This window comes from Nothoprocta perdicaria, unplaced genomic scaffold (assembly GCF_003342845.1).
Source record: "Nothoprocta perdicaria isolate Ctin4 unplaced genomic scaffold, notPer1 scaffold_228, whole genome shotgun sequence".
NCBI classification, from domain to species: Eukaryota; Metazoa; Chordata; class Aves; order Tinamiformes; family Tinamidae; genus Nothoprocta; species Nothoprocta perdicaria.
The window spans coordinates 112,528-181,933 of record NW_020455450.1 but is presented as its reverse complement, the minus strand read 5'-3'; the positions used below and the strand labels follow the sequence as shown (position 1 = coordinate 181,933).

The 69,406-nt window shown below is 55.2% G+C and overlaps 2 protein-coding genes across 5 annotated transcripts in view; one reads left to right on the top strand and one right to left on the bottom strand.

Moving 5' to 3' along the window:
• Window positions 1–1,291, bottom strand: part of FLI1 (Fli-1 proto-oncogene, ETS transcription factor) — a 39,910-nt gene extending 38,619 nt beyond the window's left edge. The window contains exon 1 of the mRNA XM_026039317.1: window positions 1,216–1,291. Within this exon, the coding sequence (XP_025895102.1) occupies window positions 1,216–1,254 (39 nt within the window). The 5' untranslated portion in view covers window positions 1,255–1,291. The remainder of the gene's footprint in view (window positions 1–1,215) is intronic.
• A 24,421-nt stretch (window positions 1,292–25,712) lies between these two features.
• On the top strand, window positions 25,713–52,648 carry ETS1 (ETS proto-oncogene 1, transcription factor). Of its 4 annotated transcripts, XM_026039335.1 has the most exons (9): window positions 25,713–25,784; window positions 27,214–27,358; window positions 42,537–42,656; window positions 42,760–42,960; window positions 45,193–45,270; window positions 45,604–45,852; window positions 48,434–48,694; window positions 51,847–51,965; window positions 52,393–52,648. In XM_026039335.1, exons 1-9 carry the CDS (start codon window positions 25,713–25,715, stop codon window positions 52,606–52,608), a joined length of 1,461 nt encoding a protein of 486 aa, XP_025895120.1. In that variant the 3' UTR covers window positions 52,609–52,648. The 4 variants fall into 4 exon arrangements, with proteins under 4 accessions (XP_025895120.1, XP_025895124.1, XP_025895123.1 ...); XM_026039339.1 differs by lacking the exons at window positions 25,713–25,784; window positions 27,214–27,358 and adding an exon at window positions 28,799–28,817; XM_026039338.1 differs by lacking the exons at window positions 25,713–25,784; window positions 27,214–27,358 and adding an exon at window positions 29,919–29,986.
• The last annotated feature ends 16,758 nt before the right edge of the window (window positions 52,649–69,406 follow it).

Sequence of the window (69,406 nt, the reverse complement as noted above, 5' to 3'; positions counted from 1 at the left end):
CCCAATAATGTGCATGTAACATGGATAGCACAGTCGGCTCGTGGATCATCGAGTGAGGGGAAAAAAGAGGCAAGATTCCTGTAATAAATTATTCCTTACAAATTATCCCCCCAGTCTAGTTAACACCCTTCTGTGTTTCTTCAGCCTGGGAGAGGAGAGACTTGTGTTTTAGATTTTCCCTAAGTGCTGTTGCATGCAGAGTTTGCCTTAAACGTGTAACCCAGATGTCTCAGGCTTGGTTTATTTACATTCTTGGGAACTGTTGTGGAAAAGAAAAAAACTACATGATGTCAAATATAATATAGTACTCCAGTGCGCTATAAAGGGACAGGACTGGGCCAGCCCTTCTCAGAATTTGTTTTAATCTTCTGGAAAAAAAGGATGCGGAAGTAGCCCATTGAAATATATTCCAAGAGATACTTTTTCTGTGTAATCAAAGGATGCACCACCAACTATGAGAGTACAAGATCTAGTAGTAGCCGGTGTTACCCATTACCAGAAAAGCTTATAAAAATCAGTTTAGCTGCTTGAATTGCGTGGAAGAATTGTTCAAGTCCTAAATAACACAAATCCCACTATTATATACCATTACCTCACGTGACAATTCATTTATTTGACAACAGAAAGAGATGGTTTGGTTTAATTCACTATATATTTTTTTTCTGCCTTGAAATCTGCTATGAAATGTACCTGTCGAAAGCAGAACTATATCCAACATCTTGGATATTGAATTCAGTGGCTGCTTCAGCAGAGAGCTAGGGGGATATTAAATGAAATTTTGCCTTGGTTTAAGGCTAAACGGTATCTAGGAAATCAGAAAATTGGAAACCAATTTAGGAAACCACTATGATATAATGCTGGTAGCACACCACCACTATCATATTGGTTTCAGCCTAACAAACCACTTCTATAATGTAAGTCAGGACACTCTCACTATAATATTACTTATAGTATAATCTAGCAAACCAAGCACCAATGTTCTACAAAAACCAAGGGCACTTTAACACACTGCTTGTCCCTGGGGATTCAACTTTTGATTCAGCCCAGAACTATCAGGGAGATATTTCAGGCTTTAGCCCAGCTTCCCATGAAACTACATGACATTTTTCTGCTTGTTTTCAGTGAGAATGGGACCAAGATTTTCAGTGAAGACTGTGAATTTGGGAGGATTGTAATTGTGGACATTACCTGTTTAAAGATGCTGTCATGTCTTACCTTGACGTAAGACGAAGTGTCTGGAACAGTCTGGAACATCCTTGCTTGTTTAATTTGTATCTTTAAAAGGTCCTAAGATTGACCTGAAATTAAAGGAAATCATAAGTGTATATACCCAAGAATGAAAAAATTACAAAAAATACATATGACTGTTTAAAAATGTTACTGACAAAGTTTAATGAGAAGTGATCAAACATTTGAGTGTACACTTTAAAGAAATTATATAGAAAACCATCCACCACAACAACTAAATGTGAAGTGTCAGGACTTCATAATTAGGATTTTTTTCCCTATATTTTACAACTTTTGTTGTTGTTGTTTTGGGGGTTCCCCTCCCAGGAAAGAGCCTCCTTCCCTTTTGAGCGGAGCCGAAGGAAATGTTTGACCTATGATTAACTGAATTTCTTAGCCAACAATTAAAAGGCAGCAGAAACACTCCTGTTTTCATGTCGAGACTAGTTAACCCCATTGACTTGTATCTGAGGGGTTCACCTGGCTAAACGAAGGGCAGTTGCCTTTGGTGACTCCTTGGAACCATCCCGAGCCATTCTGGCCCTTCTTGATACAAAAAACCTCCTTTTTTTCCCCCCCATCAAGAATAATTAAACAATAATAACGCAAATAGCCAACAGAAATATAATTCCAAATAGCAAGAAACTCCCCCAGCGTTGCCAATCTCAGCCTTTCTATTTGGGATAGTGCCCTAACTTTGCCAAATAGAGTGGTGCTTTATTTTGCATTCGCGAAAGAAACGGGCAGTCGCTAAAATATCTAAAATATCCCACATCTCTCTCTATATTTTTCCCCGATCTGCTTTTTCCAGGATCTTTAGCCTCTCGGAAAGCGATGTAATTAGTAATTAGTCCCTCGTTAAGAGGCGCGAGCCCCGTTTTGGGAAGCGCAACCATGCCGGCGCTCCCGTTTTCCCGAGGCAAGAGCCAGCGTTTCAGCCAGAGCCTGGAGCGGGAAGAAATTCCCGCTTGGAATTCGTATTCCCAAGCGGGAGGCATAAAGAGCAGGGTGCGATGCTTAAGCGCGGGCGATATCCTTGGCTATAAATAAATAAATAAATAAAATACAGAGGGGAAAAAAAAGGAGGGAAAAAAAAAAAGACAACTCTGGAATATAAAATCCCATTCTCTAGCTGCACGTGAACACCCATTTTTATGGATTTTTTCGAGCATTTATTCGGCGGCCAGCTGGCACGGGCGGGCAGCCGCTTATAAAGCGGGCAATGTGTTTCTGATAAGCGCGCTTTTCCCTTTCCCTGGATTCCTCGCTCCTAACGCATTCCAGTTTCCCTCGCTCCTGAACTTGCGACGGGGGGTGGGGGCGGCCGCTCTAGAGGGCCAGGGCAATTTTCCTTAGCCTGTAAATTTTCTATAGGGTCAAGGATTCACGGAGCACTTCCCTCTGCTCCCCGCTTTGCCCCCGATTGCCCCCGCTCCGCTCCCCTCTCCCTATAATTACACATGTTCTTATAAATAAAGACATCTGCATACGTGGAGTCAGCCTTAAAACGCCTGCTGTGGGTTATTTATCCGTCATATCGCCCTGTCGAGACATTAAAGGGCCTCTTAATCCGCTTTTCGCTGCACCTCTTATCCTTACGGCCGTTGCCATCGTTTTAAATGACTCACCTTTTATACCCTTTCCCCTCAACCCGCGGCGGGCCGGTTTGTAGCGATCCAGATTGAGCGCCAAATGAAAAATCCAAATCCAAATCAAGCTCCCCGCCCGCTCTGGGTCGCTGCCCTGCGGTTTTGCGAGGGAGAGACTCGACTTGTTGGGTCCAAAGCGGAGCTTAAGCTGCAATTCCCAGCCCGGGCGGGCGCCTCCTTCCTCCGGGACGGGCTCTGCCTTCCCCCGCTCCCGCGTCCTCCGCTTTTCATGGGATTCCCGCTCCCTCCTTATCAATAGTTCGCCCCGCGGGGGGCTCAGGGCTGCCCGCGACTTTCCAGAGCAGCCACAACAACAAAAGTCGTAACTTTCTTACCAAAAAAAAAAAAAAAAAAAAAAAAGTCCCGTGGAGGAGTGAAGCCGAAAAGAGACGCTGAGTGGAGCTCAAGTGCTACTTTAAACCCCCCTTTTTAACTAAGGAAGTTTCAAATATCCGTTTTAAAATCATCATTCCTTACTTCTTTGGGCTTTTTTTTTTTTTTTTTTTTTTCTGATTTTTTTTTTTTTTTTACCTTGAAAACAGTTAACCCGTTGCCCCCCCGACTGCAAATATTCCCCGGCGCTCTCGAGGAGCGAGATGAAACCATCTCCAAACTATTCCCCCTCGGACCCAAAACCTCCCGATCCCTTCGCCTATTTAATAACACCCTACCCGACAGCAACACTCGTAGGGAGGGGGAGAAAAAAACATCTTAAATCCAGGGATTTTTTTTTCCAAATTCACATTTCTGGATCGCATTTCCAGCGCACATTGCTATTTCAGAAGGGTTAGTAGGCATTTGCTTTCGCGCTAACCTGGGGAAAGCAACGTTTTTTGGTAAAACCCGCTTTGTAAACGTAGCCCTCCGAGGGTTACCAGAACTATTCGGAAAATGTCCTTCCACTCGCCATTCCGCGTCTCCCTTCCCCGGCTTTGCCCCGAATTCCAACATATTGAAACATTTTTCTCCTTAATAAGAGGAACATATAAAGTGAAGGGGTGAAAGGGCAACCTGGGAGCCGTGCCTAGAGCTCCGAGCACAATTCACTCGCGGGCAGCCGAGGCGTTTAGCATTCCTCCCAATTTCCAAGGAAAACACACTCAGCCCTGGACCGAGTGACCAGGGACCTCGCCAGACCGGCCCCCCCTCTTTTTTTCTTTTTTTAATATAGAAATTCTTGGGATTCCTCGTTATTATTGTTGGTTTGGGTGGGAAGGGAGAGGTTGCTGGAGCAGGTAAGCGGCAGGGATAGTCGGGGGAAGATCTTGGGCAGAAAGGAAAAGAAATCGAGGGGAAAAAGAGAGCTCAAATGACAACAGGGGCTTGCGAGGGGCTCGGGGGAGCGGCCCTCGAAAATACCGCTCGGGGAAGTAAAAATTAGTAAAAATCCGTCATTTTCCTCTTTAAAGGGCTGTAAAAATCGCACGCAGCCCCGTTAGAGCCGCTGTTTCCAAGCCCTAATCGCATTATTCGGTGGGGATGGCGACGCCTCCTGCCCGCACGCCCGGAGCCCGGCGACGGCAGCAGATCGCGTTTCAAAGTCATTTTTCATCCTTTTCTCACGTTTCCCCGTGTGAATTACGCAGAACACGTAGTCGAAGGGGAACTGTTTTTGTTAGGAAGAGCTTTTTCCTATTTTGCTGGGTTCTGCCAGCAGAATGCGCGTCCCTTGCTGTGCATTTCCCCATCACTTACCCCTATTAAAAATATAATATATATATGGATAGGAAGGTGCCCCAAATTTCAGCCTACTTCCAACAGGGATATAACAGGGGACCCCAGCGCGCCCACACCTAATAAGTTGCACTGGAATAAACTTTAAAGGCTGGTGTTAACAAAAAAAGCCGGGGTTTAAGTGCTTGGAAGCGTGGGGCAAACGCCTCCCCTTGGATGCGGGTTTCTTATAACGAAACCCCACCGTGGAGTGGCGAAGCCCATGTGGCCACTTGCAGTCATCTCGGGAGCTTTACTAGCCCAGAAGAAAATTGCTGGCAAATTGGAAGCAGCTGTTGAAGACGAGGCAAAAAAGCCGCCCCCCTGGCCCTGAGCAGGGAAAGTTACAGGAGTTTTGTTTTGTTTATGCGAGTGGCTCCATGGAGGACCTGACATTTCATGTTCTGCTCAACACCCCGTAGGTGACTGCGGTGTAGGCGACGTTTCAGCACCCATCGCAGGCGGTGGTTTTTTAAAGGTGCCTCTGAAACCCTCCTTCTCACACACACACACATTTCCAGCGCGCTGCTGGGCCCGTACCCCTTTAACGGGGTGCTAGCAACACAAACAGGGACTTAAAAGCCATAAGGAATTTTATCCAGGCCAAGGTGGGGGGACCTGACAAGTGCTCGCTTCTCATAAGCCCCTTGGACCATTGCTAGAGCAAATGAAACGGGGGGGAAAAGCTCAGAGTCCTGCAAAATGTGCTCTTTTCATGTTTTCTATTTATTAGATATGTTAAGAGAAAACAGACTCATATGAGTCCCAAATGTAGGCAGGGTATTAAAAGAGGCATGTGTATGCTGGAGCAATTACAGCTGAATTTGATTAAAAACGTCACGAGCACTGCAAAAGCAGGAGTTACCTGATACACTAACCCCGAGGTTGCTTTAGGATGAATTATAACACAATTCATTTTATTTTAATAGGTCTCTATAAGATTAACTGTTTAAGGATGGAGCTGTGCTATAAATGTTTACATCAAACCGAAAATAAGCAAGCTTTCCCTTCTGGTTGTTTAGAAATAATGTTTATTACATTTTAAAGTTTCTCAACATGTTAATTAGAACGAAGGGGAAAGAATGTGAAGTCAAAAAGGAGTCGCAGTGCTTGACATGTAACCACACACACGTCTGTCCTTCAGCTTCTCTTTCCTGGGAGGGAAATGTAGTGTCTTCTAACGGGCCATCATCCTTTCCATACACTGTGGGGAAAACAATGACAACAACTTGTTTTTATTCCCTCTTCTTCTCAACCTCTTGGCCCCAAATCTGAACTTTGTAGCCCGATATCAAGAAGATCAGCCAGATCTGGGGCCGTGATTCTGTCCGGTCACGTTCTGGCATCACTTACCAAAACTGGTTTTGTGTGTTCAGGACCTACCTGTGAGAGCAGGACGAAACCACACGGGCCCAAAGGACTTGGACACATCTCCCCCTTTCCATTCTCAAAGGCTGTGCCTTTGAATTTGCTCTCGCCGGTACCAGCACATCACCCAGTTAGCTCCAAGAGGCTGAGTAAAGACAGAAAAACCTCATAAACTTCCCCCTCCTAAAAGAAAGGGTGAAACCCAGAAGTGATTTTTCATCTGGTGTACTGCTGGGGAGTTTCTGGATGAGATAAGAACCCCCCTGTGGCTGCAAATATATATATATATATATATATATATTTTATGCTATCTTCAAGCATCCTCTAATGCAATATGTATTTGTGCCAAAAATATAAGAGGCAATTGACTTTAATTATCATTAACCACAACAGTGCCATATTGTTGAAATTGAAATATTACTTCCCCGGGAAATTCCTACCTGTTGGAATGTATTTTCATTTAGGATCCAAGAGAAGAACACTTCAGAATTCTACCAAAAGAGAGTTTAATAATTACTTTGAGGAAAGCTGAAGTGACCATCTCAAAATCATTTTGAGAAATCAGAAAGATCTGTTTCAATGAAGACAGGATGTTTCACTTTAAGTAGTCAACAGAAACAAAAGCTCTTTGATAAATTCTCCTGAAAATTAGCAACCTCAATATAGGTATTTTGGGGAAAAATAACATTTCAGCTTTGTTAAATCACCCTCTGCCAAAGAAAACCACCTTTAAATGGAATATTTTTCACATAGTTCTAATATAAATCATGAATGTGATTATTATATTAAAATATTGTCGATAAAGAATTATCACAATGATTTTTTTTTTTTTTTAATAAAGATGAAATGAGGACATAGGCTGGTGGTCATGTTGCCTCCACTAATATTATCTAAGAATTAAAAAAGGGTGACTTTTGTTGTTTGCTGTTTTACAAACTCATGAGCAATAATAAAACAATCCTATTTTTTCCCGTTGTTTGTAAATATTTGGAGGAAAATACTTTCAGTTACGTAAAGGTCTCAGTAAACCAGGCTCGGTCTGTGACTAGACTTGGTAAGTTATGTAGGTCATGCGGATTGTTTTCGTTTGTTTGTTTTTCATTATTTTTTACGGCCAGACCTCAGAGATGGGTGATGCTGATATCCAACTCTGGTGGGACCCACCTGCGCGGCCACCGCCAGGGCTCTCTTGTTAAAATGACACCCTCTGGGGTGGCCATGCTCCCTGGACATGGGTCCCATGCCAAGGGGAAGGGGTCCCAGTGGTTTTTGAGGGAGCAAAGGGAGAGGGAGGGCGCCGTGAGGACGTCCATGTCACACTTCAAAGGCCAAACAAAATGGCGGAGCTGTCATGAGGGTGACTCTGCCGCCCTGTCAGCCTCGGGAGAGGGAATCGGCTCCTGTGATTGGCTGCGCTCCCCTAGGAGGCGGGAAAAGGGCAGAGGCAGCCAATGGGGAGTGAGAAGAAAGGGCGTTAAGGTGTCTTACCTCAGGGACCACAAAATGGCCGCCCCGTGGCTCCCCTCTAGAAGAGACCTTTAAATAAATATTCCCAATTTTTATTATCCCACATAAACCCCTTCTGCTGTGCTTTGCTTCCAAGCTCCAGCACAAATGCCTATCTAACTGCCTCTAGGAAAAAACAAAATTAAAAAGAGTCTAAAAAATTAAAAACAAGCCTCTTCCTCCGGTAGAGTTTTGTCCCTTAATTAAAAGAGAAGCAGCGGTGGCTCCAAGCTCGTGGCAAGCTGTGCTGTTACTTTGCTTTTTTCATTATCGATTTTACACGAGCCGCTGGATTGCAGCGGTGCTGGAGGATGACTAAAAACCTGAGAGCATCTGGGCTCCGGTATTAGCCATTAGGCATTTTCAAACATAGCCCACCTGTTATTCTCGAAGAGCAATTAAAATGGACAGAAGCTGCTTTTCTTTCTGAAATTTATAGATTCTGGGTGATGCTCAGTCTCTTGCAGAGCTCCCCATCCCCACGCGGCCAATGTGGCTGGTCAAGGAGAGGAGCAGGAGAGAAGGACGAGAAAGAAATCAGCCCAAAAACACCAAACAAACAATCAGAAACAATCAAAAAAAACCAAACCAACAGAAAAAGCATAAACAGCTGAATGCGCAAAAAGCAAAATGAGGTGATTTTTTAAAAAAATGTCTAAAACAGGAGCTTGACGCAGGTCCAAGTGTTTTGACGGGGAAGCATGTTTCCCATTCCACTTCTCTGCAGAGCGGGTTTCGCTTCGAATTAGATGAACCATAAAATAAAAAGGAAATTCGGAACAACGCTGTAAAACGGTGTTTTACAGCCCTTTCCACAAAAGGCTTTTCCTTGAAGACTTCTTATACCTTGGGCCTTGTCTACGCACTATCATCAGACAGCTTGGAATATACTAGTCAAATTAAAGCATTTCAGTGCCCGCTTCTCCTGAGCAAGGCTGCAGCCCTTTCGGTATAAAGGTGCTTTATGCTGGAATAACTATTCCCATATGGAAAGGAGTGATGATTTGGGAAACCTCTCTGGTTAATATTATGAAGTGCTTGCTGTGAGCACACGCTACGTCGTGAAATGGCCCCATGTCAGTGCCTAGCCTTGCTTGCTGATGGGGCCTGGGGTGCATCCCTTTTGGAAGGAAAAAAACATGCTATAAAGTGCTGGGTTGAGAAAAACTGTATTTTGACAAGTATTTTATTGGGCAAAGAGACTGCCATGTGAAGAAGGTGATTTTTCTTTCCCTCTGTAGGGAATGAGATAGAAGGAATGGTTGTCAGGAATCAGTGCCACTTTGGTCTCCAAAAGGCAAAGGGGACACTTTTCTGCAAAGGAACTTGCACTGGGTTGCACTGGGTTTACACCAGTGTTCGTGAGATCAGAATCAGGCCAAAACCATAGGAAATGTAGAGTAAATAATTAGAGACACGGACTTCTGGACTGCCCTGACAAGGGTTTTTTCTTAGTGTCACATCCTGTACCCATGCTGGTGACCTGGCGCAAACTTCTTGTTTATGCAGCTCATCAAAGAGCAAAAGCTCTGACAGGCAAACGCGGCCACAGCCGTTTCAGAGGGCAGTCGTGTTTAGATTTGTTTCCTGTGTCGGGTGCTCAGTGCGAGGTAGATGCTGCAGCGTGACAGCGGAGAGAAATATTTCCTGAGTGCTCCCCTCCTCTTTACAGAAACACACAGCCCTTGTTTCCCAGCTCAGTAAGATATGAAAGGCCTCTCATAAATTACACGTTGTAAAGGTAAAGAAAGACCGTATTTCCTGAAGGACGTGGTTTGTGAAATTCTTCTGGTTTAGAAATGCAGGAGGACACCTTCCAATGGGCTTTATGGGGAAGAGTGTACAACTTCACTTTTTCATTCCCTGGCCATGCTTAGAGACAACTTTTGGGGCTGCCTAGAACAGTATGAATTACTGTTCCCTGATGTAACTCGTGCAGATATTTTTGTCCTTGAAATACGTTACAGATGAACGTACACACTTTTCCAGTTACTATCACAAGCCTTGTCCACATGAGGATAAAAGGTGATTATAAAAAGATCCTAGTTACCATGTGGACAGCTACTACCTCGTCCTGTTGGTACTAAGCCACATTGCTCTAGGTGGCATATGAACAAAGAACAGATGATGATCCAGGCCCCACAGAGCTTCTAGATTTACACGACACATTATAAAACCCCATGGTGTGATAGACTGACCCACAAGCGGCTGCTGAAACCCCCATGTGCTCTGCAATCCTGGAAAATCAAGCCGTTTATTTTCGGAGCCTCCCTATGGATAGAGGAGCTTAAATTGGGGCTCCTAATTGGAAAATATTCCAAGTCTGTAAAGAGATCAAGATGTTTCCCTCCTCCATCCCAGGCACAAAAGCCCCCTGGACGATTAGAAGTGAATCCCCTCTGAGCTCTCCCGTTTGCAGCGGGAACTGGTGTCGTGACACTGAGTCACACATCCTTGGGTCTTTGGAGGTGTCCGGTTGCTCGCGCAACTTGTTGACTCTGCTCCAGTCACTAGCCCTATTTCCTGGACTTATCTCATGGACCAGATTTCCCCTCCTCTCTCTGCCTCCTGTGGCTCATAAACACTTGAAATCTACTGTAAACCCAATCTAGGCTCACAGCTTGTTGTGAGTACAAGCAGCAGCAGATAACAGGAGATAAGGAGTGAGGCCACATTGTCTTTTTTTCCAGCCTGCGCTGAGAATTCACTTTCAAATCTGAAAATTGTTTGCTTTAGGAAAAGGAAACGTGCATGTGCGTGCTGGGGGGCAGTGAGAGAGGGCAGGGAAGAAGAGGAAGAGAGCTGTTTTAGCAACCAAATTGGCTTGTACGAAACGGAGGATTGATGGAGATTGATGAAGGAAGTTCCGTGACGGTGCCAGGGCAGCAGGCACTTGTAAATCGTGTGCTCCTGTTATCCTGCCCCGTTCCTAAATGCTTGGCCATTCCCAAAGGGGAGGCAGCGTTTCCGCAGCTGAGGTCCGATGGACGACATCTCTCCGAGCATCTTGAGGCCAACTTTGGCCGGAGTGACAACTGGTGGGAAGTCACTCAAGCCACGGGGCAAGATTTCAGGCCTTGTCCACGGGAGACAAGTTCTGCAGAGCAGCTCAGTTAAATGTCATGAATCAGTCGTGAAACTGGCTACAAACCCGGCGTGAAAAGTGCTCAAAACGGTGCAGCAGAAGTCAGGAGATCTCCATCTGCCATCGCTTGCCCACCCAAAACGTGCCATGCGACTAGTGACCTAGCAGTGCTGCATGACACGGTTATAGCGCCAAAAATGTGCTTTTATGGGTGCGGGTTGCTTTGCTCCGGGGTGGTTTTATTGCAGCAACGCTGCCGAACTGGAGCAGCTCTGTGTGTTGGGGCCACGCAGGTAGTTGTGGGCTGGTAAAGCGCTCAGAGCGAAGGCAAACTCCGGAGCTGCACAGCCATAAACACTTCTATATAACTGTTCCTCCGCCAGGTGCCTTCAGCTCTATCGGCCAAGGCAGCAACGCTTCCTGACGCTGATTCCGATGGCCAAGCAAAGCTCCCGCTGACTTCCATGGGGGAAACGATTCTAGGCACATCCACCACGGCCAGAGCGCTTCTCCCGTGCAAATTTCCTTTTGATCTCGGAGGTGCCGAGATATCCCGACATTTGTGGGTCAGATAACGCCGTGGGGCGTTATCTGGTGCCTGGACTTGCAAGCCAAGCGCACAGAGATATTCCTATGGCTCCAGGTGGAGATGGGACTTGCCAACAGCACGTGGTGGTGGGAATCAAGTGTTGATTTGGCTTGTTGGGAAGCGGCGACCTCCAGACGCACGCGGAAGATGCCCCAGCGGCATCTCCACGTGTGGCTGGAATTATGGAAGCTTTTCAGGGGGCTTCCCTGTCCAGCACCCGTTGGGGTGAGAGGTTTCAGCTCCTGTTCTCCATCCCGGGCCATTTCCTGGCTCCCGCCGCGACACTTTGATTCATAGGGCCCAGCCACCCGTAACCACCCGGGGAAATAGAAGCGAGGCCAGGCAGCCGCGCTCATCCATTTTCCCCTCGGGGGGAGGACAACAGGCCAGAGATAAGATCGCTTCATTTAAGCCAGAGGCCGTTTTTCACCCGGCCCGGTCTCGCCGGGGCGATCCCGCTGGGATAAACAGCACGGCAGCCACTGTCCTCAGCAGAGCTAAGATCTTTGGTGCCAAAATGCCAGGAAAAATGGGTTCTTTGAGGGGAATAGCATATCCATGTGCTGTATTGGTTTTTTTCCCCCTGGGAATCAGAACATCCGACTCTGCCGTAGACTTGCCAAATACCCCCGTGCCTCAGTTTCCCCATCCCTGTTCCTCAAGAAATGCGAGCTATGGAACTGCTGGGCATCTCCAGCCCTTTGAAGATATAGGGGGGCCGAGTTCAGCAGCAGCTTGGGAGGAGACAGGGCCTCAGACACATTTCCCTCTCCCCTTTATATCCTCTTCATAAAAACGAACTTTCCTCGGGTCTATTTTAACAATGTTTGGGTTGCGCTTGCTCCTGTAATCATTAGCCAGCCGCCAGATGGCAAGGCAACACAGGGACACGAGTTTCTGCCGATGACAATGACACAAAACATGGACAAATAAACAGAAAGAGAGGAGCAGAGCGGGGCGGCCGTGGGGAGAGCATCCATCGGAACCAATCTGAGTCTGTTGCCTGAGCCCAGCTGCTGGTTTGCTCAAAATCTGGGATAAAAAACCCTTCTCTTTGGGATATCTGCTCTTTTAGATGCTGCTTGGTCAGGGTTGGGCCACAGCGTAATGACACGAGGGGAGTTACGTGCGGTGGGTGCGTGGTGACATTGCCCAGCGACACCAAAACCGTTCGTGAACATGCCCCAAATTTCAGGCTTTTTCCTTTAAACAAGCATTTGCAAATTCAAAGTGTCCTATTTTGACTCTTGTCGGACACTTATATCCCATCCTAAAAGACATTTTCATAGGGACTCCTCTAATTTCTTTTCAAATCGTAGAAAAGCTCAAAATCTAGACGTTTCTGGCCTTGTCAAAATAAATATTCCCGTTTTTGTGGTGCCTCCTCCCCTCACCTCTCTTTTTTTGAGCGTTTTGAGCTGAAACAGCCAAAGCTTCAGTATCACCGAGGAGCCAGAAAGAGCATTTTTGCTCCGCTTTGCAGAATCGCCCGTCCTGGGGGAATCAACCCTCGGTGTCTGGCTAATATCTGCCCATTCCCATCCAGCTATAGCTGGGGTTTTGCTCTTGACTCCAGCACGACCTGGATCCCACCATCCCACAGCACGCAGGCGTTAAGAGACATAGCCTCTTTTTCCATCCAAAAAGCTGCGAGGCCTCCTAAATAGACTGATAATAAGCTGGTCTCATAAATAAACTGATTTGCCTTTTTATTTTTTGCTTATCCCTATTGCATCTCAAGCTATTTATTATATTTATTAAAGGTTCCAGTTAAAGCAGAGCGGCTCGCGAGCCAGCGCCCGTCACCAGACTATCCCACCTCTTCCCAAAGGATGCATTCCTCCTGGCTTTGGCATTTTATATATATATATCTATACTTATATGCACACACGTATAACCTACCATCAGGGAGGTGCAAGTGCCCTCTTGTGGCATCTTGTCCCTTGGCCCTGTCCCCAGGGGGATGGGACATGGGGCATAAGCTGCAAACAGGGCCACTGGGGTAGGGTTGAGGTTGAGCTGAGCAGATAATGAGCAGCAGGACTTGCTGACACGAGGGTGTCCACGTGCGGGATTGCACCAGCCCCGCAACGCTGCTGCAATCGCAGGAGCTTCCCTTTTCTGTGGGGACAAGGTCCCCCCTTGCAAAACGCCCGTGTGGCCGATTTGTCCTTTTTAGGTGTGTTCTACCCAGCAGCAAGAGCAGAGGCTCCTGGCCCTTCTCTGGAGGCCACAACGTTTGTGGGCAGCCACCGGGGAGCTGCCCGTGGCCTGGCCTGTCTGCGGACACAGGAGACCCCATGACATTTGCTAGACCACCTAGAGAAGATGGTCTAAGGAAGGACTCAGATCTTGGTTTAAGAGACCTGGGTTTCTCTTCGGGCTTTTCCATCCAATTCATGGGTGATCCTGGGCAAGGGGCTGTGCTGGGAGCCACGAACAGGCTGAGGTGCCTCCCTTGCCTTCCAATATTTCTTGTCTGCGGATTTTTGGAGACTTGGCCACAGCCTGTGCATGCTGGGGACATGAGTTAGCAGAAGGGTGATGAGAACACTTCCTTACCACCCAGGGACGCTATAAATACAACACAGATTATGTCATGTGCAGATGAAACAGGCCATAAATGTCCAACATAGACACCCCTATGGCAGGAGGGCTGCAGATCTGCACGGGGTCGCCTTTGGGATGTAGGGATCCCGATGCTACAGCGGGTCATGGGCTGGGGCCTGCTGCCAGGAGGACCTTGCCCTGGGAGCAGGGATGCTGCTCCCACCTGCATCAAGCTCTGGCTTTTGTGGAAAGCTCCATCAAAATAACGAGAAGAAGCCATAACCTGCAATCTTCATACGTACTTTCGCTTCTTTTCACAGTTATTTTTTGTTGTTGTTTTTGCCTTATTGCTCCGGCCAGATGTTCCAAACATCTGGTGACGGCATGTTTGTTTTTGGAGGCTCTTCTGTGTTATGTTAGTGACATCGCAGCGCAGAAGGCAGCAGGAATGCGTCTGTCACATAGTTCGCCACCCACGCCAGATGTTCCAGCGGCTCCGCTGCCGCCCAGCTGCCGCCCAGGGCCACCCTGACCAAAACTGGGCAACCTCCAGGAATGGGAAGGTTGGAAGTGTTTGCAGGAGCGGGATCATCAGCAGGGGCAGGTCTGAAGTTTGGCTTTGAGAGCAGTTGGCTTCGTGGCCCAGGGAAAGCAGCTCTCGCGCCACGTAATAAGTCACACGGAGCCTTCTGGCTCCAAGACCTTTCTTCCCCTAAGAAGGGGAAAAATTCCACGTTCTTCTCCCAAGTGCAAAGATTTCACAGATTTGCCTTGACCGTAAGACAAGAAAGACAGCTCGGGACTCCCAGCTCAGCACGTTTTCATAGAAACAAAAGAACCCATCGGTTTTTCACCAAAAAAAAAAAAGAAAAATGAAATGAAACATTTGTTTTTCCACTTTTTAGGGTTTTTTTTTTAAAAAAAAAATGTGTGTGGGAGAAGGCAAAAAAAGCGCCCTGGCCGGGCTCCATCTGTGAGCATCACCGTGTGTCGCAAGCGAGCGCGCGCTGTCAGCTCCCCAGCTGTGGTTTTGAACCGCCGGCCTGTGGTGAGCAGGAAAGCAATTACTCTCGAGTGTCGTTTTCACAGCTCTCTTTTATGGAGCCGGGGCCGTCTGGAAGCAGCGTCTGCCTCGCTGAGTATTCCCTGATAAAACCTCCCTGCTCCCGAGGAGAGGCGGGACGTTTATCCAGCACCCCGGCGGAGCTGCACAAAGCCAAAGGCTGGAGAGGGTAGAAATTATTTCAGGATATACCCAAGTCATGAGCCGGATCTTTTGGGAAAAGGGAGCTTGAGCTGCTGGCATCCATACAGGTTTGCTGCAGCCGGGCTAGGAATTTTGCTGCCTGTAAAGGCACATTCCCAGCAAAATTATTCTCCCTTGTGGCCTCAATAATAAAGTTCCCCATCAGCTGGTGGCCCTGTTGTACCCAAAACCAAAGGTGCTTTTGCCCATCAACATCAATTATGTGTTTTTTCTCCTCTCCAGGATCAGTGTGAAGAGCCATGAAGGCCAGAAATGTCCTTCAACAGAAGCAGTGAGGTGTCCTTGCCCATGGAGGGGCTGCTAGTCCCTGTTTTCTCCCAATTCTGTGCTGGGCTTAATGGAGCAAGGGCAGTAATTGAGGCCTATTGAGTCTCGTTTTAAGGCTGAGAAGGACACGGTGGACCTGGAGCCTCCTCGGTCCCCCCTGGGACAATGATGATGATGAGGAGCCCACTTGGAAGCAAGGAGGTAACCTCTACCCCTGCGGCTCATTTGCTCCATGGAGACTTGGGCCACAGGGGGACTTCAGGCCATGCTGCAGGTCCAAACCCCGTCCTCACAGCCCTGTAATACTCTGAAATGCTGGCACCTTGTGGCAGCTTGGAAACATAGCATGAAAACTGGGGACAAAGCTGGTCTTTGAATCTTGCTCTTCTGCTGTTTTCATCCTGGTTCTTCCTACAGTGCCATATTTCGCCTTCCTTGTGGTATTTAGGCTGGGAGGTTGTGTCTGTGGGCTAAGGAGCCGAGACCACATCAGATGTTTTCCCTCATCCTGGAGATCTCTCTCATCTGATTTTGAGACCTGGGACTTGATGGCCTGTCTGGCTTGCTTGGTCAGCAGCACTGAGTGTCTTACAGGGGCAAAAAGATACTCGTAAGCCTGACTTAGATTCAGCTCTAGCTGAAAAGGCGTCCACTGAACTCAGGTGCAACGCTGGGAATCCTCACCCAGCACAGTAAGAGTTATTTAAACTGCAGGAACAAATAAGTTCCCACAGATGCACGAGAAGATTGATTTCTCTAGGTGCTCAGCTGGAGCCAAATACCTTCCCAAGGACAACCCTTCTACAGAGCCACAGGTTTTTATCTTAGCGCATTAATTTGTCAGGAGACTGCAGAACAACTCCCACCCCGTCCTGCAGCTCCCACGATGCTTTCCCGGAGCATTCCCGGAGTGGAGATGCTGCCCGGGATGCTCCAGGAGCTCATCTGGCCCCGCTTCAGGGCTTTGAAAACATCTTGGCGACCTGAAGCCCTTTAATAGAACAGGAAGCGTCAAATATTATATGGATATAAATAACTCGGTAGAAGCGGCTTGCGAGAACATCTGGCTTTGCACATGCGTGGAGGGAGAAGAGCAGAGATAATTCACCATTTTGGGGATGCCAGGCAGAAAACCAGTGTTTGATAGACCAGTGGGATAAAATGGGGGCATTCTGGGGTGCAAGATCCTTCTCCAGTGACTGCTTTGTGCTTTTATTTCCATGCTGAGCCTGCCTCAGTGAGTGTTTCTTTACCCAAAGAGGATTCCGACATGTAAGCCTGGCTCTAAATAGCTTCCTCCTTTATTAGGAATAGCCATTGGCACAAGCTGCCACGGGAAGTGATGGATTCTCCATCTCTTGAAGTCTTTAAATCAAGACCGGATGCCTTCTTGGAAGAGATGTAGAGCCAAACACGAGTTATTGGGCTCGCTGTAGGAATAATGGGATAGAATCATATGGCCTGCGTTAGACAGGAAGTCAGGCTGGATAATCTATGGTCCTCGCTGGCTTTAAGATCTAGGAAAGTTCAGATCTGCAGCCAAAGTATGGGACTCTTCACGTGCCTTGGAAATCAAAGCACCCCAGGGTATGGGAAAGCGTCTGAACCGCCTGGAATGCGACCAGTGCCTACGGATTTATTTTGCCTGGTACCTGGAACAAGGTCATTTTGCACTAAATTATCTCCCCTGTAGAGTTTCGACGGGAAGAAGACCCCGAGGGAGACCCCTGAAACCCCCCCGGCAGAGGAGCCGGGAGAGACGTGGGCGTCGCGCGGTAAAATAACACGGAAACGGAGGCTCCAGCAGGCAGAAAAGTAGGGTAGGCAGAGAGGCCCGCAGTTCAGCGATGAGTCAGTGCGTGCGAGCTCTCAGCCCGGGCGCCCGGCCGGGCCCGGCGGCGCCGCGAGCAGCCGGAGGCTCCGGCTCGCGCCTTTGGGTGCCCCACACCTGCGCGCGYGCCCAGCTGCCGGTTGCGGTGGTTTGAGCTGCAGGGCACGCGGAGAGGCCGCCAGCAAAGAGCTTCAGGGGCTTTTCCAGCCCTGACTGCAAATGCATCTTCTCCCACGCCGTTCCCCTCTCCGTTCCCCCTTGGAAACACTCATTTTAGCCCTCCTGTCCTCTCCTGCCGCGTGTATTTTTCTAGCAACAAGTGCAGCAGTTTGCAACCCTGCAAACGCCCTGGTTGCAACGAGGGGAGCTCAGAGAAGAGCGTTTCGGCCCCACCTCTTTCATCAGCGGGACACGAATGTAGAAAGCAGGCCAGAAAATCCGGTAGCGACGGCTGCGAAACGGAGACGAGGGGAACAGGGCAGATACGTTAACAGCTCCGTTGCGCTTGAGAGCCGCCGAAGGTGAACCGAAAAGTCTGGACCCCAAAGAGCAGTCAACGAGTGTCAAGATAAAGCGGTTTCCAGCTGCATCGGCTGCTCCAAGAGGGAAAGAACGTGTTGCCCTATGCCCTGCGGGAGAGGAAGGGCGCAGGGGAGGCCTCCGGCTCCAGCTACGAGCTCCTCGGCACCTGCCCGATGCCGCGGCCTCCGCCGGGGAGGCTGAACGTGGAGGCTGCGCCGGCCTTGCAGTGCCGCGCGCGCGGCACCAGGCGGCTCCCGCCGCCGCTCTTGCGGCCGCCGCTCGCTCGCTGCACATTTCCAACAACTCCAAAGGGCCACAGCGTYGCTCCGGAGGGAGGGAGAAGCCACCTGCGTGCAGGGATTGGGAGGGATGGCTAGGAGAAAGGCTAACAGCTTTAGCAAAAGGGGCTCTTGCGCCGCGCTGCGCGGTTTGCCGGCGGGGCTCGTGCTTTTCGCTGCAGCTCGCTGCAAACCCGGAGCACAGCGGTTGCTCGGCGCAGGGGTTATCTTTTAAGCGAAGCCTCCGGATGGCGGTTTAGAGATCGCTTGAAGAGATCAAGCCTCACCTGAAAAAAAATAAGCTGCTTTTACAGCCGGCCCTCCCCTCGGCCTCAAGTGCTCCCTTTCGTTGAAACGAGAGCATCATCACGTTGCAACCCAAACAGCGCGGCCCCCGCGCTGCTGGGCGAGAAGTGAAAAGCGCCCTCGACTCGCAGCCGGTAATAAAAGGAAGCGAAACCGCTGGAAATGTTTGTCTTTCGCCGCCCAAGCAGAAAGCAAGAGAGGCAGAAAGGGGCCTGACGGTTTGAGACGTTTCTCAGGGGCGCCGCCGGTGCGAGGGCTCCCATACGGGGCTGCTGGGGGGCCTGGGTGCTCCCTGAGTATCCMGGAGCCGGATACTCAGCATCCCCATTGGGAGCAGCCCTGACGAGGGCTGGATTTGGCCCCAGCGCGATGGCAGCGAGCGCAGCGCTCGCCTCCCTGTTATTAAATTGCTCCTAATTCCAGGCGGCGCCCACGGGCTCGCCGACGGGGCCGTATTCATCACGCCGCAGACTAATAGCCATCAGAGCGCATAAAGGCTAATGGGGAGGCACATAAGCCAGAGCGCAGGTAAGCGCCGAGGGCGCAGGAGCCTTGCAATGACGGCGCCGCTAAACCAGCCCCCGGCTCCTCCAATGCCTCCCCATCCTGGAGCTGTGGAGCCACTTCCATCCCGCACTCCCTGCACGGGCATCCTGCCTTTKGGGAAGGAGCATCTGCAGTGACAACCCCAGGAGTGCACGAGAGGACGGGCGGCAACGGGCAGCTTAAAATAACCACGGGGCGCCCGGGTCGAGCGCTGGCCGCCGGCGAACCCCCCCGACAACAATTAAGGGCATCTCGTTAATTTGCTGCTTTGTCTTTTATTTAGAGCCGGGGCTCAGCCCAGGAAAACGCCGCCTTCCACCCCGGCCCCTTTGGCGCACGAGCGCCATCRAATCCCGGCGGCTTTTCCAGCGCCGGGGGGCCGTCACCTCGGGGGCACTTGCAGGATGCTCCTTGCCCCTTTTCCTCCCGTTTYGGAGCTGCCCGGCACGACGCGGAGCCGGGGCAGCCCCCGCGGCGCCGATAACGGGAGCCCCCGGAGCCGCTTCCTCGGCACGCCGGGACTCAGGGACAACGCTCACATCCTGCGCGCCGCCCCGGGCTAAAAATACCGCCGGGAAAGGGCGAGCGAGCGGGAATGGGAGCGCGGAGAGGCGTCAACGGGCGAGAGGCCGCGCGGAGGCCGGGAGCCGCGCGGAGGCCGGCGGCGAGTGGATCCCGGCCCCGTCTCGCCGCACGCGCYGGAGCCTTGTTCCAATTAGCGCCCGCCGGGAGCCGGGGCGCAGCTGACACCGGCCCTCGGCCGCCACTTCCCCGCTCCTGGTTTGCGTTGGCCGCCGCTTCGGCTCCCGGCCGGCCTCACCGGCCACCTCAGGGTGGCCACAGACCCGGGTTGGTGGCAACCACGGCGGCCGCGCGGTTGGGGTTCTCCATCGGGCTCCAAGGCCGAGCTGGCCACAGCTCCAGAGGGTCCGTGGAGCAGCTCAGGAGTCCAGGGTGTCCCTTTGGGCCAGGACATCCAGGTGCAAAAGCCATCACGGCCACCACGAACCCCTCCCATTCCTTCTCCTTCCAAAAACCCCCCTTTTTCCTCCCAGGATCAGCAGCCACCCCATCCCACCAGCTCCCCCATCCTCATCCCGAGGGCTTTTCTGGTGCCGTAGCCCCATTCCCTTGGACCCAAGGCAAAGCGGAGGCACCTGAACCCACTCGCCACCGACCCCCTGTCTGCGCTCAAGATGTTTCAAAGCTCTCCCCTTTCTATTTCCATCCCCGTCGTCATCCTGCTTTGAGAGGAAGGTCTATTATTCCCCCTCCCTCCTTTTCTCCCTGAAAAAAAAAAAAAAAAAGGGACATTGTTTCTCCTTTCTTTGATTTAAAAGCCAAAAACAGTTATAGGAAACTGTTCAGCAGATGTTTTACAGTATGAACCTAGGGGGAAAAAAAAAAAGAAAAAAGAAAAGCTCTCCGATTTTGCTGGAGGATCTATATTTAGCTTAATGCTTCCTCCGATTCAGGGTTTGTGTTGGCATCGCYGAGGCGTAGGTCTGAGCGCTTTGATTGCAGCATTTATTTTATTTCTCCCATTTGCTGCATCCACGAAACCCTGGAACGGCCCGCGGGAGCTGCCGAAGCCTGATGGCCACTGGAGCCATCCCAAAAACAGGGCCGTGATCCTGGCAGCCGGGGGAATCCGAAGGATCTGCAGCGCCGGCTCCGAGGCAAGACATGATCCTTCCACCAGTTGGTCCTTCCTTAGCTTTTCTGGAGGTCTTTCCAGCTGCTYGAAGGTCTTTCCAGCTGCTCGAAGGTCTTTCCAACCCCAAAACCCAATGTCACCTCACCTTGGCCATGCCAAAACCAGGTAGCACCCGGATGCCGACACGTAAGCGAGAACGGAGCCAAGTTTCATGCTGTGCTGCTGCCGAGGGAACCTATTTTGGGCCACGCCACCCCAAATCACCTGCACCCCTTTCGTCTGCTCAGGTCCCCCTCATTTACTCCAGTTTGGGCACCTGTGAAGGAAAGGGGTCACACAGAGCAGCCAGTGCAATAGGACACAAGGATATATGAATATTTCTACCAGTCTAACAAAAGATCTCCTGACCTACCAACAGGCCTCATTTTTCTTAATGTGAGCACTGGGAAATACTAACTGGTTTTCCAGGTAGTATTTTCACAAAGTAGTAATTAAATTACCTTTTTTTATCGCTTTCAGGCGTTCCCATGCACCTTTCCACCATGCAAACGGGGCAGGCACCTGCAAAAAAAGGAGATCAGACCCAAAATCTTTCTGTCTGCTCTTAGAAATCTGATCATTGCTGGTGCTTGCATGGCAAAATTTACAGATTTGCATCTTTCGGGCACAGCCTGGCAATGTTTTGGCTAGAACTTCCTTAGAGATGTTGCTCAACGCCGCGCTGAGGGCGCAGTGGAAATGTCTCACTTCCTCTTCCAGAATGAAATTTCAACGGGAGCTGCGGCTATTTTCGGTTTGATCGCACACACACACACATATAGGCATGTATATGCATTTATAGTCATGTGTAGAGAGGGAAGCTGGACTGAAAAGCAAAAAAGCAAAAAGCACATTTCTTTTTCCACACACCAGATCACACCCAGCCCCTTGCAGCATCTTCAGACCCCAGGGTTATTTCAAGCCGCTTGCTGCACGGTTCTTGTGCCCCTTGGAGAAGGCAGATCAAGCACATCTGAGTAAGTTTAYAGCAGCTAACTCAGTCCAGATGAAGGAGATTTACCTGCAGCAGCTTCCAACCCAACGCAGCCCCACCAGAGTCATGGGTGGATGTCCCTCAGCCATCAGGATGCCCCCAGAACTGCCTTTCTTTCTAGTTTACACCCTGTGCCCATCCTAAGTATTCAGCACGAGGGGTCTGAACTCCTACCTGAGCTCAGTTTTGGTGACTTTGCCAGCCCCTACGCTGGTTTTTCCAGTGCCATTTGGGAATGGTGGGACCTAGAGGTCCATAGGTGATGTGAAGGGTTTCTTCCTTCATCCTGTCATCCTCAGGGAGGCTCCCCAGTTGTAGCCTTCTATTGTGCAATGCTCCTCTCATTCTCCATCGGCTCCTCCACCTGCCAAACGGAGGCCGAAAGGCCTTAATTCCYGGGAAAAGCTGCTCTCTCTGCTGACGGATACGGCCAGGATGTCACTGGAGCTCAATATGGGAAACCAGGAGCCTCCCCGTTCCGCAGACACGCAGGCTTGCACAGAGGTTATTAATATAGGGATTAGAGCATCCGCAGAACCGTCTGCTCCGGAGCAAACGCGCCAGGCTGGGAAGCGCATCTTGCTTGCAGCTGCCACCGGGCTTATCCCGGTGCCTCGGGGAAGGGTTGCCCGCGGATGAATTCCCTCCCTTTGGCTCTCGGACGTGACGGAGCCTTTGTAGCAAAGCCCAAACCTTCCTGAGGAGATGGATCCCTGTAAATGATTTCCCGCGGGCGGCTGCCAGGGGCCCCGGTGACGCGGCTTCGTGCCACCTGCTATATGTGCTTTTAAGCCAAGGCGAAAGGGCGACAGTGCAAGCATGCCTGGGAGCTGGAGGAACTCCTCAAAGTACCTGCTTTTTCATTCCCAGAAATATTGTGTCTGTGATACTTTCTATGTGTGCGGGCACCGCTGCGCAGGGGAGCCCTTGGTGCCACTTTGCAGATTCGGGATACGTTTGGCAGCACCGGTGGGGCCAGCAGAGCGGATCCACCCGAAGGCTGTTCCTGGCTTTCCCGGCTGCAGGCGGGATGCCGGATTCGTGCAGGGATGTGAGCGGGGCCGGCTGCGGCCGCTCCGGGGGCTCGTGCGCCGCGGTCGTGACTCGCCGTGACCCGTCGTGACTGCGCTCCRGGGCTCCCGGCGAGCGGGTTTTCCGCCTGGAGCCCTCTCCTGGGGGAAGGAGCAGCCCGGGCGACCAGGAGCCGCTTCCTCCTGCATCCAGGACCTGGGAGCAAGGAGGAGGCCGGAGAGGAGGGTGCGGAGCTGCTGGCACCGGGGTCGGATGCACCCGGCTCCGAGGAGGGGACCGGCCCAGCGGCTCCYTGCAACCCATGACCTCAAATAAGGGAGATTCCCTCGGGCTGTGCGTGTTCCAGCTGCCATCCCTTATCCCTTTCCTTGGGGTGCCCGGAGCGGCGCCCGCTGCCAGGCTCAGGCTGCCCGAGCAGGATGGCCGTGTCCTGCCCGGCTTTAGGAGAGCGGTGGCCACCGAAAGCAGCAGAGCCCTGGGACCCATGGGCGAGCAGGGCACCCAGAGGTGCCCGGGCTGCTTGGCAGGGGCAGCAGAGCCGGGTCTGGTGTCCGGGGGCTCCGGGGAGAGGCAGGGGCTTGAGCCAGGGTTAAGGGAGCAGAGCTCGGGCCGTGCCTGGCCAAGCCTCGCCCAGGCTGTGCTCCCAGTGCCTGCCCTTCCTTTTGCTTTCCAGAGCCTCCAGGAAAGCATAATTCCAGCACCATTCCCCCTTCCCAAGCACTTTGTGGGGGCCCAACGCGTTGCCACTTGCAAAACACCCCCCCGACCCCCCTAAAACCCCCCAAAACCCCCCGCCCCCCCCCAGCACCCCCTGGCCCCGCGTGCCGGGCGCTCCGGCGGCTCCGCTCGCCTTTCCCACCGCCCTGGACGCGGGGCTGACCACTCCCCCTGCCTTTGAATAGGCGGCCCTGCTGCGAGCACCATGGCATTCCCATCCCCTCCCGGCCCCCGGCGCAGAGGACGGCGCCAGGTAGTTGGGAAGCGAGCGYGGACGCGGGTGGCGAGCCGGCCGGCACGGTGCCTTCCCCTCCATCACCTCTGACACAAGCAGTAAGTGGCGATGGGGACAACGTCCCCGCGACCCATCGCGGGCTCCAGCCACCTGCCCTGCTCCTCGGGGCATCCAGGACTCGCTCTGCTCCCGATTTGGCTCCCTCCGGCGCCGATTCGTTTGCTAACGGGCTACCTGAGGTTCCCCCGTTCCTTGGATCCCTGCGGATACGGTGCTGCCGTTCCTTGGATCCTTGCGGATACGGTGCTGCCCTTCGCTGCATCCTGCTTCTCCCACCCAGCCCAGGAAGGCAGCGGGAGCCGAGTCCCGCCGGGAGCGCGGCCGAGGCCTTGCAGCCTCCTATTAGCCTCTGAATTATTGCTTTGCCCTTGCCATCGACTTCCCATCCCGGGCTGTCAACTGACACCTTTGGGGGCTGCGGGCCGGCTCCGGCGCCGTTTCCTGGATACGGGGCTGCTCCGGCTGCCTCCCTGCGGATCCGCTGCCTCCGGAACCGCTCGGGTGGCAAGGGGGGGATTGGGGTGCGTTTCCACAGGGGGAAGGCAGCCTTGGGGGCCGTGGGGTGACCCCCGGGGTCGCTTTGCTGGAGCTCTGTTGCCCGCGGCATCGTCGGAACTTGATCATAAGGCAGCAATAATTAGTAGGTGCAAATTGGAAAGCGTTTAACTCGTGTGTTCGTTTGGATGCCCCCCAACCCTACGTGCATGGAGCTGATCCGGCTCTTACAGCCACCAAATCCACTTCGGATCCAGTGGGTGCCGGGGGAAGCAAAAGGCGGAGGGTGAAAGGAGACGGATGGGCAGCGACGCGCCGAGGGAAGAGCGCGGGGAGCGCCGGGAAGCGCCGCCAGCCCGGCGGCAGCTCCGCTCCTCGGCCTCCCTTCTGCACCRACCTGTTAAAATAGGCACGTGTTTTGTAAGCCCCTGCAGCCAGCAAAGCCTGCCCGCGCATAGCCCCGCGTTTGGGATGCTCCTTTGGTTTTAAACTCGGGAACCRGGTGGGTTTTTAATGCGCCGGCACATCCACCAGCACGGCTTCCCYGGGGGGCTGGAAATGGGCCGAGGGCCTGGAAAACGCCAGCGTTTCACGGGTTAAACGCTCGCGAGGGAAGGATGTCCTTTCCGTGAGCTCCTTTCCCCACCCCCTTGGTGGAGGATAAATTATTCCGGGATGCAAAAATAAAATGGCCATCGCGGAGCGGCCTTGGGCCTTTTATGCATTATCAGCTCTCCGCATGCTGCGGTTCTTGGCTGTCCGGGTGTAAATCGGCTGTAATATGGGTGTGATTTCCCCATATTTGCCCCGGTATCTGACGTGCTGGGCTCAGACAGCGAGGGCAGGAGCTGCCAGCTCCCGACGGGACCTAAGCGCGGCCTCGGGCCCTCCAAAGGGAGCAGAGGAACCGTGGAGATTCACATAGGATGCCCAGGAGAAGAAAAATCCGCCTGCACATCAGGGAAACTTGCTGACAGTGGGAGACGGATTGGGCTGTGAAGTAGTTTCCTATGGGAAGTGGTGGAAGTTCTGTTAAAATTAGCCCGGACAGAGGCTGCCAGAGCTCCCTCTCCCGAGTCATCCCGGCTCCTGCTGCCAGCCGTGCGTGCCTGCTTTTCCAGAGCATAATTTCCTGGATACGGGTCTGCTCACCTGCAACCAGGTCCATTTGATGTCGGCATCGTTTTGTCCTGTTGGTCACAAAATCTGCATTGGCCTTTGGATAGGCCAAGCTTAATGGGCTCATGGGGGACCCGCAATGAAGGGGGACATGAGCTAATCCAGGAGGGCGTCTTCCTCCAGAAGATCCCTCTCCGAAACGCACAAGTCTCTTTGCAGGAAGCAAACGGCTTTTGAAGACACTTCTGCAGGAATTGTGCTGATGTCAACAAGCTGGTTTTGTTTTCTGTGAGGTATTTTTGGGTTTGCTTTGTCAATTAAAAACAAAAAGGAAACAATTTCTCCCCAGTCCCAGGGCAAAGGAAACGTGATCTCATCTAACCTCCGAGTAGCTCCACCAGCTTCCAGCTGATAATTCCCTCCCCATGCCCAGGCTCCCGTCACAGCTCATGCTGACGGGTCTGGTTAATACCCAGGCACAAAATCCACTTTCAGCGCAGATTTCCCTTAACCTTTCCAGCTTAAACCACGCAAAGACAATAGTCGGATCCTCCCTTTTTTGGCCAAGCAGGGGTGACGAGGCGGCTGAGGCGGCAGCGTCACCGTGGCCCAGGGGGACACGCAATGTCCGCTTCCCTTCCCACAGGAGCCTCCGGAAAAATGATGAGCTACTACGTGGACACAAGCATCGGCAGCCCGGCCCCGTTCCCGCTGGCTCGCCCTGCAGCCGTGGTAAGAAATCCACTTTATTTTTTAATCCCAACGAGGGGCTCGGTGGCTGCTCTTGATGCCCCGTTGCTGCAGTGACCCGAATACAACTTGCTTTCTCCAAGCATCTTATATAAAAATGTGTATTATTTAGACATTATCTATCTGGGCTGTTATTTAGGCAGATTGCGTGGTTATTAAACAAGAAGTTTGGAGAAATTATTAGGCTATCTAGGCAAATGTGTTATTTGGATGAGTTTAATAGGTGGTATTTAGGCAATGCATGGGTATCTGGGCGCAGAAGTGGTGGCTAAGGGTTTGCATAAGGTGAAATATTAGGCGGGAGGGAAGATTTGCTGCAAAGCAGAATTTCCACGAAATTAGGGAGAAAAGGCCATTTTCACCCATTTCTGTCAAGTTAGGGAGAAAAGGCCATTTTCGCCCGAAAAGCTCTCTCCAGAGTGCTGATATTGCTCCTTTAAGCAGGGCCTAGCATGGGCATGGTACTTGAAGGGTTAATTGGAAATGGAGAGAAACTATTTTTCCCTGGGAAAAAAAGAATGATGAAAGATGAATTGAGGAAAAAATAATACTCTGCATTTATATGTGTGAATACACACACACAGATAGACAAATATATGCATTTTTACACATATATACATAACATAATAAAATATATATATAATATAATACAATACAATATATATATAATATAATACATAATACATAATACATAATACATAATACATAATACATAATACATAATACATAATATATATAATATATATAAAATATATATAAAATACTGTATATATAATATTATATATAATATATTACGTAATGTATATATAAATATGTATATAACAGATTGTGTGTGTGTATATATTATATCTAATATGCATGTGTACTTTATATATATAGGAATAGAATGAAAATGATAACCTGGGATTATTTTAATATAGTCTCACACATTTTTATATATATATATTTATGTATAATAAAACGTGCATATATATATAGATAATTCTTACAAAAATAGGTTGTTTTTGTTATATATGTAAGAGGAGCATATTTGTTATATGCTAATATATATTATATGCTAATATATATGTTATATGCTAATATATATGCTAATATATATGCTAATATATATGCTATGTTATATGCTAATATATATGTTAATGTATGATGAGCTACTGTCATATATAAGGTTTATATGTGTCCCATATAAACCTTATGTGCATATCCACATATTTAGTATACAAACCTGTGTCATATGCACATTTATAGCCGTATATAAGCCATAGAGGTGMTATATAAATGATATCCGCCCGCAATGACAACTCCGGATTTTTTCCGATGTGCTGTCGAATGGGTGAAAATGCCCCTTTTTYGGGGGATGATTCTCCATGGCCGTGGTCACGGGCGCTCTCCCGATGTCCTCCTCGCGCAGAGGCAAGGCGCCGGCGGCTCCTACGAGGATCCCTGGATGAGCTGCGGCTTCCAGGCGGCGTGCTGCCAGCAGCGGACGTGCCACGCGGGCTGGGACGAGGCCGCCGTGCAGGAGGTGCCCACGGGCCTGGAGCACTACGGCACAGGTAGGGCCTCCGGCGAGGCTGCGGGTGACAACGGGGACCCGGGCGGCTCTCCCGGCGCCGTGGCCTCCACGGAGGCTCCTGCRTTTTAATCCTGGCTTGGAATCGCTCTAACTCTCCACGTCTGCTCTGTGGGCATCTCGTGCTTGGAGCTCGACTCTCTTCTCTCACTCCCCGTGGTTTTGGGGGTGTCGGGCACTGCAGAACCTCGGCTGGAGCCACGTGTGGCTCGTGCCCGTGTGTGGTGGCAGTTCCACAGCAGGAAGGTCAAGCTTTGGCGCTGGCYTTAGGATGCTGTCCCTGCCGGGCTCAGGTCCCCATCTGTGCAAAAGRGAGGGCTGAGGTGCACTGTGGCTCTATAACTAAGGGAAGGAGCTCAAGTTGCACGAATGTGACCTTTGCAAAGGGCCAATATGAAGTTTATGTTTCGCTTAAGTCCCACATAAGCCTATCGCGAAGCGCTTAAATCCCACGTAAGCTTTCGCATGGCATGTGCTGGTCTTCTGCGACTTGTTCCCGGCTCGTTAGTTCTGCACATCGGCCCCTAGGGAGGGGAAAAGCCCTGATGTTTAGAGACTCTTTGCAGCTAAAGAGTTCAGCAGAAGCAGTGGCTGATGCGGTCAAATGTGCAGTTTGAAATCCCTCCTTGGCAAATATTCAGGCATTTCAGAGTTTTTTCCCTTCCTTTGGTGAGCGCTCGCGTGTTAGCCAGAGATGGACCCAGAGAGCTGTGCCTGTGGCTGGAGCAGAGCTATTCCCAGCYGTTCTTATTTCAGCTATTTGCTCAACTCCTGCGGGTGACCTCTCTCAGCATGATGTCAACGGGGCTCTGATGAAATCTGCCCTTGCAGCATTTGGATTTACTCAAACGTTTTGCAAAGCCGTGCCTGGAAAGTTCGCCTTGCATTTTTCCCTGCCCTCTCCCCTGTTCTGTGAAAGTGCTCCCTCCAGGGACCCACATATCTCCAACCCACATCTTCATTACCCCGGGCTGGCCCTGTGAAACCTCTTGCTGCCTGCTTCAAACCTCAGCAAAGYCTGCAAGAAAAAAGGCTGCCGTTGCCTGCAACAGGTTTAGACCGAACTTTCAGTACCTAAGAACCGCTTTTCGGTTCCGCCGCTTGCAGCGCACGCGACTCTTTCGCTGATTTTCTTCTTTGTGCCGTCGTTTTCTTCAGTCTAGAGCGTTTTCTAATTTTAAGCGAGAGGAAACTCTCATTTGTATACACCGCTAGGAACGGTCTCTCGTTTCTCCTTTGTGCTTAGGCCYGTTCATTTGTCAGCTATTCTTCTGGCGCGCTGGAGGCTATTTTGGGTTTCATGGTCTTGGGCTTGGTGAGAGAAGCAAGTCAGCAAGGAAAAATGCAAGTGTGAATATATCCTCTCGCAACAGAAACCCACAGCACTCCCGAGACTTCTGGAGTTGCTTGCATTTAGAGAAGACGTTGCCTTTGAAGCTTGGGTGAGTTTATTTGCACCGTGCTTGACGTAGATAAGATTATTCCATGATACGGATAAGGAAGGCCTGACTTGGGCCTGGCTTGAGCATCATCATAATCAGGTTTGGTTAGGAAGAGATTATCCTTCGCTTTTTGGTCCCTTGGGTCGAAGTATCCTGAGATCTGAGGTCTTTCCGTGCCGACTCGGGTTATCCAGGGCTCTGCGAAAGGGTGACAAGCCTGATCCTCAGGGAGACGTGGCCACACRGGCCCAGAAATTGCGACCAGCTACCGGCACAAGTGGCTCCCTTCAGATAAGAGATAAGAACCTTGTTGGCCACCCGCTGCCGGCCAAAACAGAGGCCCTGTGTCCTCCCGTCCCCAGGCATCTCAGACAGGGTTGGCCGGAATTGAGGTGGGAGCTTTTACTGAGGTGGAAGCTCCAGAGGAGCAAAGGGATGCTGGAAGTTGGATTCCGTGGCACTGGGGGAGCCGATCCCGGTTAGACATCCAGGACACGGTCACGGAGCAAAGCGCCATCCCACCCCGCAGGCCRTGCTGGGTTTGCTGGAAAAAAAAGGAGGGTTTTGTCCCCAGCAGAGCCTGGCATCGTCCCATATTCCTGGCTTTTGCCCCCGCCTGGCTAATTTGGGCACCAATCTTCTCCTCAAGCCCGGATTTTTTGGCTCGTCGTTGGCCCTGTGCCCGCAATGAAACCRCCCTGCTCTTCCCCACGTTGCTCCTTCTTCCCACCTGCTCCCGCACGGCCTTCCCGGCGGGAAAAGCTCCTTCTGCAAGCGTTTTTCCGGGCCCTCTTCCAGGCCCACGCTCGGAGCCGCGGGGGCTTGGGGGAGGGAAGGCGAAAGCCGGCCGGGCTCAGCCCGATGGCTTCTCCAGCTGCAGCACATTTTCCAAGCGCAGCTTAAGTGGGAAGGAGGAGGGGGGGGAAAAAATCCACATTTTTTCATGGCCTTTCATCCTATTTTTAACTGCAGCCTCCTTCCTTTTCTCAGCCTCCCCCGCGCCGCGCGCGGGGACGTGAGCGGGCGCCCGCGCCCGGCGTCCGTGCGCATCCCGACGCCTCCCGGAGCCCCCCGCGGGAATGAGGAGCCGCCGGGAGGACGCGGAGCCAGGGGAAGGGTAATGCCCAAGGATGGGGCGATCCTCCTTGTTGCACTGGGCAGCGGAGCAGGTGAGGGCCGCCCCGGGTGCCGGTCACCCGAGCGACTTGGAGCCGCRTGGATAGGGATGCGCTGCCTCTCCCTGCGGATATTCCCGCTGCTTTTCCCAGCGGAGGAGGCCGTGCGGCAGCACCGAGCGCTGCCTGCAGAGCCTCTCCAGCCCAGGCACCTCAACAGGCTCCGCTGCTCCGATCCCGACCGCCTCCCGCCTTGGGAAGAGGCGGCCGGGGGGGCTGGGAGCTGGGAACGAGGCGGTTTCCCCGCGCTCCTGGCAGCGCGCAGCACCTCTGCCGGCCTCCAGATGTTCGCTGTGTTTATAGCTGCGGAGGCAGGAGGCCGAGCTCCCTCGTTAAGGGCCTCGCCGGGCTCCCACGTCGACGGCAGAAGCCCCGGCGCGGCGGCTGCAGCTGGAGGCGAGCGGAGGGTGAGGGGTGGGAGAGCGGAGGGAGGCGCAACGCGGCCTCCCGGCCCACTCGCATCCCCCCCGGCCTCCCCCCTCGGCCTCCCAAAATACACATGCCCCCGCAAAAAAAAAAAAAAAAAGAAAAACACCAGCAGATTTTTTATTTCAGAAAGTAAACACTTAGGCCACGGGGGTCTGGAGGTTATGGGAAAAGAGGAAACCATTGGGCTAATCAGGCCGGGACACACTTCCCCTGCTGAAATAAGCCAGAAATGGTCGCGGCGCAGGGCGCCGTCGCGGTTAACCCTGGTGCTGCCAACGCGGCCGAGCGCCGCGGAGCCGGAGCCGCCGCCCCGCWCCCCCCGGGAGCCAAACGTTGGGAATTGGGACTCGGAAATGAAGCCTTTTCTCTCTTTTTGTCCCCACGGCTTCCGAGCCGTGGAATTCCAGGGGGCTTCGCTCCTGGGAACTGGACCTGGCGCCTCCAAGGAGCCGCGGGATGGGAAGCCGGCCGTGCCGCACGTTGCTCTCCGGAGCCCTCTTTCCTGCTGCATTTGCAGCACGGAGATGAATGATCCAAGTGCTGGCTCTTGGCACAAAGTGCCCGTTGTCCACAGGCTCCCGGGGAAGGAATCCTGCCTGCTCTCTTTCCCTGGCTTTGAGTTGCATCCCGTGAGTGGATGCTCCATACCAGGGCATCCCGTTTCAGGAGCACCGGTGTTTCGGGAAGGTCGGTTCCTGGAGCGTGYGAGCTCGTGAGTGCAAAGGAGCGTTAGGAACAGCCCGTTCTCCCAACAGCTCTGCTCCCTTCGGGGTTCACRCGCTCGTTCCCGTTGCAATCGGATGCCCGGGTGCTCCTCGCCGTGCGGACACCCCCATAAAATCCCGCGGGGCCCTCCGGGAGCYGGTCGGCTCCGATAAGCTCCGGACTTTATCGGCGCCTTATCTGAGCTATTTGCATCGCTTGAGGCCGGGGCCGCGCTGGGAAACGTGCGGGCGGGGGGCAAGTGTCCTTAGGATGGTCTGGTTTTCCTGTGGCTCCTGTGGGAGGCGGGGATCCCRCTGGCCTCCTGGGTGCCTGTTCCCAGGAAGGGGGTTGAGCACTCGGCTCTGGTGCAGCTGAACAGGATCGATCCGCCCTTGGGAATGGCAACGCGGCCTCGTTTTCCCAGGAGCTTCCCGCCTCGCCCAGATCTCCCCGAGCTCCTGCAACTTGTAGTGTGGCCGTCCCCTTGAAGCTACGGATGTGTGTGTGTCCATAGGATCCCTATCCACATGCAAACTTCCATGAGGGCATGGATGCTCTCCCGAAAGCCCAGTTGACTCCGGAGGTTGGTCCTATTTATTGTGACAAAACGCTGCTTTTTTGGCTTTTTCCCCCCTCTCCTTCTCTTGCCAAAAGCTCCTGGTGGCTCTGCAGAGATCAATATTTTGTCAGAGCCCAAGGCAAACACTCGCAGCCAAACCTCAGCGCTTTCTGCTCCTGGCCCYGCTCCCGCGAAAGCAAATCTCCGTGGGAAGTGCCAACGCGGAGAGAAAACGGAGAGATCCACTGGAGTCTCCTGCAGGATATTCCCCCCTTCCCCGCGCTCCATGGGGGCGGCGGCAACGCGGTCGAGGCGGGCGTTTAATCCGGTGCTCACTTCATTAGCGCCGGGCATGTTTAGGAATGGGAGAGATAATATTTGGCGTTCCCRGTTTGGGTTTCCAGGGCAGCCACTTTTCTGAAGCACTTAGGAAGTTTGGAAAAGAGGAGGTTATATAAACGCTTCCCCCCGTCCCCGGGCTCTTATTAATCAAGTGGCTCGCGGAGCCGTTCCCATCGCTTTGCGAGAAAGGGCCCTCGCCGGGCAGCCGGATCACGCAAGAAATGTGGGTTTTTCCACCTCTTTGCAGGTCCGAGATGAAGGAAGTCAGAGCTGCTTTCCAAGCCACACGCTGTTACTCTTAGGGGCCATTTAAGCCRGGTTTGGGGCTCACAATAGCCCCTCAAAGGCCTTCAGGCAAGTCCCGTAGCGTCGTTTAGCGGTATTTTTGCCCGCCCTGGGCTGATATTTCCCTGGAATCCATCGGGAATCAAGGGCAGGGAGGCTGCCCGGAGGACACCCGGCCTCGGCCGCGTTTCCCCCCCGTCCTGCCGCTCTCCTCGCGTTCGCGGAGCCGCTCCRGCACCTCCAGCCCTGGGATGCACGGAGAGCAGAAACACGGAGCACCCGGAGCAGGTGCCGCRGGGCCTCTGCTGCTTTGGGGGCTGCCTTCCCAAGGAATTTTCTCAGGAATAACACTCCAGAAGCCACTGAGCACCATAAAATGCATTTAATATATAGGGCGCAGCAGCTCGGCACGCAGCAGCCACCCAGAAACCTTGTGGAGCGGCCAAGCTGGGCGCAAATCTTGGCTCTCCAAGGATTACCTGTGCCTGGCTTTTCTCTGTCTCTCTGTTCGAAATTTCCTTCCCCTGGTCGGAGTGCAAGAGTTTTCGCCCAGGCCGAGGGACACATGATTTTCCCCGCTTTTATTTGCCCTGCGTGGCTCTAGCACGCTACGAAACCCAAAAAAGAAAGCCAAAAAATAGCGAGAAAAATGGTTCGCATCAGCAYGGAGCGTATATAGAAAAAATATTTATATATCCTCTTTGCCTCCGACTACTAGCAAAGCAGGAGAAAGAGAAAAAAAGAAGGGAAAAAAACAGTTATTTGCACAACTTTTGCTGGGGGAGCAAACCCACGTGTGCCGACCCCCTCGTACCTCCAGCTCAGCAGCTTCCAGGGGATAATTGGGATAAAAAGAGGGTGAAACGAGCGGCGACGGCGACGGGTGCCGCTCCTTCCAGCTGTCCCTCGGCCGGGCAGGATTTAGGACTTGGGGGCGACCTCATCAGGAGACCCTCATGGGGAGAGAGGCGTGTTATTTAATTAGCTTTACAATGGCCCGGCTGGGAGGCACGTGGTGCCTCTAATGCACCCGGATAGATGTCCTTTTCGGCGGGCTAATTGTGGGGAAATAGCGGGCGCTTTGTGCGGCCCCAGCATGTGGCCTGTGATCTGGCCGGGCCCAGGGGCTGCCCGCTTATAATTTTAGACAGATCCATTGAAGGGCGCCGGGGCCGAACAAGCTGCGTATTGTTGGAGAGGCCGGAGCGCGGGCCGAGGAAACCACCCCGAAACACCCAAACACGCGGAGGGCGGGATATTCCCCCCCTCGCTCCGGACAATCGCCAGCCAGCAGCTTTCCAGGATGCTCGGAAAGGCGCATCCCGACCCAGTTTGAGTGGCCGGAGCAGGGYGACTCCTTGGTTTTTAGGGGTGAGGAATGGAATCCCTCATTCCATGGATTGCTTGGCCCTCATGGATAGGGTRTCCGGGGCTCGCTTTGTCCCGGTGCCCAAAGGAGAGGCCCATATTCCCGGGACGAGCAACGCGGTCACCCCTTCCCAACATAACCAGCTCCCTCCGGTGCTTCCCAACGTGGAAGAACTCGCTCCCGCAGTGTTAAATTCCAGGAAAGGTCTCTCCCTGGGGAAGGGTCGCGGCAGCCGCTGGCTCTTTCCTCCACACCCGGGGCCTCCTCCCTGCGCTTCCCGACGAGAAATCCTTTCATGTCTCCGTGTTATCCCTGGAATCGCGTGGCCCTTTGCCCCTTTCCCGCTTTGCTCCCCGTTTTCCGCCGTCTGGATACTGACAAAGCCTCAAACCGAGGCGGCCGCGAAAGATCCCGCGGYGGTTTTGGGGGGGAAGGCTCCAATTTGGCTAATTACGCAGCGCCGTAAATACCCCCCTGCGGTTTTAATGGGACCCGGGGCTCTTCATTTCCTTTCGCCCCCGAGGTGGCCGCGCTTTGGGGCTGGGAAAGGGCCCCGCTGGGGCTGCGGGTGCCGCCTAAACGGGGCGTCCTCGAGAGGCGCCAACGGCGTGGGAGCAGATGGGAAAAAAAAAGGAAAAAAAGAGGGAACAAAATGAGGGCGAGACTTGGATGCCCAAGTGGAAAGATTTTCCTGGAAGCTGCAAAACGGGAAGCGGCTGGYGGGGCGGCCCGGCGCTCGGCATCCGCGCGGGAGCCTCCGGAGCGGCCGCCGGGTGAGCCGGACGCAGGCGCCGCTTTGCAATTAATCCGTTTTTTTTTCTTTTTTTTTTTTTTTTTCTTTTTTAATGCGGGTTTTAACACCCGTACCGGTAAATTGCCGCCCGTGACTCATAACCTCCCTGGTGCGCTGCCGTTTGCGGTCGCTACCTAGACCGAAGGGAGCCCGTTTTAGGCGCCAACCCCCTCTGCAGAGGCCCGATCCTGGGGCGGGGGCGGTGCAAACCCCCCCCCCAACTTGCCCCGAGCCCCCCGCGAGGACGGGGGGTCCCCCCCGCGCGCTGGGGCCGCCCCCGGGGCGGGGGCCCCGCCGCGTCCCGCCCCCGTGTCCCCTCCCCGGCGCCCGGCCCTCCCCTCGGGCGAGGCGGAGCAGGAGGAGGAGGAGGAGGAGGAGGAAGGGGACGGGGCAGCGCGCAGGAGAGCGGGGAAGGCGGCAGCGGCGGCCGGGCGCCCCGACGCGCCGCCGACGGCCGCAGCCATGAAGGCGGCCGTGGAGCTCAAACCCGCGCTCAGCATCATCAAGACGGAGAAGGTGGACATCGAGCTGTTCCCCGCGGCCGGTGAGAGCCCCCGCTTCCCCTCCGCGGCTTTGGGCTGTTTTACCCGACGTGTTCGGCGGGGAACGGGCGGCCACAAGCGCCCGGGGGGGGGGACCGGGCGGCTTGGGGGGCAGTTCGCGGAGTTTTGCCCCCCGCTTTCCCTTCGCTCCCCGCCGCCCGCTTGCGCCGCTCGTTCCTCTCGTTATTTCCGCGTTGTCGGGCCGCCCGCGGCCCCTCCGCCTCCGCTCGCGCCGCCGGAGCCCGGCCCGCCGCTCCTCCCGGCCGCCGCCCGACGGGAGCCCCGCGTGGGAGCCGCGAGCCGCGCCACGGGCCCCTGGCAGCCCCGGGGGCGCCTCGGGCGGCTCCGCGGCCGTGCGGGCGTCCCCCGCCCGCCGAGGTCTCCTTGGGGGTGCCCGCAATGTGCCCCCCGCCGCCTGTCGCCCTCGCCGGTGCCGCCGGGACGGCAAAGGCGGGGAGCTGGAATCGCGCGCCCCGCGGGCTCRCCCCGTGGGTCGGTGCCACGGAGGGCAGCGCTGTCAATGGGGCGGCTTAACCCCGCACAGGGCACCGCTCCCGCCGGCCTTCCCGCCTCTCGGCGCTCCCGATCCCTCTGGGGCCGGCGGCCTCCAGGTGCGGACCTCAGCTGGGAGCTGCGGAGCGGCCCGAAGGCCTAAAAATAACCCGGAAAACGTGGGGAAGGAGGAGGAGGAGGGGAAAGGCAACCCCAGGGCCAGGTGAGAGGCYGGAGCGCCGCTTGTTGCAGCAGATCCTGCCCCTGGGGTCCCCCCTCGTAGTGCAGGGAGGCCGGGGGCCTCCGAGCAGAAACCGGAGCTTCCCTGGGAATGAGGGCATGCAGCTGCGATAGCCGGAGCGTCCTCCCGTGCGGAGCAGCCACTCCTGCCGGAGCCTGCCGCTCCAGGCTGCTCCCGGCGSCCGTGACTCAGTTTCCCCGTTGCTTTAAGCAGAAGCAAGCGCGGGAGCCTCCGAGGGGCCSGGCCGCATCCGGCACCTTGCGCCGCTCCAGGCTGCTCGAGCGGGGCCCGGGGCTCTGGATCTAGGGCATGAATCATCAGCCACGGCAGGGCGAGTGGGAGAAAYGGAGGGCCCCAGAGCCTCCCCGGCGCTGATTGCCCGCCGAGGAGGTGAAAAAGAGCCATTACTCCCGCCATCCACTGACAAAATGCCCATCGCTGTGGTATCCAGGCGGGATGGGGGCCCATCGGCTCCCAGGGAGGCGGCGGGCACTCCGCCTTCTCYGCCTGGCAGCTCCTGGCTGCTCAGGAGGGCTAAAGCTTGGAAAAGATGGGAAGCGGATGCCAACCTACCCARCGCGGTGCCCGTTGTTGCTCCGTGCGCCCTTCCTGCGTGTGCAGCCGCAGGGATGGTTGCACGRAGTGTTTGCTCCTGTCCCCTTGCCCGCATCCCGAGCGGCCCAAGCCGGCAGTGCCGGAGCGGGAGGTGGCTTGGTGTCCTCAATGGGCACAGATGCCACTCGAGCGCCAGGGAGGACGGAGGTGGAGGCCAAAGGGGCCTCCAAACGGGAGGGTGCCGTAACCTTGSGCACCCCAAGGGGCTTCCCGCGCGCGGGGGCTTTTTTGGGGATCCCTTGGGCTGGTGCTCCCGTGGCTCCGGCTAAGCGGTGCCAAGGGCAGTGGGATGGCAAGGAAGAGCAAAGCGAGGATCGCGGGCATCCCACGGAAACCGGCGTCTCATGGATGCCAAATTGAACCCCGTTAAACCAAGGTGTAACCCGCCCTGGGCTACGCAGGAGCTGGCGCGGGGCAGTGTTTTCCTATCTCCTGTTCCCGTTGCCCGCTCCAGTTTCGCATCTCTTCCCTCGTGTTCCCCTTCCGTGACGAAGCCGCGCTCCCTTCCCCGCCGCTTCCCTGCGGAGTTTGGAGCGTCCCGACTGGATAGAGACGCCAAAACCCCCGGCCTCGTCCGCAGGGCTGGCCGAGCGGGCTGCGGGCTCGCTGGCGCTGGGCCATGCTTACATCTCCCGTCAAAATACTGCTGCTCGAACAATAAATATTTAGTGATGCTGCTGGGAGCTCCCGCCGCTTTCCCAGGTGCGGGGGCCGCTCCAGGGATTTATTCCCGGGTCCCTTCTCCTCGCCCCGGCCGCCGCTTTTGCCCCGTCCCTGGCGCACGTGCTCTCCCGCGGGATGCGGGGCGCCTTTCCCGGCCTCCGGAGCTCGACCGTCCCGCCCGGAGTGGCGCTCCGAGCCCTCCGGATGCGACGTGCTGACTAAGGGAAAGCTGCGGGAGCCGGAGCAGGCCCTGGGGAGCACCGGCGGGGGCTTTTTCTTTCATTTTTATTTATTCCCCCCCATCAACTCCATCTATCGCGCTAGTCGACGTGCGGCTTTGCGACCCACATAAAAGTCGCTGTTTTTTTATTGGCCCCTATCTGTGTTCGTGCGAAAACCGCCCCGCTTTGGTCAGCGCTCTGCAGGCTGCAAAGCAGCAAGAGGGGTTTTTTCTTTCTTTTTCTTTTTTTTTCTTGTTGTTTTTAATTCTAAACCTCGCGTTTTTTCGGAAATTGTTTCTCCATCCGAAAGACGCGGGGACTTGGGCGCTGGCGCCGCTTTCCATCCCTTTAAGCAGCTCCAGATTCGAAGCTGGCTCCGACGTTTCGCCTCRAAAGACCTCAGCCGTGCGCCCGCTTTTGCTCCCGGTTTCCATGCCCGGCTCGGAGCGGGGGCACCGGCGCAGGATCCCTCCTTTTCCCGCATCCTTGGGGAATTGGGGAGGAATGGCAGCCGTGCGGGGGGATCCAAGCGCGCGGGGAGCCGCCTTCGGGCGCCCTCGCGGAGCCGGTGACTAAGTGGGCGCGCTGGGAAGCGGAGCCGCCACGCCGGGGCCCTTCCACGTTACTCATCCCCAGGGCACGGCCGCTTGACTCAGCGGGGCTCCGGGAGCCGCCGGCGCCGATTCCCGGGAAGAGGAGCCATGGTGGGAAAGATCGCTCCGGAAAAATACCCGTGCCGGCCGGCAGCGGCTCCCGGAGCTCGGGAGGCTTCCCAAGGCTTTTGGGGGGCCTCGGTCTTGTCATCCGCATGCCGCTGCGGCTGCGCCGGGATTCCCGGCTCCGCTCGCGGCTCCTCCTCGTAGCCTCTTGGCCCCGGCAGCCGAATTCAATCAGCCCTTTCACCATCTGCTCCCGGGCGCTTCTGCCGCGGAGGGCGCGGGGCCAGCGAGCCTCTAATTCCTTAATAGCTTCCGGATGCGGCGCGCGCCGCGGGCGCCTCGGTCCCGCTTCCCCGCCGGCGTCCACGCCCCGGGCGCATCGGAGCCKCTCCGGCCTCTCCGCGAGGTGCCGGATGTGCCCGGCGCGCTCCCGCCTTCCCGCAGCGTTCCCTGGGAATGGGGGATACGCGGGAGTGGGAGCGGAGCATGCCCATACGGGCATCCTTGGAAAGGGCGCTCGGGAGGCCGGCGCCCTCGGAGAGGCTCCTCGTGGGCCTCGGCGAGGCCGATCCGCGGGCGGCTCCGGGCAATCCGCAACCACAGCTCCAAGGCTCCAAGCCCCTGGCAGCAGCCGGCGGAGCTGTTTGTCCCGGGGAGCCGTAAATAATTCCGCCGATTAGAACTATTGATTATCCCGGGGCTGATACGAGGCAGCGGGAGCAAGCGGCGCTGAGCCTTGCCAGCCGCGCGCTGACCTCCCAACCCCGCTCTGTTTGCAGAAGCCTCTGCAATTATTTGTTTGCTTTCCAACCTAAACACGCTAATCTCCTCCGCGGCTGCGGGGAAAGCCGGGCAGCCCGGCCTGATAAGGCCGAGGCTGCTGCCGCGGCCTGGCCAGGCCTTCGGCCCCGCGGCCTCCTCCTCGCGTTGCTGGTGGGGCCCGTGTGGGAGGAGATGCTGTCGGTAGCTAAGGTTGGGTGCGCCTGCCGGATCTGCCTAGGCCTGGTGGAGCTTGGGGTGAGTGTGATTGCTAGATCTGCCTAGGCCTGGTGGAGCTTGGGATGGATGGGCCTATCAGATCTACATAGGCTTGATGGGCCTTGGGATGGGTGCGCCTACCAGATCTACCCAGATCTGGTGGAGCTTGGGATGGATGCATCTCCGAGATCTACCTAGGCCTGGTGGAACTTGGGATGGATGCGTCTACCAGATCTACCTAGGCCTGATGGAGCTTGGGATGGGTGCACTTACCAGATGCACCTAGGCCTGGTGGAGCTTGGCATGGATGCATCTACTGGATCTGCCTAGACCTGGTGGAGCTTGGGATGGGTGCAAATACCAGATCTACCTGGGTCTGGTGGAGCTAGGAGTGAGTCCACCTACCAGGTCCACCTCAGTCTGGTGGAGCTAGGGGTGGGTCCATCTACTAGATCTACCTAGGCCTGATGGAGCTAGGGGTGGGTTTGCTTAATAGGTCCACGTAGGTCTGATGGAGCTGGGGGTGGGTCCAGCTACCGGATYCACCTCTGGTGGACCTAGAGGTGCCTCCTTCTGGGCGGGAGGAGCTGCTGAGTGCTGTTGAGCAATTTTGATGCATAGGGAGATGTTTGGGGAGCTAAACATCACCCTGGCTGGAGGGCACCGTCCTGCCATGCGCTGCCCACGTGTCTGCCGTGACGTGGCCTGGGTTGCGCCTCGGGGCCGGCGCCAGCGCCGGGACACAGAGGGACCAGTTTGTGAAGGACTCGGGCTGGAAACGAAGCGAAGCCTGGGGGATTCCAGGCCGAGCTTGGGACAGCCGGGCTGGAGGAGACAGGAGAAGGAGGGATTTGGCTCGGSCGCCGCGTGTCTAATCCCCTTCCAAAGCAAAGAGAGTTGGGGCTCCCGGCAGCGGGGCCGGAGTGGAGCGAGTCCTCCCGAGGAACGTTCCCATCGTGGTGACGGACCGAGCAGCCCTCGGCCCTTTCCCGTGGCAATCGGCAGCCTTGGGAATCGCTGGGGGTTGCGGGAGGACGCGGTGACCTCCAGGGCCTCCCAGGGGTGGACCACTTAGGCCTCAAGGGAGGCCYGTTAGTCTTGCGGCCTCCACCGAAGGTGGTGAGGAACCTCAAGAGGCCTCCGGGTGCAGGCGTGTGCCGCTTGGATCCCCCGGGCAGCACTCCCGCGAGTATCCGCTTGTTCAGTCGGAAGCGCTGGATTTGGGGAACGTTCTTGTTCTCTTCTCCTGGCTCTGGAGCATTGACCTCCGCTCCGTTGGTGCAGGGGGTCCCGTGTCCCGGCTCTCCGGTTCATGGGATTGTAGCTCCTTGGCAGCGCCGCTGGCCGGGATTAGCGCGAAAACGGGCAAAACGGGAGGGCTGGGAAGGCCCCTGGGAGACAGGAGCGCGTGGGGATCCTCGGTCGCTGCCCCGGCGTCAGTCCCRTGTCCACCGCGGGGCTGCGGATCCGTGAGCGAAAGCGGCGCCGTCTTCCCGGGATCCCGGAGCCGGCAGGGAGGAGGAGGGCGGAGAGGGAAGCGGGATCCCGCGGGCCGCTCCGTGCGGCATCCTCCTGCCGGGAGCATCCCAGAGGCGGCTGCCACCCTGCTCCCCAGCCTTCCTGCTCCTCCCAGGTGCCGAGTGGTGCCCGAATCCCGAATCCCGCTCTCCGCAGGCGCGGCGGGGCCCTTCCTCCCGGCGCTGCCGGCCGCATCTCCATAAGAAAGCTGCCCAAGGGCGGAAGAAAGCCGGCTTTGTTGGGCTTTCTGCAGCGCTAAGCAGCGCAGCCCTTTCGGTTTCCTCTCTTGAAGCCCAGCTTTCATCTCCCCGTGTTTATTTTTCACCGCTTGAAGGGGGGGAAAAAAAGAAAAAAAGTTATTTTTTTCTTTTTTTTCTTTCTTTCCCATTTATTTCAAGCGAGGGCGGCAAGCGCCCGTTGCGCGCACGCCGCTCCGGGGACGGATTCCAGCGGCACAGGGCGGCGAATCCTCCCTGCCCGTGTGTCCCGCTCTGCTCYGGCCCCACGTTCCCACCGTGCATCCCGTTTTTCCCTCCGCGCGGCCTTCCCTCCCCCCCGAGCCTCGCGGCCCTAATTGGAACAGGCCGGCTCCGCTCCGGCTTCCTGCGTGGGAGTGAGAGGCAAGGCTTGGGAAAACAGTTCAAAAGTGCACACAAATTTTTTGCCTAATCCTGCCTAAATAACCAGGGCTCAGCTCGGGTTTAGTTGGCCCTGCTCCGGCGCGGGGCGCCCGCCGAGGGCCGGGGTGCCCGTGGAGGCTCCGAGGTGCCGRCGGCTCCGGCAGGAGCGTGGGAAGGGTCTTGGCTGCGGAGCCCCCTGCTCCTCCTTCCATGAGAAAAGCTCCTTGGTGCCTCAGTGTGGCCAGCCGGGAGCCTTCGGAGATGCTCCCGCTCCGGATCCGCTTCTCCCAGGACGGGAGTGATTCCTGGGTGGTCCGCGGGACCACGGAGCGTAACGGGAACGCGAGGGGAAAGGGCCACGGAACCGCTTTCTCCCGGGTTATCTGCCCGCCGCGGATGGGGAGCAGGGATAGTGGGAGCCTGCTCCTTCCGCCGGGCCCTCTCCAGCCAACACCAGTGGATAACGGCGGGTAATTTGCCTGGGATGTGCCGGTGGCTTTCGGAGAGCCGGATGCCTCAGCGAGGYGGAGGAATCGGTCCCCACAAGGGCTGGAGTCGCCGAGGGATCCACGCGGTTCCCTGGGGCTGCCCGGGTAGGAAAAGGAGCTTTTCCCGGTCCGCAGGTGGGACCAGGCCGGGCCCTGCGCTGCACAACCCAACGCGCCGTTGGCCAACGTCTTGCCAAGGCAGCGGTTATCGACCCGGACGCTGGATTCCCATCGGCGCTGTAGCGTAGCCTTCGGGACAGCCCTTTTGGGAAGGGTTCTTCCTTCTCCACGGACGCCCTGTTGGCTGCTTTTTCCAGGAATGCCTAAAATCCACGGAGAAGAGCCAAAGCCTTGTTGCTTTGGAGGGGGTTGTGGGGCGGGCTTGCGAAACGCGCGGGTGACCCATAGYCACCCGCTTCCAAATGCGTGAGAGSAAAAAGAAAGGGAAAGACAGGGAGCGCGGGCTCGGCTCCAAGGCTCCGGGTCCAAGGCGGCTCTCCCACGGGGACAGCCGAGCGCTGGCCGGTGACTCACTGCCCATCGCGGCGCTCCGCGTTATGTAACGCCGGCCCGACGTGGGATTTTCCAGCCCTTTGGTTTGCCTCCCGCCTTGGATGGGTTTCTTCTTTCTCGCTGCTCCTTCTTCGCCTCGTGCTGCCGTGACCGGACCGTTTCTTTCCCAGGGTTGCCGGGATTCCCTTAAAACGATGCTTCCCTCCTTGTAATTTGTGGTAATCTGGAGATGATGGCGTGTTGAGCAACCCAATGTCCATAGTGGTCTTTGGTATGACCATCAACATACCCCAACATGTCAACGTGCCCATGGTTGGCTTGTGGAGATGCCATGTGCACCGTGCAGCACAGACTTCTCCCAAGCATATGGTTATTTCCCTTGTCTTTAAGCAAATCTCATGGATTTGCAGCTTCTAGCTGGTTAGTAGGAGGGCGATCCCAAACCGAGCTTGAGGACCCATCTTTCCCACTCCCATGAACTYAGGGCCGGGTTTCTCTCCCGCTTCTTTCAGACATGGAGTGTGCAGACGTGCCCTTGCTGACGCCCAGCAGCAAGGAGATGATGTCCCAGGCGTTGAAGGCCACCTTCAGCGGCTTCGCGAAGGAGCAGCAGCGCCTGGGGATCCCCAAAGGTAACGACCCGCTTGCCACCTCCTCTGCGCGTCCCCATCGCGTGGCACGGGCCGTGTTTTCCCTCGCTCAATAAAGTCTCTCCCCTCCGACCCCTTGGTGCAGACCCGCAGCAGTGGACGGAGACGCAYGTGCGCGACTGGGTGATGTGGGCCGTGAACGAGTTCAGCCTCAAGGGCGTGGACTTCCAGAAGTTCTGCATGAACGGCGCTGCCCTCTGCGCCCTGGGCAAGGAGTGCTTCCTGGAGCTCGCGCCCGACTTCGTGGGAGATATCCTCTGGGAACACCTGGAGATCCTGCAGAAAGGTCAGTCCCCTGGGGTGTTTGGGCCGGGCTCACTTTGGGCTTGGTTTACACTGCGGCTCCTCAATGAGGTGGGCAGTGATGCCAACAAGGGCGGCTTTGTCCTTCCCGTTGGAYGTCAGTGGGTATCCCACCCGGGCAAAGCAAATCCTGGCGCTTGTTGAAAGGGGAAGGGTGTTTATGGCCGGAATAGGCAGCGGGCAGGGCCGCTTTGCCTGCCTGGAAAGGACGGTGGGATTTTCCAAGCATTCTTTGCCGCTTCGCTCAGCTCCCGCCATCAATTTTACTGCTTCCTCCAGCAGGACGGCATCAACAAAATCCCACCCCGTTGGCACCGAACGCCGCTGCCTTGCGGTTCACGTCTCCAAAGGTGCAAGAACATCTCATTAAGGGGTTGCAATCCCTGCCAGGGATCCTGCTTGGACTTCATTCTCATTGATCAGGGAGCTGGCTTGAGCTGCTGATTTTCCACCCTGCTGCAAAAGGGGCACTCAAGCCGCCCTGGAAAGCTGGGAAGGGTTCTGGAGCTCGGAGCGAGCCCCGGAGAGGAGCAGCAGCAAATCTGGGCTCTGCTTCTCCGGCTCGGCTTCGTGCGGAGCTCTTTGCTTTCCGGGAACGGCCCTTGCGTGGTGGCGGCGCGGGACGCTCACCGGCCTCCCTTGGTGGCAGGAAGCAGAGGGGGAGCAAAGCTGGGCCTTCCAGGAACCCGTTGACAGGGGGATGTTAATTGCCGAGTACTAATTTTACTGGTACCTGTGGTTTGCAGAAGGTAAACAGAGCACTTCCCAGGCTCTGGTTCTCTGCTCAACCCTTCYTACATGAGTCATTGGAGATGTAGGTTCCACGGTGGCTTCTTCACCGCTTTCCCCAGGTGCAGCATCTGCAGAGGGATGACCTGGAAACGCTTCCAAGGAACAGCCAGCCTCAATCCTAGGACTCCCCCCCTGCCCTCGCTAAGTCGTGGGGCTTCTCTTAGTGGCGCCAGGTCTCAGAAGCCCCAGCACGAGGTTCTGCTGTGCTGGGTGCCTTTGGTGCTGGGTGCCTTTGGTGCTGGGTGACCTTTCCCTGCACGGATTTGGGTATATCCAGGCATCATTATTATTTATTTTTATGCCAAATGTCTTCCTCAAGTGACCACCCTGCTTCTTCCCCAAGTGACCACCAGCCCCACACTGGCCTGGAAGAGGACCCAAAAGTTGTCCCCCTTCCCTATGGTCACCAGCCCCTTGGCAGAGGCGATTCTCATCGATTCTCATCAGGTCTCCGTTGCACAAACCCTCCTTTATTCAGAGCATATTTTCCACCCTGCAATCCCCAGGAGAGAGGGCCAAAATTAGGCCCCGTGCAAGCGAACGTGCTTTATCTCTGCTTGGCTTCTCTGAAGCCTCAGCAGAAATAAACACAACCCGGCGTTGCCTGTGGTTTTCTTTCTTTTTTTTTTTTTTTTTATTATTATTTTTTTTGCTACCCGCTTGCAAAGCAAACAAAATCTCCCAGGCGGCAGCTGGAGCCCGGCTGAATCAGGTGCTGATGGAAAAACTCTGCGGGGAGCTCGGCCAGGGGCTGCTCACTGGGAAAGCACATTCAGACCAAGGTGAAGGGGGGAAAAAAAAGCAGTGGAAAAAGCGGAAAAGCCACGCTTTGGTGTGCTGCACGCCCCTCCTTGGTGAATCACGCCCGTGTGGAGGCTGCAGCTGGAGGTGCTGGCCATGCATGCGTGCAGCATTGGGTATGCGGCGCTGCGCAGCAAAGCGCTTCGAGCCCGGCGGTCCTCAGGTGTAGGGCAAAAGGCCTGAAAATAGGGGCTTTTTTTTCCCCCGTTTTTACAGGGAAACCACCGTGCTGGGGCTCCTGAGCTCCACGTGGGCTCCTGTGCGCGGCCGTGCTAGAGGGTCATCAGAAGGACGGAAGGCGGCCAAAATTCAAGGAAGCGAGGGGATTATGCAAGGGGTGTTTCAAAACCACCTGGAGCCTCTGATTGAGAAAGGGGCCGAGGGCTTTTGCCTCGTTTTCTGCGTGTTTATTTGGCTGTTTCGGCTTGTTTTGCCCCTTTCGACGCGTCCGGCCGTGCCCGAGACTCGAGGCTCTGACGGAACCCAAGCGCGTTCCCATTCCCGAGCCTTTAAAAGTCACGGGTTGAAGCAGCGAGGAGAGGTCTCAGCTTTTTAGGAAGTTGGGACCTGCGTGCGCTCCTGAGAGCCTTGCCCTGACGTTTGCTTCCTTCTCTCGTTGCAGAAGAGGCGAAGCCGTACGCTGCCAACGGGGTGAGCGCAGCCTATCCGGAATCCCGCTACGCCTCCGACTACTTCATTAGTAAGTGCCAGGGTTTCAAGGCCAAGAGGTGTCACCCGTCGGAGGTTTGTCTGCTTCGCCCGAGGGCTGCAGCTGGCATTGGTTGCCCTGTCATGGCAGAGCTGGCAAATTATGGAGGTTTTGTGTGTAGGGGGCAAGGAAAGAGTTGGATGGTCAACCTGGACCCTTGGTCTTCCCGTTGATGTTGGTTTGGAGGGAGTCTCTAGGGGGAAAAGCAGCCCGTGGGGTCTCGGTGTGCTGTGGGGGACTGGAGGGGCATGGGCCAAAGCCCGGCTTTGTTGGGGCTGTCATGGTGCGGGTCCCGCGCTGASGCCGTTCCCGCTGTGCCGGCAGGTTACGGCATCGAGCACGCGCAGTGCGTGCCGCCCTCCGAGTTCTCGGAGCCCAGCTTCATCACCGAGTCCTACCAGACGCTGCACCCCATCAGCTCCGAGGAGCTGCTGTCCYTCAAGTACGAGAGCGACTACCCCGCGGGCGTCCTGCGCGAGCCCGTGCAGGCGGACCCGCTGCAGGGCGACTACTTCGCCATCAAGCAGGAGGTGGTGACGCCGGACAACATGTGCATGGGCCGCGCCAGCCGAGGTAAGGCCAACCTTCTGGAAGACGGGAGCAACCTTCCGGCTGCTCCTTGGCTTCTTGCTGCCTCTGCCCTCCGTCCTTCCCCTCCGGAGGAGGCTCCGCGATGGGAGGCGATGGCATTAAGGAAGCCGCTTGCCCARTGTTGACGTTGCATGGGGTTGAACCTCCCAGATAGATTCCTTGAAGCCCTCCCTGGCTTTCTTTTTCTCAGGGGAACACATTAAGAGGGTATTTCTCTGCTCTGCTCGGCTGCCTGTTTTGACAACATCTGCAAAAATACAGCGTTGCCGGCGCTCTGCTTTGATGTCGAGCTCGAGGGAAGTTGAAACGGGCTTAGAAGCTGCTAGGGAGGACAGACCGCTGCGGGCTTGTATAAATCTCATTTTCCTAGGAGAGCGGGCAAAAGCTCACAAATCCTTCACAAGTTCTCCTCAGGAATTACGGTCCCAGGCTCTGCAAGCTTTGGCACCCGAGCRTCTGAAGGCTTTGTCCATTATCTCCATCGATTTTGATGGCTCTTTGCTTGGAGTTGGTAGTCTTTAGCAGTGAACTCGGGCCCTGGGCTTTATTAGGAGATGCAGATGTCACGTGTTGGGTCAGTAACAGAGCCCAATAAGCCCCGGAATTCTTGTGCTACACCAAAAGACTCCCAGGAAGGATAGGTCCATAACTCCTGTTTGACTCCACGGCAGCTGAACACCTACACACTTTGGGGGATGTGAGCCCAGGCGCGTATTTTCCATTAATATTATGAAGTTCTGAACACATGGGGCCCAGATGCCCCGCTGTGTTGTAATGACACCACTTGAAACGAGGCTGAGGATCTAAACGGTGCCTGTTCAAGGTTTAATCCGGAGCGCTCCAAGCTGCTTCCACGAGGCCATCAGCAGCTCCAGCTTCCAGGGAAGGTCGTCGCTTCCCGGGAAAGCGGCGCCCCATGCAGGTCTGCAGCGCTTCGAGCGCTTCCCATTGCCCTTCCAAGCTGGGAGAGCTAATAACAGGGAAGTTCTTATTTGGGTTATTAGCCCTGCTGCTGCTGGCTGGGTGTTRATGGGGAGAGGGGACGCTCCGGGCAGCCGAGAGGGCAGCCCGGGTGTAATTTTAGGCGAGCTCCTTGCTCCGGGCTCGCTCTCCTGGCTGGCTTTCATTTGTGCCTTTCCCTTTCCTCGACCTTCTCTTTCCTGTAGGTGCTTTCATCGTAATTCCCACCGAAACGCAGCAACTCGGGGCTGCTTTTGCAATCGGACCCCGAGCCTGTTCTCTCTGGCAAAGCCTAAAAAGGCTCGAGGGGAGAGAAGGAAGAGACTTCAAGCTTGCACGGGGGACCGAGGGCTGCGGGTKTGAGCAAACACTTTAACCCTGCGTGGGATTTGGGAAAAGCACCCGGCCACGGGCTTGCTTACACGAACACTTCACTTTAGCAGTGCCGGAGGGCCTCGGGGTGGCATAAATCCTCCCGGAGTGGTGTAAAGAAGCCTTAATATAAACCAGAGTCCAGCCTATTTCTCTTTACATGCATTTTTTTGTGCCTTGCACATCAAGTAACTGCCTCCGAAGATTAATCAGCCGCAAAGTCAAACRCTTCGGGAGGAGGAAGGCCGGGATGAAGGCTTTCCTAGCGGTGCCCTTCTGCCTGTCTTTGTGCTAGGGGTTAATTCAGTGGCTCCTCGGGGGCTTTTTGCCCCTCTGCTTTATCGGCCAAGACATCCCTTTGGGAAAAGCAGCTGCCCAAGGCGTTGGCTTTCTGCTCAGGAGGTGCCAGGCCTGCTTTCCAAGGGCTTCCAGCAAAGGAAGGGTCAAACCTAGGGAGGCCTGAGTCTCTGGAACTGGTTTTAAGGGCCATTGCAAGTGTCGGATGCCGCCGCGCGTCCCACGAGCTGCTCCCCGGCCGCCTCTGCCGATGGAAACTTCTCCCGCAGCTCTTGCTCAATCCCGGCAGCTGTTTTTAGCCTGCTTTGGGAAAGGGGTGAACTCGGATGATCCCGCTGCGCTCCTCGCGCGGCAGGGAAGAGCTTGAGCAATCGGCGGCGCGCGGCACATCAGAGGGAGCGACTGCAGCCCGTTCGAGGGGTCCTTGCTGAGCTCTCGTGAGGGCCGCGGGTCTAGTAGGCTGCCTCGAGCGGGTGTAAATCCCRGCTGAGGATCCGGCCTTTGGCATCCTGGCCTTTACTAAAAATACCCCAGGGAGCAGCCTTGATAGGAGCCAGCTGTGCTCACCTTGCCGGAGCTGGAAAAATAATGGAGAGAGCCCCCAGGCTCTCCTCGTTCTTGCACTTAGGTTGGGGTGGCAGATGCAGCTTTTGGGAGAGCCCTGTCCTCTTCCAGCGGGTGCTGGAGGCCAAACGGGTGGCCCTGGGGTGCCCTAGAACTGAGCTCAAGTGGGATATTGCTCCAAGCAGAGGACAATTCCCAGGTGGCTCCAGGCATCTCTCTTGGGTGGATGGTCCCAAGCACCTCTGGGCTTGGGCTGGCCCTCCTTTGGGCGCTTGTCGTAGAATCCTTCTGGTTGGAGAAGACCTTTGCGATGAGCGAGTGCGACCGTGGGACATGGCAGCCCTTCACGTGCCTCCTTCCTTCCCGCCAGGTAAACTGGGCGGCCAGGACTCCTTCGAGAGCATCGAGAGCTACGACAGCTGCGACCGCCTGACGCAGTCCTGGAGCAGCCAGTCCTCCTTCCAGAGCCTGCAGCGCGTCCCCTCCTACGACAGCTTTGACTCCGAGGACTACCCCGCCGCCTTGCCCAACCACAAGCCCAAGGGCACCTTCAAGGACTATGTTCGCGACCGGGCTGACATGAACAAGGACAAGCCGGTCATCCCTGCCGCCGCCCTGGCTGGCTACACAGGTAGGCTCGTGCTTCGGGTGTCGCTGGCGGCGTCGGGGGACAGCAGCCCTGCTCACCTCTCCACCTCTATGGTCTTGGGTTGCCCATGGCCAACGTCTTCTTGGCTTCTCGCTACCTCCGGCCTCTTGGCAACCCGAACGTCAGCCCTTGGGGTTGTCCCCAGGGCGAGCCATGCTCATGGTCATGACCATGGTCAAGACCATGGTTTCTTCCAGCATGGATACCCCAGAGCTAACTCCTGAGGATCTAGGATCAGGCGAGGGCAGGGGTTTAGGCTCATCGCTCCACTACACTTGTGCATCTTCCTGGCTGTCCTTGCCCCAAGCAAGGCGGCCACCTCCTGTCCCACGGCGAGGAACCCGGTCCTCCTGCAGCCACCCGTTGGTTGCAGGGCGGCCTCCTGCCAGTTCCCCTTGCTCTGGGGAGCGCTGATCCCTCCTGCCCGGGTTGGCAGCAGCGCTGTGGCCCGGAGGAGCCGAGCGGTGGAAATCGTTTGTGCAGATAAAGATCATCAAAAGGAGCAGATCCTGAGGTGTGACTGTCCCTGAAATCTCCTCCCACGCCCGGCTCGTCTCTTGGGGCTGATAACTGGGGTGGTTTTTTCTTTTGTGCTTGTCGGGGGAGCTGCAGAGCGGGGGGAAGATAATTTTAGGCGCTGGGTGTACGACAGGAAGTGGTTTGTTGCTGTAGCTCTCGCTAGAAAGGCAGCTCGGCCCCGGCGCTCTGCAAAGCGGGAGCGCTGCCGTTCCCAAGCGCTTCCCGCTGCACGGGCTGTGTCCCGGGATGCGGGAGCCGCCGTTCCGAGGAAGAGGAGCCCTGCGAGCCCCAACTGCCCGTTTTCTTCCTCTTGCCCCATGCTAACACCTTGCACCGAGGCCTCTAAGAGGTGTCCGTGGCTCCCGTTGGGTCGGGCGATGCCTGCCCGGCACCTGCGTGTGCCGCTGGAGACGCAGCGCCGTTGGAGACCCCGGGGCTCCATCAGCACCGCGCGTTTCACCCCTGCCCGGGCAAGGGGAGCTCTCCCGGGGGTGAGGAGCACAGGAACTCCTGGGCCCTTCACCCCGTGAAGGAGGAGAACCCAACAATCACCCCAGGAGCCTCTTGTCCCTCGTGGCACCATCCTGCGCCCCGGTGCGCTCGCTGGGCCTCCTCTCCCCATTGCCACCAGGATCCCGCTCCGACGGCGGCCCCGGCGGGCGGCCCGGAGCCCGTACCCGATGGTATCTGCGCCGCAGCGAGGCGCGCGCCCGGCCCGCGGGCTGCAACGCGGCGGAAGCGCCGCGCGCGTTTGCTGCCGCCCGGCGCGCACGCAGCTCCGCGGGGCCGCCTTATCTGCCCCCGCATCTTGACCTAATTTAACGAGTTGCCATGGTTGCTCGGATGGAGGTGGAGGCAGGTTTCTTATCTGCTTCGCAGGGGGAACGAAGCTGCCGGCGAGCGGGCGAGCTGCAGCCGCGGGCACCGGGTGCCCGGATTTGCGCCCCGCGCGCGTCTTCCCTCTGCAAACCCGGAGCAAGYGGGAGGTCGGGATGCGGCCGAGGGGATACGGCCGTGGCACGCGGCCGCTCCGCGTGGCGGGCAGCTCCTCGGCCGCGCGGCACCCATGGGTCTCTCCACCTCGCCCAAGGGGCGCGCGTGAYGGGCGCCGGGGCTGTTTTGGAGCCGTTGCTACGCCCGGCTGTTCTGTTTGGTCGGAACCACAAACCGCAGGGCGAGCAGCATAGGTGTGCCGCTGCCGCGCCGTGGGGGGGTTTCTGCCCCTTTTTATTTTTTTGTTGTGTTTTGCTTTTTGCCGTTTTGCTGCTCTCCAAGGGAGGCCGCGCGCGCCGCCTTCCCGCCCGGCATTTTTGCCCCGTGACGCCGGGACATTCCTGCGGGCTGACGCTGCCCGGCGGGCCCCGCTCAAGGACCCTCTTGAGCGGCGCCCGGGCGGGACAAGGTCCCCTTTGTGAAGCCCCCGCGGCGGGCGCTATTCTTAGGAGCCTCCCGCGGCGCGCCGGAGGCGGCGGCCGGAGCCGGAGCGCRATCCGGGAAACCCCGGGATGTCCCGCTCGGGAGCGGGGCCCTGGAAAGGGTGGCCTGTGCCCTCCGTCTCCTCGCCAGGGCCGTTGCTCCAAGGAGGCTCCGTGTGGGCTCCGGTGCATTCCGGGATGCCCGTGGATGGGCCTGGAATGCTCACRGTTGGACCCGGAATATCCATGCATGGGCTAAGAATGCCCACGGATGGGCCTGGGATGCTCATGGATGGGTCAGGAATGCTTATGGATGTGCCCATAGCGCCTGTGGATGGGCCAGGAATGCCCATGGATGGGCCAAGGGCCCTATTTGCAGGGCCATAGGAGACCTGGGAATCCCTGCTCCAGGGCACAAACAGAAATCCGCCCGGCAGAGCCCCCCGCGCATGGAGAGGGTGGCAAATCCCTGGATTTCCCYATGCGTGGCCGAGCTGCGCCTTGTCCCGGCGTTAGGGACCCTTTTCCCGGTGCCCCGCGGCTCCGTGGAGGACCCGACGTCCCCCGGCGCAGTTCCTCGAGGGGTTATTCCCGGGACTCGAAATGCTCCCGCCATTCCCTGCGCTCCGTTTGGAGACGTGCGGCCGCCCTTSCAAGTTGCTCATCCAGGAGGGTTGGTTTTTTGTTTTCCAACTATTTTGCAATCCCATCGAGTCCAGCCCAAACAAGGCTTACGCTCCTCCGTCATGGAAAGCATCCCACGGACAGAGGAACCCCCGGAGAGCCTCCGCGCGCAGGATTCCCCATCCCGAAGGAGACGGGCGAGCCGGAGCGGCCCGTTCCTGCAGCGACACGTCCTGGACGGAGGCCAAGGAATTTCCATACCTGGCTCCCCTTTATCTCGGAGCAAAGAGTCAAGGCCGGGAAGCGGGAGCGTGCCGGAGTTCAGGCGATGGCCGGGAGCGGTTTTGGCACGGAGGGGATGGTGGCGCTCCCGTGCCAGAGCGATGACTCCTTGCTGCTCGGATGCCAGGAAACTAATCCGGTTTATGTAACGCGGAGCGAAGCTGCGAAGAGGAAACTCCTTCCCTGCGGGTTGGAGCCGTCACCTGAGCTCTTGCCCTTCGGCCATTGATTCTTTTTTGGGTCCGAAGGGTGGTTTTTTCCCCATTAATGCCTTGTGTCCCCTTTTCATTCCAGGCAGCGGACCCATCCAGCTGTGGCAATTCCTGCTGGAGCTGCTCACCGACAAGTCCTGCCAGTCCTTCATCAGCTGGACGGGCGATGGCTGGGAATTCAAGCTTTCCGACCCGGATGAGGTAGGGTGCCCTTGGGGACGCGAAGGGGAATTAAGGCCCTCAGGGAGCCCTCGTTAAAGAGCAGCTGCTAATTGGGCCCTGGTTGGACCTAGGAGGCAGGATGCAGGCCCGAGGTTGGAGGGGAGCAGATGGCATCTCATGGCTCCAACACTCTTCGTAGAGGAGCAAGAGGTTGGCCATAAGAGATGAGGCTTCCCATGGACATTCCCTCCGGTCCCTTCTTTCTGCATCCCCATGGAGATCTAGGAAGGCTTCCCATGGGTGTCCCCACCGATCCCTGCTTTCCCTCTCCCCATGGAGCCTCCCTGCTGTCCCCAAGGGTCTTCCCACCACCGAGCAGAGCTCGGGTTTCCAAAGCGTTGACGCCCTTGGCCATGGCTTGCCCCCCCGTCCCCAAACTTGACCCCACTGGCCGCCCCTCTCGCAGGTGGCCCGCCGGTGGGGCAAGCGGAAAAACAAGCCCAAGATGAACTACGAGAAGCTGAGCCGCGGGCTGCGCTACTACTACGACAAGAACATCATCCACAAGACGGCCGGCAAGCGCTACGTCTACCGCTTCGTGTGCGACCTGCAGAGCCTGCTGGGCTACACGCCCGAGGAGCTCCACGCCATGCTGGACGTCAAGCCCGACGCCGACGAGTGAACCCCGGGACTCTTTGGCATCACCATCGTTTTCTTTTTTTTTTTTTTTAATTCCTTTTTTTTTTTATATTTTTTAATTTCGGTTTTTTGGAGAGCGACTCGGTTTCGATGCTTTGAGGATGTTGGGGGAGAGGGTGGCGGAAGAGTCGGTGCTCTTGCCTGCGAGCAAAGCAAAACCCACGGTTGGTTCCGAGCGAGAGGAATTATTTTGTTTTTCCAGGGAAGCTCCAAGACGGGTCTTTTTTTAATATTTTTCTTAGGGATGAAACTCTTGAGTTTTAGGGAAACCAGAACAAAAACGTAGCTCGCTTGAGAAAACAGACCCAAAAAAAAAGCCAAGCCCTAAACCTTCCCCACGMCTTGGTGTTTAGGACAGGTCTTACCAACCAATGTTGTTTTTCGCACAGCAAACTGACAGGTCAGRAAATTGCAGCATTTGCAGGGATTTGAAGATTTTAAACCTGATATTTTTTTGTGGGAGGGAAAACGGAATCGGGAAAACAACCGGGAAAACAGAAGCAAGGGAAACTCCGGCAATAGGGAAAAGGAAGAAGCCTTCTTGCTGGGTTGCCTTGCTGCCCGAGGTCTCCTTTTCTGCACAAAGCAGATTGTTTTTTCTTTTTTTACTAGGAGGGATCAAGCCTTTTTAATGATTTTTTAAATTTTTTAAAAAAATTTATTTTATTAAATTTTGTGCCAGTATTTTTTTTTTTTAATTTTTTTACGTTTCATTTCAAATAGTCTTAAGCTCTACGAGGGTCTCAGCATTGCAATAGCGTGTGTGTTCGTTCCTGTTACGCCAGCAGAGAGGTTTAGCACAGCGGGCGGAGACGGGGGGAAAAAAGGATGGAAAGGAAATTCCCGGCTCGCCCGGAGAGGCTTCGCCCCGGGATTCGGCAGCTCTGCAAAGCAGGGATGCTGCCCGGCGCCCCTGCTTGCTGATCAAGCTGCCTGAAATGGCCCCCAAAGCGCTTTAGTGGGTTTTATTCTGGTTAAAAATAGGCCAAAAAAGGTCTTTTTTCCACTGCTTTTTCCCCTGCCTTTCCGAAAMGTGGCAGCCGGCGTGCCGAAAATGCCCTTCCCTGTTTCCCAAATGGGATTTCGGGTTATTTTTTGGAGAGGAACCCGCACAGCATTGGGGGAAATGCCTTTTCCTTTCCTGTTTCCTTTCCTTTCCTGTTGTGACCGGCTCTATCTTTACGGCCGGGCATCCCGGGCTCCCGCAGCAACGGATCCGGGCGCCCGGTCCCTGTGATGCACCAGAAGCCGGGAGCGGTGCCGGATTAACCCCGCCAGCCTCCCTTTTGGAGTCAGTATTATGAATTTGAGCCAAAAAGGAGCTTTTTTTAGGGGGAAGGAGCRGGGCCGAGCGCGAGCTCCGCTTCCCGGCGATGCTTTGGGAAGGGAAGGATCCCGGGCTGCGCGCAATCCCGCTGGGCGCAGGACGGAGAGCACGGGAGGAAAGTGCTTCGAAAGGGAATAAAAAGGGAAGCTGCTGCTGGGAGGTAGGATTCCCACCCCCCCCCGGCATTCCCAGGGGCCATTCCCAGGCAGAAAACAGGGATAACGCTTTATTCCGGCTGGGAAAACGCAGGTGTAGGTGGCGGCCGGGCGCCAATTTGCCTTAAAGGTTCCCCAAGTGCCCATCCCAGATGGATCCCACGGCAGGAATGCTGGGGGGGGGATTTATACACTGGACATTTGCCAACCTGTTGGCTTTGGGGGCTGCCGCTCGCTTTTCCCGCGCCATTCCAAAGAGCGGGAGAAGAGGAGGGATCACTCGGGCCGAACGGGGCCAAAAAGCRGCGGATCTGTTAAATCCTCTGGCTTTTTTTCCCTCCTCTGCCTCCCCAAGGAGCATCTGCTCCTGCAAAGCGCCTGATCCCGCGGGAAACCTCTCCGCTTCCCGCCTCCGCCACAGGGTTTTCCACGGAGCCCGGCGCCGGCCGGGATTGCTCCGGCCGAGCTGGTCGCCTACATTCCAAAGAGGTTTCCAAAAAAACCCCGATAAATCTATGTCTACGTATACGTCATAACGGAATATCTCCAGGAATTAACTGCCTCAGTGTAAAAAAGGAAAAAAAAAAAAGAAAAAAAAGGAAAAAAAAAAGATTATTACCAAAATGTCTTTTTTTTTTATTATTCTGTTCTGTTTTTACACATGGGATTTTTTTTTTTAAGCTGATAGGCGTAGAGAAAAAAGAAAGCAGAGAGTGTTATATTGTGCTGTTCGACTATTTTCCAACGTGTATTTTCATATAATTTATATTTTTTAAAAGCGGGGAGGGGGGGGGGAAGAAAAAACTTAAAGCGAGATGACAAAAAAGCAACAAAAAAGGAAAAAAAAGCAGGTGCTTTTTAAAAAAAAACCGAGCTGAGGTAGCTTAGAGATGTAGCGACGTGTGTGTGTGTCCGTGTGTTGTGTTTTTTGGGTTATTTTTTGTTAATTTTTGGGTTTTTTTAAAGAATACAAAAAAAAAAAAGAAAGCAGCCCCTCTTCCATGGAAGCCTTAACGAGGGGCTCGGTCTTTGTTTTAATTGCTGATGCTGGCACATCATTTTTGCTGGAGAGTTTTTTATATACTGTAGCCTTATTTCCTATCGTATTTTCGACCTTGTGGAATTAAAAGCGGAATAATTCCTAACGCGCCGGCGCCGCTGGCCTCGTCCTTGCTTCCCGCCGCCGCTTTGCCGGGGAGGGATGCATGCGGGGAGGGTCGGTCATTAAAAACACACACATATATATATATATATTTATATATATATATATATTTATGCCTTTATTGGAGCTAAAAATACCGCCCCGCGCACCTGGGCTGCCCGCAGCGGTTGGTGCCCGGGGAAGTCCCCGCGGCCCCAGCTGCTGGGGGGAGGCTGAAGGCGACCTCRTCATCATCATCATCATCATCATCTCCTTCTCCCTCCTTCTCCCTCCTTCTCCCTCCTTCTCCCTCCTTCTCCCTCCTTCTCCCTCCTTCTCCCTCCTNCTCCTTCTCCCTCCTTCTCCCTCCTTCTCCCTCCTTCTCCCTCCTTCTCCCTCCTTCTCCCTCCTTCTCCCTCCTTCTCCCTCCTCGTCATCATCATCCCCTTCCTCCCGGCCCTCCTCCTCCTCGCGGCCCACGTGGCAGCGCCCGACATCTGGTTCCGATACCGGCGCCGCCGGCTCCCGCCACTGCTTTCCCACCGGGAGAAGGCGAGGGGAAGGAAACGGGGGGGACCCCCCTTTGCGACCCCCAACTGGGCGGAATCCCTCCGGACTCTTCCCGCCTCCGAGCGCCCTCATCCCGGGCTCTTTCTTCCCCTCCTTCCTTCCCTTCCTGCGCATGGTGGGAATGCCGGTGCTTCCACAGCCRGGAGGGAATGTGGGGAGAAAGGGATACCCAGATGGGGAAGAGCATGGAGGAAGGAGGCAGCTTCCCGCTCGGAGAGCTGGACGCATCCGCCGCTGCGGCGGATTAGTGACCGAAAGCCTGGAAAAGGCGGGATGCACATTCCTGGGAACGCCGCCTCCGCGCAGAGGCGGCCCCGCTGACAGAGCAGGGCTTTTTTTYGGGGGAGAAACGCCTGCTTTCCATCAAAACCCCGGCATCGGGACATCGCCCCGCCGCGGAAAAACGGGAGCCGGCACCCRAGGAAGCAGATGGAAAACCCTGGARCGGCGGGGATGGAAAACCCACGGAGCGCGCCCGTTGCCCGCGTGCCGCCCGCCTGGAGCGCGTTCCCTGGCACTGGAACGCGGCGCTGGCCGCCGGCCCCGCTGAGTCAACGCGGTGGGAAACGCGCTGGGAACGGGGCATGAAAGAAATTCCAGGCAGGGCTTTTTTTTTTATTATTATTATTTTTTTTTTATTATTTTTCTTTCRCAGCAGCGTTTCGAAATTGGAAAAACATGAAGGGGGTAAAAATAGAAGCGGCGGCGGCAGCAGCCTCGGGCCTCCGAAACTGCTGCYGGCCTCCTCTGCCTCCGCCCGCCCCGGGGGCTGAGCCTTTTTCCTGGGATCGGGAATACGGCCCGATCTGCTGACGGAGARATGAGTCCTGCGGGGCGGTGTGGAGGGAGCTCTTGCGACACGGTGTCCCGCAGCGGCGTTGGAGAGGCTTTTTTGGGGTTTTTTCCTCCTTTTTTTCCCTCGAAATTCCCGCCCGGATGAAGCCAGGGAAGGCGCCGGATGAGGCACGTTTTCCGTGCTCCGGCTCTCCCTGCGCTTCGCGAGGTCCCGTTTCGCAGGCCCCTCTCCCGATGTCCCATCATGAGGGATACAGGGATAATCCCTTCCCAAATCCCCCCCGGAGCGGCTGCCAACGGAAGGCTGGAAGTTCCCCCTGCCTTTCTCCCCCTTGAAACACATTCCGGGCTGCGTTTCCAGGTAATCCGGCCCCGCTGACGTCACGCGGCTGGAAAAAGCGCCGTCACGGGAAAATCCTGCCGCTCCCGCCTCGCTCCAGCCTCTGCCGGCTCCGGATTAGAAACGCCAGCTCCTTCCCGCAGCTGTGGCCACCGCACGGAGTCCCCACCGTCTGCGGAGCGTCTCCAAGGGGGGGTTAATTAAAAAAAAAACAAAAATTTTTAATTAAATACATCCCAAACCAGACTGCTCCCACACGCCTTGCCCTCCCTCTGCCCAAGCCCATTTCTCCCGGGAAAAGCTGCCAGGAATGTCTTTTTTGGGAGCCAGGTGACCCGGAGCCTTTGACACGACGGATACTGTATTAGGTGGAAGASCGACTAGATTTAATTAGATTTAATTAGATTAGCGGCTTCAAATTAATATATTTATAGGCTTTTAAGGATGCGATGCGCTGGAGGCCGCGCGCAGGAGGACCCTCCGGGCCCAGTGCAAGCCATGACACCAAGCAAGGAGATTATATATATATATATATATAAATACACGTATATATATATATATATATATATATATAAATACACGTATATATGGACATGTATATTTGCTTCTCCCTCTTGGTGCAGCCTCTTCGTCCTGGCAGGGCCCCAGGGCTCCCCGGCCTCCATGGAGGCCTCCATGTGCGTAGGAAACATCTGGGCCTCGCCTGGCACCGCGCGATAACGGCGACCGCGGCCTCCAGGTGGGAGCTTCTCCCACCGGGGAGGAACACAGGGAAAAACATAGGGAAAAAGCCCCGGCGCCGAGTGTTGGGGAGGGTTTCCCACCCCAAAAACGCCTCCCGAGGGATGAACCGGGAATGGCTCCGAGGAGGGCCCGGGGCGGGCTCCTCCCGAGCGCTGTAAACAGGAAGGCGAGGAAGCGCTCCGGCGAGGCCGCCTCATCCCGAGGCCGGCGGCGGCGGCGGGCAGGAAGCGGGGYGCACAATGCCGCGCCGGAAAGCGGCCCGTTATAAATACCCGGGGTCAGGGCCGGGGCCCCGCGAACAATAGGGAAAAGGAGGGCGGAAGAGGCCGCCCGACGGAGCGGGGGCGTTGGGAGAGAGGGAGGAGAGGCCGGAGCGGCCTTGGCTGCTCCCGCGTGCTCCGAGCTGCTCGTTGTGTCCCCTCCGCTCCAGGGACGGCCTCTTCCTCATAAAGCGGCCTCTTCCTGCTCGGTGTCTCCGTATGGACTCGCCGAGGGCAGGGAGGCTCAACGGGGATCCTCGGAAAGGCCCCTGCCTTGGATCTTGGAGGCATCTTCCCCTTCAAGGGAATGCAGATGCAAGGGGATCCAGGAACCGCTCCTGGATGCAGATGTCCTGGTCTTCCCAAGAGGCTGCGGCATGAACCGGAATGACTCCGGGGAGCAGCAGGACATCCACGCGATCAAAGGCATCTGCACCATCAAAGGGACTTCTCCAAGGCAGTGCCACCATATAGGAAAATGCCTGAGCGTTGACGTGGGCCGTGCTTGGAGCACTCGGGGACATGGTGATGTTGGCCCTGGTAGCACCCGCTTCAGATGAGAAGATGCACCAGGACTCACGCTCTGCTTTGGTGGCYTTGTCTCATGAGATTGGGCCTTCTGACCAACCAAGAACATCAAGACCCACCAACACACAAAAGTGTCCCCAAAGCCAGGGGGGTTTGGCCTAGGTCCTCCCTCCGTTGGTGAGGAACCCAAGCAATGAGGTGTCCTCCATGGTGGAAGGAGGAAGGTGGGATATGAGGCAAGTTTTTGAAAATGTTGACCAGAAACGTGGTCTTTCTGGTGGGATTTCAGGCAACTTGGGGGTTGATCCGCAAACTAAAGCCTCAGATTTTTTCCCTTTTGCTTGAGGAAGGATGGATGGACAAAGAAGAAGGATGGAGGGATAGACAAGTAGCACTGGTGTTTCTAGGGGGGGTGTTTATGGAATGGGCACACAGGAGGGTACGGGTGTCACTCCAGTCAGGTTTGGGGCCCTCTAGTGGCTTGCGCTAGGCTAGATTTGGGTTGAAAAAAGCCGATTTTGTTCCAAGCAAAAATAAAATAAAATAAAATAAAATAAAATAAAATAAAATAAAATAAAATAAAATAAAATAAAATAAAATAAAATAAAATAAAATAAAATAATAAAATAATTGCCCGGCCACCCATTTGCAAACCCCAGTGCTGTGGCAGACCCCGGAGGGCATGGAGGGCACGGGGATGGGCGCGAGGATGGGCATCTCCCCATGCCCTTTTTGCACCTCTCAAGAAAACGAGAACAAAAGGCAATTGAAAAGGACCCCTCCTTACGTTGCTGTTTGTTTTTCTGTTTATTTTTTATGCAATAAGCCGCATATAATGAACTCATCCCCACTAGTCACTCGGTGTGTCATATCCTGCCCAGCTTTTCATGGAAAACAGCCCTATCCTCACCAGGGACGTAGASAGTGCTGCCGCTTCACCCCTTACGGGTGTGGTGATGGCTCCAGAATTTTATTTTATTTTATTTTCCCTGTGTTTTCCTGTTGGACCTCGGTGCAGCCCTTGCAAAAGGAGAAGAAATGCAGAGAGCAAAGCCTATTTTCTTGCAAAAAAGGCTGCTCCGAGCCCGCCCTGTGAACACAAACGAGCCGTGGAGCTGTTTTCACATGCGCTTGAAACCGATATCGCACCTACCTCTGAGTCACGGCGCCCGTTGCCCCAGCTCCTTTTTATATATGTATTTTTTTGTATGTTTTTTTTAAATTTGATGTGCATGGCAACGCGCGGGTGGCGACGGGCACCCTATCGCTGCTGCATCTGCAGCCTCCCCTTTGCAGAGAGGTGAAAACATGGGAGATAAGAGGAGGAAAAAGCCCCGGTGCACCAAGGCGTCTACCCACAGCCCCGAGGCTTGTCTTAGCTGCAGACATTTAGCTGCAGAGAAACTGGGGTGTGCAGCAGCAGCACTTTGGGTTGCAATTCGGCGATTTTGCAGTTTTGCAGTTCTGCAGTGTTGCAATTCGACGGTGTTGCAATTCTGCAGTTTTGCCGCTTCTGCAGTTTTGCAATTCTGCAGTTTTGCAATTTGGTGGTGTTGCAATTCTGCAGTTTTGAAGTTCTGCAGTGTTGCAGTTCTGCAATTCAGAGGTGTTGCAATTCAGCAGTTTTGCAGTTCTGCAGTTTTGCAATTCAACGGTGTTGCAATTCTGCAGTTTCGCACTTATGCAGTTTTGCAGTTCTGCGGTGTTCCAATTCTGCAGTGTTGCAATTCCGTGGTGTTGCAGTTCTGCAGTTTTGCAATTCGGCGGTGTTGCAGTTCTGCAGTGTTGCAATTCTGCAGTGTTGCATTTAAGCGGTTTTGCAATTCGGCGCTGTTGCAATTCTGCATTTTCGCAGTTCTGCAGTGTTGCAATTCTGCATTTTCACAGTTCTGCAGCTGTGCAGCCGTGTGCTGTCCCCGCGCTGATCCCGCCTCCTCGGAGCTGTCCCCACGCAGAGCCGGGGACTTGCCGGTGACCCGGGGGGGGTCCCGCAGCCCCCAGGCCGGCTCCCCRGCGGGGTCTCGACCTCTGCTGCCCGTGGCCCCCGCGGGACCCGCCGGCAGGTCGGGGATGAGTAACGCGATGCCAGCAATAACAGGCAGCCGTGACGGGCTGCAGATGCTCCCCTGGGGAGGTGGGACCGGGCAGGGGGACACGGGGCGCAGGGGATGCTCCGAAGATGCTCGGAGCGGGTGCGGGTGGCCTGGGCACCCCCCACGCTCTTTCTCTTGGCACCATCTAGTGGCTATGGGGGCTGAGAGTTCGGCCCTAAACCCGGGTGGGCAAAAAGAGAGTGGAATTAAACAAAAATAGGAAGAAAAGCAGCAAAACCGCCCACGGGTTCCTCCTTTGGCCGGTTGGAAGAGGTCCCTGTCCCCGTGCCTGGCATTCCGGTGGTGTGGCCCAAGCCCCCGGTCCCGTCGCTTGCGATTAATCAGAAATAAGAAACAAATGTTGCCCGGTGCATCCCGGAGTTCAGCGGGAGGGAAAAGCTACAAATCTCCCAGGCCCCGTCTGGGATCGCTTGTTGATCGCTGCGGCTAATCCCGGCCTTGGGCTTGGCCTTGGAGGGGAGGAAGATGGATGGGGCTCCGATATATCAGGGTAGGGAAGCAAGAGCGGAATTCCGTGCGGAGAAAGGCCCCGGATTTAGCAGCGTCCGACCTCCTTCCACCCATCGGAGCCCTTCCGGACCCGTCACAAGAGGGAGACAAAAAGCCAAGAGCAGCGGACACTTTGGCCTGGAAACCCGGATTTGCAGCAAAAATATGGAAAGGTTTCCTCCACCAAGTGAGAAGTAGAGCGTTCCAGCTCTCCATGGMCTGGGATCTGCCTAGGAAAACGGCACGGACTGAAGCTCTCCCTTGAGCTCGCTCTGTGTTTTCCACAAAATGTAATTCCTGGATTTTCCAAGATTGTTTTGAGTGGAGAAAATACTTAGTCTATATAAAAACTGCGAGCCTGCCTAAGGGGAAAGCACACAACTACCAGAGAGCTGCAAGGAGAAAGACTGAGGACCTTCAACACCTCCAGAAGACACGTGGACCTCTGCCATGGTGGGTTTCTGCAGCTCYCCAAGAGGGAAGCGGCCGCGTCAAGCTCGCTGTGCTTCCAACTTGAGCTTCTCCTGGCGCTGAGCAGCATCTTTCACGCCCCGCTGCTACCGCGGTGCCAAGCCAAGCCAGCCACGTGGCCCGGCCCAGCCAAGGTCATTGCCACGCGGCGTCTGCCAAACCGGCGGCGCGTGCGGCCAGCACGTCAACCCCGGGCCAAGAGGCCTCATTAGGAGCTGTCCGTCTTCATCGTCGCGACAGATAACCTCGACAGAGCGGGCGGCCGGGGTCATGTGCGGAGCCCTCCTCAGGTGGGTGGCTTTTGGGCGGGGAAAATCCAAGAACGAGAAGACCGGAGGCTCTAGAGCGATGTAGACCCGATAGGGTGGCAAGGGAGCACRCCGTGGTCACCCCAGGCCACCACAGACAGGCCCATCCCGATGCCTGCAGCTACATTTGTGCATTAAAACCTGGAGGAAGTCTACAGGAGCTATCTCTGAAACATGTTCACAACGTGAGCGCTCTCCTGTTCCTGGAGGGCCTGGAACGGTGCCACCGTTTCCTTCCCCTCTGCACGCTCCTCGTTTGGCCGATTTTCCTCGAAACCGAAATGCCAGGAGACAGCCCATCCTGCCCTCCGTCCTCCTGACCGCCGTGCCAGGGAAAATTACCGCTCGTATTAATAGCTGCCCCTTGTTTCAACTTGCTGACACCGTGAAGATGGTTTTAATTAAAACTCATTAGCGGCAACCTGTTACTGAAAATGAGCGTGGCTAACCCGATTACAGCTCCAGCTCCGTAGTGATCCTGCTCTTCCCAGAAACCTGCCTTGGGTGCGCGCGTGTCCCGTCCGTAGGGATGCTCTTCCCAAGGAGAAGGGGCTCTGATATCCCGGATGGATGGAGAGCTGGACTTTGGGACACATTGGGAATTTTCTGGAGGCGGACAAGGCCTTGGATGCAGGTGCAGAGAGGGCAAGGAAGAACTGGTCCCCATGACCATGGAGGGCAAGCGAAGAGAAAACGGATGGATGGATGGATGGATGGATGGATGGATGGATGGATGGATGGATGGATGGGTGGATGGATGGATGGATGGAAATAGGAGGACAGGCAGACCTGCCAACACCAATTGCTTTGGTGCCTGGTCCTTGCGGTGGGCCCAGTTGCCCCAGTTCACCCCCAGAGCCACGATGGGAGCTGCAGAGCCCACGGAGGACCTCACGGCGAGCCGCCGAGCAGCGCGCGGCCAGTGAGAAATTACGGACGGCTCCGATCCCGCTACCCCGCCGGCCCCTTGCACTCCCACCTCGCCGTCCCCCGCCGGCAGCTGCTTCCCATTAACCGTAAAAGCTGACAAGGTGCAGGGCTGGCGCGGAGCCTCCCCCGGCAGGTAATTTTGACGAGACGCAGAGGACCGCGGGCCGGGTGTCTCTGATGGGTTTCCGGGGCTGTTATCAGCTCCRTGCCCCCAGACGGCTGCCCTTGGGCGGCGGGGGCGGCCAGGGGAGCCTCTTCCTCGTTGCAAGGGATGGGAGGAGGGACGGAGCGCTCGCCGTTCCCAGGCTCCGGCTCGCAGCTCCGAGGGCGTTGCTGAGCTGCCGGGAGCTGCCGAGGTTGCGCTGGCTTCCATGCACATGGGTCTCCCGGGATTTGGCCCTTGGAGGCCCAATTCCAGCAGCGGTGCCTGGTTTGTGGAGCGCGTGAGGATAAAAGGCAAGTTAAATATTGGACTGAAGAGCATCACAAGGTATTTTAGGAAGGCTGCAAAAAAAGCCCAGTTCTCCCAGTGTATTTATTTTTCTGGAGCTTACAGCTGTTTGAACAGCGGGTACCGATGCCCGGGGCGCTCCGTCCCTTCCASGTCATCTTGGTGGAGACCCTCTGTGCAAAACTGGTGCGGGGACCCCTGAAAAAAGCAGACCAGCATGAGGAGAAGCTGGGGTCCATCCAGCACAGCAGCTAGCCAGTTGTGGCTGCTCATGGGCATCGTGGCTTTAATGGGTGTTGCTGGTTCGGGGCACCCAACAGGGACCCGGAGCCGCCGAGCGGGGCCGAGGTCGGCCTCGCAAAACTCCCTCCTGTCATTTACTGATGCTAATCAGGCGGCAATAAAACCCGCGATTGCCCATCTCATGAGCGAGATCACAGGGAGAGCAGGAAATGAGCTAAGTTAATCAAATTAGATGAAAGACAAGGAAAAAGGAGGCTGAGGATCCCATATGGGGAGCAATTTTATTAGCGCTCCACACTCCCGGGGAAGGTTTTGATGGGAAGAGCTTGGGCATTAATCTGCCCTTCCAACGTGCTGCCCACAGACCAGACAAGACAGCTTGCTAGCATGGGAAGAAGGGTCCCAAGAAGGGTCTGAGATGTCACCAGGACAYGTGAGGACCAGGCTGAAACTTAGGGCTGCTGCATACATCTGCCTTGCAGGGCACACATGGCCCAARAAGAGAGATTTCTTAGGTATTTCTTGGGATTTCTCCCACCAGTCCTGCTTTTGCTATTTAAGACCTTATTTCAGGTGTGGTGTCCAGCATGACATAAGCCCCTCTATGCCCCTTTCTCCTACTCTGGGCYACAGAGATGCAAATGTAAAGAGCAGGACACATCTTCCCATCTTGATCTCACATTTGATTCCTTCTTCCTGCCTTTTCCTGGATTTTTGTAGCAGAAGGAATGAATATTTCATTGCATTCTTTCTGGCACGGAATTCTCTTGCAAGTCACAAAAGCCCGGCGAAAAGCTAGAAGATGAAAGTGAAGTTTTGTACATACATTGCATTAAGCCCATAACTTTGAGCCCACCCAATAAACCAGGCTTTATCCTAAGTGGCGATTAAACCTTTCCGTTTCCTATTAGCGTGRGCATCATGCTGCCATGGATTGGCTTAGTGTGGTCCCCAGGACAAGGGGTGTCACTGAATAGTTGGGATCTCCTGGGGCCCTCTTAGGTCCATGCAGATGAAATGTCCAGCAGTGCCTCATGCACCATCTGCATCTCCTTGGCCAAGGTTTTCCGCATGGAAAAGCCAGGTGTTCTTCCTCTTGAGGAGCAAGTCCAAGCGGGGCGAGGTGGTGATGGTTTGAAACCAGGCCAGGATTTGYTGATCTCATTCCTAAGCCGATAAAGGAATAACATCCCCGGCTCCACCAACGGCCAACTCCTGCGGCCCAGGCTCGGGAAGGAGGAGAGCTCTTCGGAAAGGGCTCCCATCTGCCCCACGCTTAATGAATCCCACATGCGKGATGCAGCTGAGAGGTATCCGTCAGGAGGTTAAAGGGCTGTAACGGACACTACACAAACAGAGCCTTCCTCAGCGTCATCGCGAGGCAGACGCTTCTGCGCGCAGCAGGTTGGGTGGCTTCCTACCCCATCACCAGTTAAATAAGCGAGATGAAGCAAGGAAAGAAATGAAGCCATGGCCATCTTCTTGCCCTGTGCTAGAGGTCCCGTGTTTTAGTCTACCAGGAAAGCCCCCAGCTATTCTTTTAGCCCCGTTCACCTGCCCTCAGCCATTTCCCTCCGCGTGCAAAGAGGGAAAGGATTTGACTTGCAAATGCTGTTTCAGTTCCTCTTTGAGAAAGGAGCCTTTTGAGAAGGGAGAGGTCGCACCAGAGTTGTTCTGCCGTCTACTTTCCCTCCCGTAGCCCCCAGTCCCCCCAGTGCCCKCACAGCCGGAGTGGGATCTTTCTTATGGAAGGAAGCAGGGGGAAGAAAGTGGATGAGCGAGATGTAYGTGGTAGGCTGGAGAAAGGGATGTGATCTCTCTCCATCCAGCCCTAACTTCATTTTTCAGATGGTCCATGGAGCTTTACACCCAGTGTGGGGCAGCCAGGCCAGGTTAGACGTTGAATACTTCGTGCTGGGCACATCTGGCTCAGAGGTGAGAGATCTCTAAGGCATGGAGGTCCCCATGGCCAGAAGAGTTCGGGTTGATGCGTTGGGTTGGTTGCATCCCCAGGGACATCCGTCTTCCTCTGGATASACATCTGCCCTGGTTCCAATGGTGAAGAGCATCTGGGCTGCCAGAGTGTCATGCCCAGCTTCATAGACACTTAATTCCCTCAGACCAACCTTCTTCCCATGCTTCCACGTCAACCACCTCCTCTTCCATGGGCACATAGGCCTACTTTGGATCCTATATTGGTGGTCATGGGCACATTGACCTACTTTGGATCCTGTATCGGTGGTCATCCTCGGTGCTAGGCATGGCCCATGGATCCASCCCCACCTTCAGCGCAGAGCTGCCTGGCAGAGGTCTTTTCTTTATTGGGTGGCACATAAAAAAAAATCAGAAAATTCTAGTTTTGTCAAAACTGAAACTGTTCTCAGGAAAGGGCTTTTGAACAAGCTTCCTGTTTAAAAGAAAAAAAAAAAAGAAATAAAAAAAGAAGAAAAGAAAAAAAAAARAAAAAAAAGAAAAAGAAGCTTTTAGAATTCATGAAATGGTCAAAAACATCCTGTTTTGACATTTCAAGTTTTGTCTTTTGGTTGGCAGGGAGTTGATGAAGCTCCCTGAAAGTTTACGAGACTTTTCTGACAGAGGAGAAACAACCCCGCTAAACCTCAGCCCCAAACCCAAGTCAGCTKCAAAGCACAAAGCTTTAGTGAGCCCAATATTCGAAATTTGAGCTTTTTTTTTTTTAATTTTTTTGATTTATGGAAGGTAAAATTGAGCCTGCTTGCTTGAGGAAGTGACAGGGTCCTCGACGTCTCCAAYGACGTCGTTGCCCGAGAAAATCAAAATCCCACCGCGCGCCGATCCCACGCGGAGCCGCCTCCTCTGAATCCAAGTTTAGGCAGGAAAAATCCGTTAATACCAGCGTCTGTTACCTGCAGGCCCCAGTTAGCAGCCGGATATGACTTTATCCTCCGATACGATCACAATCCTGTTTTTTAGGAAATGCGGGAGATTTGGGAAGATTAGGCTTTAGGACCTTGAATTCGCCTCATCCGTGACTGGTAGCTGGAGAAGTTCTTGAGGATGCTCAGGATGGAGGGTCCTTAGGAGCAGGGTGGATCTGCCCGGCTTTCMCCCCCTCTTCAACCCTGAATTTCGAGGATCAGAGAAAGAGAATAAAAATCCAACCACTAGTTTAGAAAATGACAYGAAAAACTTGAGATATATATATTTTTTATGATGATTTGGCCCAATTCCATCAAAACTTAGTTTGATCCAAAAAGTGCAGCATTTCCTACTTTGGCCCCGTTTTCGCTTGCCACGTTTTAGCAAATTTGGGCACCTTGCAAGCCACGTCCCCCGTCCCCCCGTGGCTTTTAAAGCCTTGCATGGTCTTGTGCGATTTTTGTGGTGGCAAAGAGGAACCCCAGCAGCTAATGACCTTAATGATTTATAAGCCATGACATGCTAAGTTAATTAAGACCCAATGGACAAAATGCAAATGTAGCAGCAGTGAATTAGAGCCGATTACTAACCAGATTGCGGATGATGGATATCGGAGCTCATACGTGATGAAAAAGCGGAGCTCGGAGAAGTGTCTGCAGTCGCAACCTAAAGTCTATTAAGCCTACTTGTTCTGGAGAGCATTGAACAAAGCTCCGGAGGAAAAAAAATTGGATAAAATAAATGCTTTTGATTCTCTAATGTGTTTTGAGCCCAGGCCAAGGACTCGGATGGTTTCCCTAAGAATTACGCTCGGTTGTTTGCAGGGAAATAGCTCTTTACATTCGCACAAGCTTTGGGGCTGGGGAAATGCTTCCCAGCTGTTGCCTGCTCCGTTCGGATGTCACTTTGGGGCTTAAAAAAGCCTTTCCCGGTCACAGATGCAAAGGGGTTTGTTCTTCGGAGCACTTAACGTTAAGCAACGGCCCTCAAAAGAGGGGTTAGTGGTGCCCAGATCCGGAGCAGCGGGGATTTGGGCAATAAATCGCCTGCTTTGGGCAAGCTGAAGGGGACAGGGAAGATGCAATGGGGACCCACTGCCTGCCAGCAAGGATGGAATGGGTTTGGTGGCCTCGGGGACATGAGCTCAGCCAGATGGGCCCTTCAGGACACCACGATTCACCCCCGAGGATATTGCCCCTTAGGGCAAGCTCTGGACGCATCTCTCTGACGTTCTCCTTCTGGAGAACAGAGCTTGGCTGCTCCTTCCCTCTGGTCCAAACCCTTTTGCCAACGTTTTTCCTGTTTGTAAGAAGGTTTTTTTTTTCTGGGAGGAGTGGTGGGGAGACGAGCGGTCATCTGGACACTTCTGGGCCTGCGATACAGGGCTGGAGGTGCTGGCAGCTCCATCGCGCGGCAGCTGATGGTTTTGTGATGTGGCCTGTGCAACATCCCATCTGGGAGAGAGCCGAGGCCAAGCTCACCCACTCACATACTTTCCAGAGACGTGTGACTGCACATGTGTTCAGAAGACAGGAGAAACCTGGGGAGAAGACGACCTTGCAGCTCTGCAAGGCCTGACGTCCCTCTTGGCGGTCCCTTCCTTGCGTTGGAGCCRTAGAYGTTCCCCACGGGAGCCACCTTTTGKCCCTGCAAAAAGGTGAGGGAAATGGACCCTYCCTGAGCAAAGTGCCCCCAAAAATGCTCCATCAGCCTCCCAAATATCATGTGCAAGGGAGGAAGCTGTGTTGGATGCAGAGGGGATGGCCACCATGCCRTGGACCTTCTCCTTGCACCCATGCAGACCATAGCACGCATAGGTTTTCATGCTCTTCCATGACCACTTGCTGCTCCAGACTTCTTCTGGCATATGTTTTAGGAGAGCTCCAGAGCTAAAAAGCTGAGTCTTGCAGGGAAACGCAAGGCCTTCCTGCTGGAGAGGCCAGATGGAGCTGGAGAGCGAGGGCTTGGCAAGCGGTTTTATCACCTCTACTCATCTCGGGGGCTGTCTGCCAGACTGCTCAAAGGTCAGGGAATTGGAGATGGATGCGAGAGGAGTATCGTGTGCGTCTCCCGCGCCGTTATTGTGGAAAAATGTTCCTGTTCATCCATTTCATTTTACACCAGGGTATAGCCTGGCTAGCCTGAAGCTGGCGGTGACCTGTTCTTCAAGCGCCAAGACTCTTTTACACACATGCAATAAAATAAATCACTCTAACGGGTCACATTTCAGCTTATTCTATCGCTGGTCCTTGGAGCAGGAGGCTGGAGCCCAGATCTGCTCCCAGGAGGACACAACCTGCGCGTCGGCCTTGGTCTGCACACATACGGGTGCTTGAAGGCTTCCTCCATCTCCTAGGTTAGATTTTATAGACCTGTTCCTACATGTCATTAGAAGCCTCCCCGTACTCTTTCTTTGCTCTGAAGTCCAATTAAACCCTTCTGAGCTGATCTTTGCACGTGACAAACCTGTGCAAAGGAACAGGTCAAAAGGCTGATGTGACAAAACCTGAGGGCTCTCAAAGAGGCAACCAACCAGGCTAAGCTGCAAGCCACCCATTTGAGGGGCCTGTTGGCTCTAGATTTGATCTGAATTTGCAGAAATTGTGGCCATTTTGGCCCATGGTTTGAACAGGTAAAGAAGGGCTGGTTGCAGGAACGCAACCCAAGCTTTGCAGCCCAAGCTTTGAGGCCCTCCGAGAGCTCCCAACCGTGGCCGTGCTCGCTGCCAACTGTGGCCACGTGCTCCTTTGCCCTGCGTTGGCTAAAAYGCTGACATGAAGCGCTGGTTTCCCTGAAATCCTCCCTTCTGAGCGTGRTAATTCCAATGCTGCAGCGATTGGGACAGGCGCTCGCCAACTACTGCAGGCAAGCGCCCTCCGTAATGAATTTCTCACGCTCCTCACTAGGCTTTTCCAGCCCTTCAAGCTCATGGATTTCCATATCAGGGCCAGATAATTCCCGGGTTTTCCACCACAGCACTTTTGACCTGCTGTAGGAAGAGCTTTGCCTTCGCATAC